At 44.7% G+C, this 68,605-nt stretch overlaps 8 protein-coding genes across 14 annotated transcripts; 5 read left to right on the top strand and 3 right to left on the bottom strand.

Annotated features, from left to right (window-relative positions):
* The first annotated feature begins 6,448 nt into the window (after positions 1–6,448).
* LOC133884680 (histone-lysine N-methyltransferase, H3 lysine-9 specific SUVH1-like) lies at positions 6,449–11,433 on the top strand. Of its 3 annotated transcripts, none has more exons than XM_062324190.1 (3): positions 6,449–6,690; positions 8,493–10,606; positions 11,160–11,433. In XM_062324190.1, exon 2 carries the CDS (start codon positions 8,509–8,511, stop codon positions 10,552–10,554), a length of 2,046 nt encoding a protein of 681 aa, XP_062180174.1. In that variant the 5' UTR covers positions 6,449–6,690; positions 8,493–8,508; the 3' UTR covers positions 10,555–10,606; positions 11,160–11,433. The 3 variants fall into 3 exon arrangements, with proteins under 3 accessions (XP_062180174.1, XP_062180175.1, XP_062180176.1); XM_062324191.1 differs by having other exon boundaries at positions 8,493–10,611; XM_062324192.1 differs by having other exon boundaries at positions 8,493–10,693.
* Positions 11,434–14,830: 3,397 nt separating this feature from the next.
* Positions 14,831–18,234, top strand: LOC133884716 (vacuolar protein sorting 38-like). Of its 2 annotated transcripts, none has more exons than XR_009903160.1 (6): positions 14,831–15,283; positions 15,387–15,593; positions 15,682–15,847; positions 16,345–16,544; positions 16,970–17,202; positions 17,323–18,234. XR_009903160.1 is itself a non-coding variant. In XM_062324230.1 (6 exons), the coding sequence occupies exons 1-6, from the start codon at positions 15,122–15,124 to the stop codon at positions 17,434–17,436; spliced, it is 1,086 nt and encodes a 361-aa protein (XP_062180214.1). In that variant the 5' UTR covers positions 14,833–15,121; the 3' UTR covers positions 17,437–18,234. The 2 variants fall into 2 exon arrangements, 1 of the variants encoding a protein (XP_062180214.1); XM_062324230.1 differs by having other exon boundaries at positions 14,833–15,283; positions 16,966–17,202.
* Positions 18,235–18,237: 3 nt separating this feature from the next.
* LOC133884715 (uncharacterized) lies at positions 18,238–21,410 on the top strand. Its single transcript, XM_062324228.1, has 2 exons — positions 18,238–18,737; positions 19,166–21,410. Exon 2 carries the CDS (start codon positions 19,199–19,201, stop codon positions 21,131–21,133), a length of 1,935 nt encoding a protein of 644 aa, XP_062180212.1. The 5' UTR covers positions 18,238–18,737; positions 19,166–19,198; the 3' UTR covers positions 21,134–21,410.
* A 6,801-nt stretch (positions 21,411–28,211) lies between these two features.
* On the top strand, positions 28,212–30,175 carry LOC133884786 (F-box protein At4g18380-like). The gene is made up of 2 exons (XM_062324339.1): positions 28,212–28,625; positions 28,782–30,175. Exon 2 carries the CDS (start codon positions 28,933–28,935, stop codon positions 29,995–29,997), a length of 1,065 nt encoding a protein of 354 aa, XP_062180323.1. The 5' UTR covers positions 28,212–28,625; positions 28,782–28,932; the 3' UTR covers positions 29,998–30,175.
* A 4,245-nt stretch (positions 30,176–34,420) lies between these two features.
* On the bottom strand, positions 34,421–41,583 carry LOC133884541 (uncharacterized). The gene is made up of 13 exons (XM_062323995.1): positions 41,234–41,583; positions 39,325–39,398; positions 39,088–39,171; positions 38,915–38,995; positions 38,009–38,089; positions 37,823–37,915; positions 36,539–36,715; positions 36,375–36,442; positions 36,189–36,240; positions 36,024–36,077; positions 35,850–35,939; positions 35,120–35,186; positions 34,421–34,812 (listed from the first exon to the last, which is right to left on the bottom strand). The coding sequence occupies exons 1-13, from the start codon at positions 41,373–41,375 to the stop codon at positions 34,721–34,723; spliced, it is 1,155 nt and encodes a 384-aa protein (XP_062179979.1). The 5' UTR covers positions 41,376–41,583; the 3' UTR covers positions 34,421–34,720.
* Positions 41,584–42,809: 1,226 nt separating this feature from the next.
* On the bottom strand, positions 42,810–45,161 carry LOC133885827 (large ribosomal subunit protein eL30-like). The gene is made up of 5 exons (XM_062325579.1): positions 44,997–45,161; positions 44,790–44,895; positions 43,367–43,468; positions 43,134–43,202; positions 42,810–43,053 (listed from the first exon to the last, which is right to left on the bottom strand). The coding sequence occupies exons 1-5, from the start codon at positions 45,015–45,017 to the stop codon at positions 43,013–43,015; spliced, it is 339 nt and encodes a 112-aa protein (XP_062181563.1). The 5' UTR covers positions 45,018–45,161; the 3' UTR covers positions 42,810–43,012.
* Positions 45,162–46,369: 1,208 nt separating this feature from the next.
* Positions 46,370–49,312, top strand: LOC133883877 (histone H3-like centromeric protein CENH3). Its single transcript, XM_062323265.1, has 7 exons — positions 46,370–46,592; positions 46,690–46,715; positions 46,813–46,852; positions 47,215–47,348; positions 47,444–47,521; positions 48,312–48,387; positions 49,034–49,312. Exons 1-7 carry the CDS (start codon positions 46,493–46,495, stop codon positions 49,081–49,083), a joined length of 504 nt encoding a protein of 167 aa, XP_062179249.1. The 5' UTR covers positions 46,370–46,492; the 3' UTR covers positions 49,084–49,312.
* A 13,907-nt stretch (positions 49,313–63,219) lies between these two features.
* Positions 63,220–66,232, bottom strand: LOC133885001 (ABSCISIC ACID-INSENSITIVE 5-like protein 2). Of its 4 annotated transcripts, XM_062324623.1 has the most exons (5): positions 65,994–66,230; positions 64,810–65,802; positions 64,548–64,619; positions 63,728–63,779; positions 63,220–63,596 (listed from the first exon to the last, which is right to left on the bottom strand). In XM_062324623.1, the coding sequence occupies exons 2-5, from the start codon at positions 65,677–65,679 to the stop codon at positions 63,586–63,588; spliced, it is 1,005 nt and encodes a 334-aa protein (XP_062180607.1). In that variant the 5' UTR covers positions 65,680–65,802; positions 65,994–66,230; the 3' UTR covers positions 63,220–63,585. The 4 variants fall into 4 exon arrangements, with proteins under 4 accessions (XP_062180607.1, XP_062180606.1, XP_062180605.1 ...); XM_062324622.1 differs by lacking the exon at positions 63,728–63,779 and having other exon boundaries at positions 65,994–66,228; XM_062324621.1 differs by lacking the exons at positions 63,220–63,596; positions 63,728–63,779 and having other exon boundaries at positions 63,786–64,619; positions 64,810–65,634; positions 65,731–65,802; positions 65,994–66,232.
* Positions 66,233–68,605: the final 2,373 nt, after the last annotated feature.

Genomic DNA, 68,605 nt, shown 5'->3' with positions numbered 1-68,605 from the left:
TTAGTAAATTTATGTTCCCGAGTCATTCTCGGGGGCTCTCGCGCTTTAATCTGTTCGGCGAGGTGGTCTCCTTGCACGCAAAAACCCTGCCGCGTGTCTACTTTTTCCCAGAACGACATAGCGGTTTGTAGAAAGGAGTACCGTGTTTGCGATAATGTCTGACCGAAGCCCTTCGTGGTCGTCGTGGTGTTCGGTCTGCTTTTATGGACCCCGAGCACTACCGAGTCCTCGGGTACCCTGGGTAATCCTATCGCTCGAGCTACTCGGGTAGTCCGGAGCTCAGGTCTCGGGGGCAGGCTGTCAGTGCTCGGTCCGGCCCGTTTCAAGCCCGGGCACCACCGGACCGCGAGGACTCTTGGTCACATTCTCGCCCACACACGTCCCCCTTCTACTAACTGAGTGGTCGCAAAGTGAAAAAGTGTTCATTAGGCACAGCGTGTTCCGAGCAGGATCGATCTATCTCCCGGGCAAGGGAGTCTGTGTCTTCGTTTCTTAACCTAGGCAGTGCGGACTCGCGAGAGCTTGAGGGCTGGCTGCGCCAACGCCAGCGACCGGAACAACTTCATTTCTCGGGGATGGGAAGGTCGGGAACGGCCCGACTGAGTACTCCCCGGGACTTCCAGGCAGAGCACCAGAAGAAACATCAACACACAGAGAAATTGGAGTTGCGAGCCCAAGGAAAAGCTGCCATTATATTCACAAGACATATACAAGGCGTTTTCTAAGGGTTCACTCCTAATATTCACTCCTACATCTACAACAAAAGAAAAGAGGGCACAGAAGGCCTAGTCGGCGGCAGAGGCGTCGGCTGAATCCTCCGAGTCGTCCCCGGGGGCTAGCGGCGGCGGCACCTCTCGCCTGAAGCCGGCCGCCACCACGGAGGCGATACTCCTAACCGCTGCCCGGGCGGCCTCCTCCTCAGCCTCGACTACTCCCTCCCGCGCCGGCTCCAATGGGAAGTTCGGGTCCCTGCTTCGGTAGCAGGCCAGGACGTGCTCGGCCACGGCACGTGCCAAGCCACGTCCCTCCCGGGCGGCAAGTTCCTGAACTGCCCAGGGCAGGGTCTCGAGGCGCTCGCAGACCTGCTGCAGCCCCAACACTTGTCGCGCGGGGCCGTCGCCTTTCTTGTCGTCGACAAGCCGTCCGAGACCACCCTTCTCCACGGCCCGTCGCATCCGCCGGAGGATGTCCTCCAGCATATGCTCAAGGTTGACCCGCGAGACAAAGGCGGTCTCGAGCTTCTCCTTGGCGGCCTGCAGCTGTGCCTCGAGTCCCTGGTCCCTGGCCGGACCAGAAGAACCGCCAGCTGCGGCGGGGACGGCAGCCTGCTTCGCCTTGGCCACCATCTCGGACAAGGCGCGCTCACGGGCGGCCAGTTCCGCCTCGTGCTTCGCATTCTCTTCCGCCCTGGTAGCCGCGGCGGCCGCCGCAGCAGCAGCTTCGCCCTCTCGGCGACTCAGTTCGCCTTCTCGGCGACTCAGCTCATTCTCCCGCCGGGCCAGCACTTCCTCCTGCTGGACCACCGAATCCTCCCGGGCACCGAGTTCAGACGCCGACAGCTCGTTGTCTACTTCCCGGATGGAGACTTCCTCTTCCCAGCGCTTGATTTCTTCTCTGATCTTCCGGAGTTCGTCTTCCCAGCGCTGGAGGTTGGCGCGCGTCTTCTCGGCCGCGCCCTCCCGGCGGGTCAGCTCGGCTTGCCGCTCCTCCGCAGCCTGCTCCCGGGCTGCGACTGCCACCTCCCTCTCCTGCGCCTGCCCCATCCTGGCAAGGGCCTCGGCAGCTTGCTGCCTCGACGCCTCGGCCAAGCGGGCGGCGTCTTCTCGTTCCCGCGCGGCTTCTGCCCGTGCGGTCTTCAGAGTTTCTCGTTCCCGCGCGGCTTCCGCGCGGATGTCTTCTAGGAGCTTCTGCTCCCGCGCGGCTGCCGCACGGGCCTCCTCCTGGGCGCCCGCCAGCTGCGCCTTCTCCAGTGCCAGGCGGGCGCGCTCGGCCTCGAGCTCCCCCTCCTTGGCGTTCACCACTGCGCCCAGCCGCCCAACCGCTACTTGAACGCCTTCAATGGCGGCCAGGAAAAGATCGGCGGGCTGACCGGGCACCGGTGGGGCCCAGGCTTCTCCGCAGAGTGCCTCCAGGGGGGCCGAGCTCTCCGCAGGGCCTTGCACCGCCATCCGCCCCGGGCTCTGCCTGCCCGGGGTAGGCTCCGCCGGAGCCAAGGTCTCGGACGGCGGCCGCGTTCCCGCATCGGCCGCCCTGTCCACCGGCCCCGGCAGAACATCCGCCTCCACCGTTATCCGCCCCGGGCTCTCCGCGCCCGGGGTAGGTTCCGCCGGCACCCTTCTTTCGGCTGCCACCTCCGCCTCTCTCCCAGGGGCCGCCACGTCGATTGGCACCTCCGTCGATCCTATGCCGGCCTCCGCCGTCGCAGCAGGCAGGCTCGGCTCTGGCTCCGGCGCCTGCTCTCTCTCCGTCACAGCAGCGCCTGCAGCTGGCCTGCGAGAGACAAGTAAAAGTTGTCAAAACTTAGTTCGGGCCGAAAATGCCCACGGAAAAGCAAGAAAGAAGACTCACCGATACCGCCATTTGGCCGCTGGGAGCCTGATGTCCGGGTCCGGTGCCGCCGGTCCGGACTCCTCCCGCCGCCTCTTCCGCTGGGGGCTCGGCTGAGCCACTACGCGGGCCACGGGCGCCGTCGTGCGAGCCTCGGGTGCCGCCGGACGGGTCTCGGTCTCCGCCGTGCAGGTCGCAGGCGTCGATGCAGGCCCCATCCGCACCAGGCGCGGCTCCAGCACCGGAAATGCCGCCGCTGCCGTCGGCGACGGCGGAGAATCCGGCACTAGGATCAAGGCCCGGGGTCGCTTTCCCCGGTCTCCCGGCGCCAACTCTTCAACAACTTCAGTGGCACCCTCCTCCCCGGCACGGCGGCCGCTGCTTGCGGCGGCCCCGTCGCCAGCCCGCGCCGAACTACCAGCGACCTCCTCGCCAAGAAGTTCCTCCAGGCCGGGGAGGTCAGAGGCCTCGGGACTCCGGCTTCGTGGCCGGTCCACGGGCCCCTGGGCATCGAACTCCGGCAGCCCCGCCATGATGGCCACCCGGTTGAGATTGGCGCAGAGCGCCATCTCCGGCCACGGGAGCTCCGCCCGGCTCATGTCCTCCGTCCCGGTGATCACTCGGGTCATCCCCCGCAGCTCCGCCTGCCCCAAATCCCAGCTCGCGCCAATCTGGGTCCTGGTGATGTCCTCCGGCCCGGTGTAGAACCAGCTTGGTCGGGCCCGCTCTCGCAAGGGTGCCAACCGACGACGCAGAAAGTCCACAACCACCATGACGGAGGTCAGCCCGGACTCGCGTAGCTCCAAGATGCGCTCCAGCACCGGCTTCAGCCTCGCGTCTTCTGGCGGCGGCGCCTCCCACGTCGATCGCCGAGGTTCCGCCGCCCTCTCTGGCAATTCGAGGCGCTCGTGGGGGTCGATGTCGACGAAGAACCAGTCCCGCCGCCACTCCTCCCACTTGCTGCGCAGCACCTGGGGAATGTAATGATCCCCCAGGCCTTCCCGGAGCCGAAGGTTGCAGCACCCCGCGACGTCCGCCGTGGAGTGCCCCCTCTTCTTCCCCACCGGCCGGAGAACGAAGAAATGGCGAAGCAGCATCGCCGACGGCATCACCCCCACGAACATTTCGCAGAGATGCGCGAAGACCGCCAACGCCACGACGGAATTAGGGCTTAGGTGCGCCATTTGTATGCCGTACGTCTCCAAAACTTGCAGAAAGAAGGCGGAGAACGGCGGCACTAGCCCCGCCGCCACGAAAGAGGTGAAGAGAACGGTCCGCCCAGGGACGGTCGTCGCCGGCGTCAAAGTCGCCGGCCTCACCACCACGGCACCTTCCTGACCCTCCGGTACCAACAGCTTCCTAATCTTATCCGCCGCCTCCTCGTTCCTCAGACGAGACTCCGGCAAGATGCTGTCCGAAGTCCTATCCCGGCGTCCTCCTCCAACCCTCGTCATCTCAACAGGGTGGAAGGTGTTTTTTGGTGGAGAAGAGAGAGAAGGGAGAATGCTCCGGTCGCCTGGGATTTTTCTGAGGGCCTCGGAGCACCAAGAAGGCAGGAGCGCAAGTGCAAGAGAGCGTAAAAAGGGGAAACGGACCGATCCGTTCCCCCTTTTATATCTCAAAATTCGAAAACTGCCGCCCCAGACGGTTCGCTCGGCGAAGCGTCGCCTCGATCGACGCAACTGTCAGACGAATCTCCCGCCGCTCGCGCGATGTCAGCGGTTGCCAGGCGTATTTTCCTCGATCTGCGCGGCGACCGCGCGTGACGCCCGTATGGTTATCATACCCTTCGGAAGTTGTGTGGACACGCGTCCACTCATTTTCCCGTTGGAACGTACTTAAGGTCTAGGTCCGCAAGGGCCACCTCTCGAAAGCTTGCCACATGGCGTCCGTGCTAGCCTTGGCCTCGGTCGCGACGAAGGGCCCATTCGCAGTCTCCGTCCCATCGGCTACCAACGGGCCCGGGGGCTACTGTCGGTGTATTCAGAACCAGGGGTCCCTAAGTCCCGAGGCCAGGCCGGCTATCCACCACATGTCACCACCCTGCGAGGTAAGAAAAAGCTAAATCCCGGGAGAAGGTGCTCGGGGCCGCCGCCTCTGGTTCCCGAGCACCCTAGTTCCCCGATGATCTGCAGGGTCCAAATACTAAGACCAAAGTGCTCGGGAGAGAGTGCTCGGGACTGCACGTGGCAGCCCCCGAGGACTCGGTGCCCCGAAGGTCCCACCGCAGTACTCGGGAGAGAGTGCTCGGGACTGCACGTGGCAGCCCCCGAGGACTCGGTGCCCCGAAGGTCCCACCGCAGTACTCGGGAGAGAGTGCTCGGGGCTGCACGTGGCAGCCCCCGAGGACTCGGTGCCCCGAAGGTCCCACCGCAGTACTCGGGAGAGAGTGCTCGGGACTGCACGTGGCAGCCCCCGAGGACTCGGTGCCCCGAAGGTCCCACCGCAGTACTCGGGAGAGAGTGCTCGGGGCTGCATGTGGCAGCCCCCGAGGACCCGGTGCCCCGAAGGCCCCACCAAAGTGCTCGGGAGAGAGTGCTCGGGGCTGCACGTGGCAGCCCCCGAGGACTCGGTGCCCCGAAGGTCCCACCGCAGTGCTCGGGAGAGAGTGCTCGGGGCTGCACGTGGCAGCCCCCGAGGACTCGGTGCCCCGAAGGTTCGCGCAAGATCATTCAACGACCCGAAGGGTCCCGTCGTCAGGGTGTCATCCAGTCAAAGGCCCAATGCCGCATTTAATAGGCACGCGCGGTCTGACATCCTGACATCCTGACATCCTCAGCTGCCCACGCCCCAGTGTCAGACCCTGCCATGCACTAGCAGGGGGCCGTGGGTCCATTAAATGCACGGGTCCCGTCCCGTTTCATCCAGGTGCCTCGGGATAACGTTGCCAGAATCGAAGCACTCCGCCTGCCACCCTGCCCTGGCAGAAGAACAAGACAGGGTGGGCACACTGGGCACCTCTGAGGCTGACCGGTGGGCCCCTTTTAGGGCGCCCCGAGGCTTCCGCAGCGGCTGGTGGTCGAATGCGCGCCGCATTTCTCTACCGCCCCTGTCACTTCGCCAAAATGAAATGATTACGCCTTTCTCCGTGGCACCTTGGCATTCGCGTCCCCTCTTTCCCATTCAGGATATGTTGGGGTCGGCGCGCCTATAAAAGGAAAGGATGGAGAACACTAAAAGCAAGGAGAAAAAGGCCTTCGACCACCAGACGACCAACAATCTCCGACGAACCAGGCCAAAGATAGATCGACAGACACTCGAACCAGCTCAAGTTAAGCTAGAACATAAGAGCCTCAAGCTCTTTGAAAACAGCTCTCCCCTTAGAACCAGATACCTCCTTGAAGAACTCCCTTCAAGGATAAATATAGTATTCATACAGGAGTAGGGTGTTACGCCTCCGTGCGGCCCGAACCTGTCTAAAACCCGGCGTACCCACTTTTTCTTGCATTAGGGTGATCGTCTCCCGCCGGCCATCACATTTATTTCCGTTCCCGCTTATTTCCCAAACAAGTTTTTCCAGGATCATCCCCCGGCCGAATCTCTAAAAAGGGGTCTCTCGGGATCCCTGCGACAGGAGTTCACTCTCCGACAATTACTGAAGCAGAAAGGGTTTGAATTCTAGCGATCTTTTTACAGTGCATTTAGATTGTACATAGGTTATGTTTGATCTAGCTAAGACTAGCCATATCTTGTTAAAATTTTAATAAATATTTTACTCATTCACAATTAGCCGATAAATAATAAAAAATTATTTAGGATATGACCGAGAAGGCAAGTGCTTACCAATCAAAAATTTAGCAACATCTTTCCAAATTTGTTTGGCTCACCAAAATTTAGCGAGGTTCATTTAGGCACACACAAAAGCCATACATAACCTATCTAAGCGGCCAGTTTTAAGAAACCCGATGAACCTGAGGTTTTGTTGGCTGGGGCGGTTTTGTTTAGAAAACCGTCATCAATTGCACTAACAATACTTTGCCATGGATACTGCTGGCAAGCCGCAAAATTGATGGGACTTATTGGGCGAGGATCTCCGCTCGTGCTCGCTCTCTAGCGTCCCTTCCTCTTCCTCCCAAGTCGCCGCTGGGTGACTAGTGTGGAGCGGAGGTCCATCCGGGCTTGGATCCATCTCTTCCTCTGCTGGTAAGTTAACCCTAGCTTGCTGGGCGGATTGCTCCAGGTGTTGGTTATGTTCTTGGGGAGCATTTCTGTGCTGTGACTGCGAGCAACCAAATCCGAATCTTTCGCTCTCTCCGTTGGTTGCTGATTTGTTCGCTGCATGCCGCCGTGTCGAAACAATCAGTGTATCATCCATCCACGGTTCGATTAGGTTATTCTTCTGCGTGCAGAATCAATCCACCCGAGGCGTGGGTGCGGTTTATTCTGCAAAAAATAAAATAAAATCGGGGGTTCATCTGACCCCATTCCCGGCGCGTCAAGTGCGTTCTTGTCTGCTCCGCGATTGGGGCAGATTTAGGAGGGAGGTTGTCGGGGTCGCCTCCTGGGGTTTCCTGAATAGTTTTTTTGTTGGTTTTGGTGGAAATATGTTGTATTAGTGTAGGTTCGTTTGGGGTTATGTTTCATTAGGTTGGGCGTTCTCCTCCCATTTGATCTTGCATTGCGCTCGATGGCCGGAAGAAGGCAGATTCGAGGTTTGGTGGCACCATGGTTTCTTCTGAAGGTAGTATCTTTGAGCACCATAACGGTAAGGTTCCGCTTGATTGCGCTGTGCTGCATGCATGGGTGCATCTTAGATCCAATGTGCTTGTGAGTACCACCTGTGAGGTGCATCATCTTAGCCCTTCTGCATGAACTGTCATTAGTAACGGGCGTAAAAAGAGCAATCATGCTCGCCTCTATTGCTGACTACAAGTTAGGATCCCTGGTGGAGCCACAGTAGTGAGAATTTGGCAGCTGCTCGATCTCCGCCTTCTTGAAACTCCAACTGTATGATTTTCTGCTTTAATTAACTTCCTGCCCCTCAACTGTCATGGCCTCATGGGTGACACACTCCATCGAAGCCAGTTGTCATCTGGCCAGTAACACTTTCCAGTGAAACATCCAAACGATTATTCTGTTGAGCACAAACTTACATTCAACCGGTTTAACAACAACTCCTCTTCCAGTTGATGCCTCTTTTTGGCGTTTCTCAGAAAAGGCTGTTCTGCCAATACACTGTTGCCATTTCATCTTCCTCTTGATATGCCTTTCTCCAACTTCTTGTCTGATCAAGAGACAACTTCATTGACATCATTGGCACCCTGGTCCTAGTGGGAGACCACAGTCCATAGCCATCCAATGCAAGATTCATGACTAGTTCTCTCCTCCCCATTATTAGTTGCAATTGCTAGCAAACACGTGGCCAACTATTTGATTTGTATGGTGGCATTTGGAATGATTCATATAGAAGAGCACAAGGCGACAAGGGCTTGACGTTTGCTTGTATGTATCTGGTTTTGGCATGGTTGGCGGTTGTGTCCTGATAACGGCTAATAAATTTATAGTAGCACATACTGTTTGTCAAAGTCAATAGAAATACAGAGCAACTTATGATAAAAACAACTAATGTAGCAATGAAGCTAAAAAGGCTACTATTTTAATGATCATGGAAACAAGGAAACGCAAGTAAAGTTTCCATTGCAGTTCACCATTCTTGAGGTAAAGTTGTGAAGTTTTGTTTTAGCAAATATTTGACAACAAATATTGATAAGAGAAATTATGCAAAGTGACTTGTAGGGTGACAAAAGTATGCCAGATTGTAAAATGGTGTTTGAGGTTCACATGCTGGTTGCAGTAGCATTCATTTTTTTTTTTGGATGCAGCTCAAGGATTAATTTTGCTTACTCCATTGCGCTCAAGAATTCACTGAACTTTAAGTTTTTGCTTACTTCACTGAGGATTTTTTTTTGGTTTAATACTCCACTAAGATTTTGCTTCTTTGGCAGGAATTGGAACATTGAGATGTACAGGGCTTCAAATTTCATACCTGATCCTAATCAGGAGCTCCTGGATGCCAAGCCATTAAGGTCTTTAGCTCCTATGTTCCCTGCACCCATGGGAGTCAATGTTAATCAGTCAAGCACCCCACCGTTGGTTTGTGTCACTCCGGTTAGCCAATTTCCTATAGGGTTTGGTGCTGGGAACCTTCCTGCCTTTGGATCGATCAACACATTCGGTGCCACTGCGAATGGTGTTTCGTATGCAGGCACCAGTGCTAATGGGCCCATTGATGCCACCCCTATCTCGGCGTACAAGACGAGATCAAGCATTATACCACTAGATGGTGATGATGAGCCTTACGCGGGTACCCAAACTCCAGCATCTGAACGGAAGACTAGGAGAGGCCGTCCTCCTAACAGTTCTGCTGGTGATGGCTCAAATGGAGTGAAGTCCAAGCGTCCTAAGCCCACATACAAGAATTTTGTTGCTGGCAAGGAGCTTGCCTTTCTGCCATCTTCGTCCACTGATCCCAGGGAGACTGTGGAAGCAGTTCACATGACCTTTGAGGCACTCAGACGGAGACATCTGCAATTGGATGAAACACAAGAGGCTAGCAGACGCGCGGACCTGAAGGCTGGTGCCATCATGATGGCCAGTAATATCAGGGCCAATTCGGGAAAGAGGATAGGGACTGTCCCTGGAGTAGAAATAGGGGATATTTTCTATTTCAGGATGGAGCTGTGTGTCATTGGGTTGCATGCACCTAGCATGGGTGGCATTGATTACATGACCGCTAAATTTGGAAATGTCGAGGATTCTGTAGCAATATGTATCGTCTCTGCAGGTGGTTATGAGAATGAGGATGACGACACAGATGTGCTGGTGTACAGTGGTCAAGGGGGAAATAGTAGGAATACTGAAGAGAGGCATGACCAGAAGCTTGAAAGGGGTAACCTAGCCCTCGAGAGGAGCCTGCATAGGAAGAATGAGATTAGGGTTGTACGAGGCTTCAAGGATCCATTTTGCATAACTGGTAAAATTTACATATATGATGGCCTCTACAAGATTCATGAGTCCTGGAAGGAGAGGACAAGGTCTGGTATCAATTGCTTCAAGTACAAGCTGCTGCGTGAACCTGGACAGCCTGATGGAGCTGCAATATGGAAGATGACTCAGAGATGGATAGCTAATCCAGCTAGCAGAGACAGTGTTATTCTAGCGGATCTATCATCTGGGGCTGAAATTGTGCCAGTTTGTCTTGTCAATGAGGTAAACCATGAGAAAGGACCTGGACATTTCACCTATACTAATCAGGTCAAATACTTGAGGCCCCACAGTTCTATGAAACCGTTGCAGGGCTGTGGATGCCAGAGTGTTTGCCTGCCTGGTGATGCCACTTGTGCTTGTGGACAGCATAATGGAGGCGACTTACCTTACAGCTCATCAGGATTGTTGGTGTGCCGCAAACCAACAATATATGAATGTAGTGAATCTTGCCACTGTTCTTCAAATTGCCGGAACAGAGTAACCCAAAAAGGGGTCAGGTTGCATTTTGAGGTCTTCAGGACCACGAATCGAGGCTGGGGTCTTCGCTGCTGGGAGCCTATTCGTGCTGGTGCATTTATATGTGAGTATGCTGGTGAGGTCATTGATGAGCTCAAAGTTAATTTGGATGATAGTGAAGATGATTACATTTTTCAGACTGTATGTCCTGGCGAGAAGACATTAAAATGGAACTATGGGCCTGAACTGATAGGTGAGGAGAGCACATATGTTTTGGCTGATGAATTTGAGTCACTGCCCATCAAGATAAGTGCAAAAAACATGGGAAATATCTCTCGTTTCATGAACCACAGTTGCTCACCAAATGTCTTCTGGCAACCAGTTCAATATGACCATGGAGATGACAGGCACCCACATATCATGTTCTTTGCACTAAAGCATATTCCTCCCATGGCAGAACTGACTTATGACTATGGTGTGGCTGGAGCTGAGTCCAGCAGTGTAGGTTCTCGTAGAACTAAGGACTGCATGTGTGGATCACAAAACTGCCGGGGTCTCTTTTGATAGATTGAGGGGTTTGTTCGTTGTGGTTAATCAAGCAAACCACTATCTGATAGTAAGGTTCTTTTCCAGATTGGTTTCTTTCTTTCGTGACATGCATGTCTACTTCCTTTGATGGCCAAAATGGATCTGCCTTTACGGTGTAATGTGCAATTACCTTTTCCTTTTGATTTATCATTTGTCAGAATTATTCTGAACTTGTTGAGATTATTTTTCGGAAATTGTTTAGCGTCCAAATCAATGTCGCCTTGCACGATTACATCATTACACCGATATGTTGCCACCTAAATGCCCTGTTTCTTGACTCGCTATAGTTATGTCATCAACTAACTTTTCATGTATCGAGCAGTTATCTTCCCCTAGAACCAGCTTTTCTTTTTATTTACACTTCATAGTGTGATTTGGGGCTGCAAATGTAAAAGTGTGTGTGTGTGGGGGGGGGGGGGATAGGTCACCTCAGCTCTTATCTGTCTAGTGGAAAATGTTGCATGCACACATTGCAAATGTTTATCGCCCAGCATCATGCTTATACATTTGGGTTTAATGACTTTTTTCCTGTGAAACCTGCTTGACATTCTACTTGTGCTGTATTGTTGTTCCTTGTGCAGATTATTCTGCTGGTTCCTAAATTTTAGCCATGACATTAATGCCCCAAGGACGATAAGACAGAGACGTTGTTTGGTATGCGAATTGTGAAGACAGTAAATTATCGCTGAAGTGTATAATCCATGGTGGGCGTTGTACCACCATTTGTATCGCTGCTGCTAATCTCCTGTATCCATTTGCACCCTTTTTGTGTTGTCTGGACTCTGTCAGCTGTGACTCCTTAGATTCTGTCATGTAAACTAATGCTGGTTTAGGATCATGTTGCATACGGCCCAATTTCTCTGTCTCCCTTCCCCTTGGCTTGTGCTGCGTGATGGCTCAGATTCAGCCATGTGAAGTTCATGCTGAATGCTCATGGAGTGAGGGAGGGATGCAAGCTGGGACCCAGTTTCAAGGTGGGCGCCGGAGAAAGAAATCTGCTGCGGCAGGTGCCGCTAGCGGCCGGTTCTGACGCTGCTCCGGTGACCAGTACTGCTTGGACTTCCCTTTCCGGGGTGAAGCGGCGTATCTGAAGCCGGCACGCCGTTGCTTGTGTTGGTCCGTGGTTTTCACCGAAAGGGACACAGCCGAATGTGCGTGCGAAATCAGCATATCTGCGGCAGCGTTGTCGTCGGCGTCGACTCTGCAGGACACGCCCGTCCATCTCACCCCACCTGGCGGCATCATCATCGTCACCAATTCATCATGGGAGCTGACTAGCTGCATCAACCACGGAGGAGATGCGCTCTGACAGCAACACGAGCAGCAATCGTGAGATCCGCAGCCACCGGCGCCGCGTGCACGAGTCCCAGTCCCGCGGCCTGGCCGGCTCGACCGCCGGTCCCCGCTTCCGCGTCCACCTCATGCCATGTGAAATCGTGGTGCACGGTTGCCGGATAGGATATAATGGAACGGAAATGCTATTTACCTGTCGACTGTTTTTGTGTGATAAAATCTATCTAATTTCTGTGCATTGTTTGCCTTTAAAATTCGTGCTAAAGGATTGCTAGCTGATAGGCTGTGTTCTGCGCTATCGGGTTAAATTCGCACGCCATAAACCCGCTACCCGTGGAGCAGTTTATGGAGGAGATGAAACTCGTCACTCTGCTGTCTCCCACCCCCCCTCCCTCTTTTCACTACCTCTCTATCTCACCCCTCTCTCTCACACACACACAACACCCCTGGCTCGTCATTTTTTTTTAATTGAAGGTAAGATCTCTCTTGTTTTATTCCCGATATACTCATATTGCATCGAGATTTGTTTATTTTGTTGATTTTTTTATGTTCCTCTCGGTTTAGGGTTTCATTTCAAGTGGAGATTGAAGTCGGGTGTGGGATCTAGTTTTACAGAACCCCGGCCTCTTTCCCCTTCGATGGCAGACAAATCAAGGTTTGTTTTGAGTTGATTCGAGCATTTTGTTACCTTATGTATTCAGTTTGTTGATAGAATTGTTCATTTCCACGGTGGTTTGTGTGCATTCATCGCAAATTTAGGGTTTCATTTGTGAATGGAGGATCAAGACAGGATATGAATCCAGGTTGCTTGGCTGTGAGCAATCTAATCCAAATATTGGATGTGAGCAAGCAACTCTCCGGTCCAAATTTTAGGTTGATGAGAGATTTGTTTTGTTCATCATGGCTGTGGGCAATCCACTCCAAATCATTGTATCTGTGGAAGATGCTCCAATCCATTCCATGCTAATAGCTTCTGGATTTGATTCGATTTTATTGTTTTTGTTCTAGCAGTGGCTTGTTTCCCCAATTTTTTTTTTTTTTTACTTTGAGCCTGCCCTTGATGTCGGTAGTGGCTTCATGGAGGATTGCGTAATGATATGTTAGTGCCATTGTGCCCAAATATCAAATCAGTGACATGGTCCAAATGAGCTGGCCTCACTGTAAGTTTGTTAGCTCACCTTGTGGCTCCTCTCCAACTCTTCGTATCATCTTGTGTATTCTTTTTGTGGTATGGGTGAATATATATATATTTTTTCATCTATTTGTGTTTTGTATCTTTCAGATGTAGGGTGTGGTGCAGCTTTTTGTTGATTTTAGTGGATGTAATAGTGGCTATGATTTTTTTTTGGTTGGGTTTGGCGGTGTCTATGCCTTCTTCATAAGTGCTGCGATGGAAATTCATTGTTTCATAGCGAGCTGTTTTTATATTTGTGAGTATTTATACATGCAAGTAGCTGGTGGTTATAACGATCTGAAACCTGAAACCTAATTTGGTTACATGAACTTGGCTCCTTGCTTCCTACCAGATGCGCCATGATGATTACTTGTGCAAGCTTGTTGCTATTTAGTGAATGGCCTTAACTATATATATATGTTTTCCTGTTTAAAAGAAGTATAACCATGTCAAAGCATGTAGTCATGACCGCAGAATTGTCTATTTATTTTTACTAAATTTTAACTCATCTTTATTTTTGTCTTTCCCTTTTTCTTACTCTCATCTTTCTTTGTATCTCTCTCTTCTTCAATCTCTTTCTTTCTATCTTTATTTATTTTCTATCTCTCAGTTTCTCTCTCTTTGCGCTCTTTTTTTCTTACTTTCTTTTCTCTTTCTTTCTTTCTACTATATTTATGCCTTTTCTATGTTCTATTTATATGTCTCTCTTATGTCTCTATGCGCTCCCTCTCCCCCCATGTATATTTCTCTTTGTATGTCTTTATTTATCTTTCTCTCTCCCTTCTCCTCCACTGTCCTATGTATGCTTATCTCTTTATGTCTCTCTTTATTTCTCTCTCATTGTCTATCAATTCTGTATTTTTCTCTCTCAATTTCTCTATTGCTCTGTTTTCTCTCCCTCTCTTTCTCTAAATTTCTCTATTGCTCTGTTTGTTTCCTTCTCTTTCTCTCTCTTTTTCTATTTCTCTCTCTATTTCTCTATTGCTCTCTCTGTGTATATATTTGCATATATATATATATACATATCTTTTCTGTATATTTTTCTATATCTCTCTGTTTGTTTTTCTTTATATTTATCTCTCTCTATCTCTGAGAGCCTCTGTCTATATTTATATATCTCTATATATATTTCTCTGTTTGATTTTCTTTATATTTATCTCTCTATCTCTGGAGACTCTCTAATCTTTGTATATATCTCTTTCTTTAAATGTGCACATATATGCAGAAATTTCTTTGAATGTGCACATGTTAGTAGAAATTTCTCTCCCCCTCTCTCTGAATGCTCTCCAATCTCAGTATGGTGTAATTTTCTTTTTATGGTATGTTGTATGTATGTTTGTATGTATATATATCTCTGAGCAATACTAAGCGGCTTATATCTTTTTGTTTTGTGGTTTTCTATATGTGTTTTTTTTCCTTCTGTAATTGCAGTTTCTTTGAAAATTTATTGAAGTTTATGTTGTCAATTCACTTTTTTTATTGTAGGAACTCATTAGCTTGAAAAGCCAGTACAATCCAAATCAATTAGCAGACTTGCCAAGCTAAGATGATCAACAAAGAGGGGGACTCGTCGGGACTTGTCATCGATCAACAGATTCAAATATATTTCTATTCATATCTAGAAAACAAATTCAGATATATTCATATCCGTTTATCAATCAAATACAATTTTTTCTTACCATATTTATATTTCATCAAATACAAATACCAAATAATACATATTTCTACTCTCCATTTTCCACCTGGCCGCCCCCACCCCCCCCCCCCCCCCCCTACCCCAATCTCCCGACCCCGCATCGCGTCGCGTCGGCGAGACAAATTCCCAAAGCGGCAAACCCCCGCGTCGCATTCACATCCAACCATTCGCTTGCGCCCCCCGCAAGTCCGACACCACCCGATTCGCTTCGATTCCCTCCTCCTCCCTTGTTTTTCGCTTCTCCGACGGCTGTTACCGCTTTTCGAGCAGGCGTTGGGCACGCCTCGGTCTCGACGGAGAGCCATGGGCGTCCCCGCCGCCGCCACCACCACAGCGGGTTGCCTTCGCCACTCGCCGCTCACTGTGACTATACGGCCGCGATGAGCCCGTCGGTTGGGGTGGATCCGACCCCGCCCGGTCCGGGCGCCGAGGAGGCGGCGATCGTAGTCGCGTGGCGGGAGCTGCGGGGCCAGGCCGTGGGGCTCGCGGCTGCCGCCGAGGAACGGGCGGACCTGGCCCGCCGCCTCGAGGCCGCGCTCGAGGTGCGTACGTTCGCACGCCCGCGAATACGCGCTTGTCGCGGTTGCGTCAAGCGCCCCCTTTGGCACGCCATGGTTTCATGAATGCGGTGTGCCGCTCTTGCAGGTGAGGAGGGGGTTGCTGAGGCAGGGCGCGGCGCTGGACGAGATGAGGCGGAGGGTGGAGCTCCAGCGGGTGCGCGCGGAGGAGGCCGTCGTCGGCAGGAGGCGGGCGCTCGAGGGCGTTGAGCGGCGGAAGGAGCTGCTGCAGGAGCAGATCGAGCGGGTGCTGCAGCTCTCCAGGGCCCTTGCCGCCGCGCACCAGCGAGTACAGGTATCGAAGCAGTCCATCTGCGACTCCGTGCCGGTGATTGGATTGGGGGTAGCTGCATTTTACCCAAGAGAGCGTGTGCTGATTGCAGGAAGCGAAGGAGGTGTTATCTGGAGACAGGGCCAGGCTTGGGGATCTGCAGAGGCTGCTTAGGACGAGGCAGCAGTGCATGGTAGGCCAGGTTGCTGCCTTGTACCCTGTGAGGGTCTTCCATGATCTGCAACAACATGCAGAAAACCGTCATGCCGATACTAATTGTGAGAATCCATTACTCTTATGTCTCTCTTGAAGAACAATGTTTATGATATGCATCATTTTTAATGTGTATGTCCCTTCTGAAGAAAATCATTGCTATGAAATATGTCCATTGTCCTCTTAAGTCTTAACACATGATAAGTGAGATTGCCTAGTTTGGTCAATAGCCCCCATATGTTAGCTTTGTGAAGTCAGCAAGATAGTTTACTTGTGCGGTAGTGTTGATCGATATATTTCATGTTATGATGGAATGATAGTGTTTACATTTCTAGAAACTAGGAGAACTGAACGGGCGCAGCCGCTGCTGCTTAAGAAGCATTCACATTCACTGAAATTTACAACTCAGTTCTGATACAGCTTGCTTAGGATGTTCCTATTTAAGGATCACTGGTTAACATGTGCATGAAGCATTGTTTCTACAAGAGAAATTAATGGGGGGAAAATGATTCCTGAATCACCTTTTGAAACCATTTATGATGAGATGACAGAACACTTTCAGGGGAGAGTGGAACACTTTCAGAGGAAAATAGAACAATTTCAGGGGCAAATGGAACACATTTACCCAGCGTTATCAAATCTCCACAAATATGCGCTTTGACGTTTTTTGGCTGGCAAATCATGAAGCATAAAAGAAAGCAAAAGAGTTACAGTGACAAGGAGCTTCAGAGGTCTGCGGCTGTTCTTGGATATGCAGCACATGTAAGTTTGTTTACTGTGTATCTTTTCATTATTAAATATTAATGCAATTTCTTCTGTGCAGCATAAGTATCCGAACCTAGCTGGGCTTACTGTCATGCTCAAGGGAGAAAAATAGCAAATATAATTTTGCACTATGAACCTTCTATGGCTTTGGATGCACACTATGCTATAGCATACTAATTGTAGAAAAGATCAATTTAAGAACATTGAGTTTACATATATTAGTTTGGAATGATAGAACAATAAGCAATGTGGTCCTTTCAAAATTTGTGGTTGTTACAAATTACATTATCAACCATCTATAAAGTATGAATAATGATAGGAGTGCAAATTCTTCTGCCTGCATGCACCTACTGGTTTGATACTTGATGCAGTCACAAGGGGTAGAATACTAATATTAATCTTTGTTAATTTGTTGTAGGCAGTCTTGCTCATTGCCTCCTATCTTGATGTTCCCCTCCGATATCCTTTGCGCTTTGGAGGGTCCCGATCTTATGTCAGTGATTGTTTGCCTTCAGCTGAAACAGCATCTGTTGCTTCAGCAGACCACCCAAGTATCAACAACACCTACTCAAAACTAACAGAATACCCCCTTTTCCTGGAATGTCAAGAATATGACTCCACTAATGCATCCTATGCCATTTATTTGTTGCATAAGGTGTGTATTTTCCACTTAATCCTGTATTCAAGCTGCTCTGTTTTTTCGTTGCAATGGTTGTTTACTCTAACTGTCACCTGTAACCTGAGTGCTATGTTCATTTCTGTGACTGATGGTTAGGATACGGAGCAGCTTTTGAACTACATTGGAGCAGAGAGCTCTGGGAGCCACCTATTTGGTAATCTGCGAGAACTTTTTAGGATCATACTGTCGGATGAGTATCTGTACTGGTGATCAATACGATCCCTATGGTTTTGGTGTGCTTATTTGTAGAGAGGTGTCGTACATTTGTAAGTAGGTGTTTCCTTTTCCCGTTCTTTGGTGTGATTCTTGCCTTCTTTCGTTGCGTGAGTTTTTGTATGCACAGGAAAGAGGCGCATTAGGTTTTGCTAGATGAAATGGCATTTATATATGTGGCTTTACAAGCGCCTCAGCGGCTCAGCCTCTACATGATTGCTTCGGGTTTCTCCTATGTGTTATCCTTTGAGGCAAAGTAGATTTTGTGTCGATATCTTATGAGCTATTGCCGAAAATTACATTCTCTGACTAAGATGCTGCTCCGAGTGCCTTCTCACCGTATTATGAGTTCAACGTCACCGGATTATGAATTCAAGGACTCTGATTCTAGCACGGGTATCACTAGCCCAATATTCTAAAGATGAAACATAAATGCAGCAACCCATACTCCATGATACAAATTTTGCTTCTATGTCATTAATTTAGATGCGTTTAGAAGATTTGCCACTTGGCCTACATATCATTGATATAGGTGGTCTTATGTGTTGGTAAATAGTGGCAACTGAGCTGGTGCATCAACATCTGATCTGAGCTGACGAGCTGTTGCCATTAGCACAGAAGGCCTGGACGGTGCGCCGGTGGCCACAGAAAAGAGTACGGAAAGAAGCTTTTCGGCACCGTCCACGATCCATCCGGACCAAAAGCCACAACGAAAGCACATCAGATGATCAGATCGGCGGATGGCCGGATGCCAAGTTGGCATTGCCAATCCCACCCACCCACCGCCACGCTCCCCCCCCCCCCCCCCACTGGCCGACGGCCGGCGTGGACGCACGTGCGGTCCAGAACCCGGAGGCCGACAGCACGGCCCGTACGTGCTCCGTTCTGCCACTGCTAATCTCTTCTGCCATTCCGTTGCCGGTGCGCCACCCTCCTGATCTCGTCTCCTGCCGTGTTGTTGCTCCATTCCTCTCGGCCACCGCCATCGCCATCGCCATCGCCGCCCCCGCTGCGCCGGAGGCGTGCCGGCGGAGCGGAGCGCTGAGGCCTAAGCCTTCCCGTCCTGGGTTACGTTACGCCTGTGCCACCGACGGCGATTCAACCGATCGGTCATCGCGTTTTACGACCCTGAATTTTCTTCTTCTTGGCTTGCCTCTGGCTTATTCTGCTGCTTGCCGGGCTCCCTGAATTTTCTTCTTCTTGGCTTGCCTCTGGCTTTTTCTTCGTCTTGTTGTGCTCCTGGGGCTCTTCACGCTTCCCAGATCCCGGGCTCCGATTGGATCACCGGCTGCCAAAAGGTACGATCTTTTAAGCTATCTGACTGCATCTGCACTATCGTAAGGGATAGCAAGGAACTAATGGTGCTGCTCAACTGACGGCTTGTGGAGATCACGTTCCGTTTAACTGAATGTACTAGGATTTGGGCTGGTTATTAGGCATAGTAGGCATCTTGTGACTTGTGTGTGCTGTATCATGTATGGTCCATTTTATGTGTTCTTGTGAATTTCCTCGTGAGATTTTCTTTGGAATAATATGTGATTGGGCCTATGCCAGCTATTGTGCTGTCCCAGAGCTATCTGATTGAACAAATCTTTGGTATAACTCGGTGTTATCTAGGACATCGCGAAAGTTATAGACTGAATATTTCATTTATTGTTTACTTCATTTCATGGTTAGCCTGTCAAATTCACTGCGCTAACGTTGTTTGTGTGTTTCCCTATGCTAGATTTGTGTCGGCAATCGAGAGAGAGGGCATGCCATGGGTGTTGAGGCAAAGCAAGATTCTTTATGCAGTATCAAGAAAGCTCTGAGGTGTTCTATCAGAACAAGCTGGAGATGTGCTTCTGAACATCGGGCGTTATTCAGTGCATTCCTACTGCTCTGCCTTCTGTACAAATCTTCACCGGGTTTCTTTGCTTTCCTCCTGTCCTCTTCTCCTGTAATTATATGCACCACCCTTCTCCTTGGTGTACTGCTAAGCTACGGTAGCACTCACCTTCCAGAGATCGATGAAGACAGGAAGGCTCCTGCAGATATTTCAACTCCCAAGTTTGGGTGTTCTTCCAGAAATGTTCATCTCAAAGCATATCAGAGATTTTCAGTGCCTGCAATCAAGGATAACATAATCAGGGATGCAAGTTTTGGTAGAGCAAACAGTAACAAGCATATTGATCCGGATGAGAGTCTTCCTCTTCTGAAGAGAGTTGATCAACAAGATGAGAGAGTTGATGCTGCAGGTGGTAGACTTGATAAAATGCTCACTTCTGTTCCTTTCATCGAGACACTGCAGCACGAGGTTGTTAAGAAGGAATACATGAAAGCTTATGCAAAAAAAGAGTCCAAAGATGCATTTTCTAGTAAGGGTAAGGACAATGAATATGCTAACTTGTTCGAGGATGTACATCAGTATAGAGTTGATGGGAAAGAGACAACCTTTCGTCTACACTCTTCAAGTGAGAATGTTAGGGAAGACGTTGAAACGGTGGCAAAGCCAAATCATCAAGGGAGAGTATTTATAGATGCACGGAGGGGTGAGGTGGCAGATGTTTCAGAACATAAGGCTGTCGATGGATCAGCAGGTAAATGCAGATGGGGTCGTGCTTTTTCTGTGCGTCAGAGGAAGAAACTTGCTGATATAAAGATCGAGGCTATTAATTCTGTTGTGGACGACCAATTAGATTGTTCTCTATGTTCACCATTCACTGGAGTTGGCAGCCATGATTGTTCACCAGGTTTTGACCCTGATAATGCAGAGAGATACTCTCCTGATGTTTCTACGACCAACACTGCTCCAGTGCTCGATGTGACCGAGACTGACCCTCTTTTATGTGCTAATTTCTCTTGTCCTGATCCCATTAATAATGATGATTTAGACAATCATTCCAACATCTCCTCTCAGAACTCTCAACCTGACAGTGATAGTAATGATGTGGCTGACAATAGCAAGGCCAAAGATGATGGTGAGGAGAAGGATGCTGGAAATGAGCCTGCATTCTTGTGGACAGCTGATGACGAGAAGAATGCCATGGATCTTGGGTACTCCGAGATGGAAAGGAACCGTAGGTTGGAGATATTGATGGCCAAGAGAAAATCAAGGAAGCACATGGACGTTGGCGGTATCGCGGATGATTTATCATCTTTCCGTCCGCAAGTTCTGCTTATTTCAGCACCACGGATGAACCCATTTGCTGATGAGGCAGAAATGCCTGGCTCGGCTCCTCCTATTCTGCATCCACGAAAGAGTCCTTTTGATTTCCTTACCGAACAACCAAATGACAATGGTGTCCCTGCATGTCATAATCTGAACTCCCAGAAATTCATGCCAGATTCACATCAAGACATGCTCTTCAAAAGGCACGAAAGCTTCAACCTCGGCAAACTGCAGAGACATGTCCCTCAGTTCAAGCCATGTTTTGTCCTTGAGGAATTTAACTCCGAGGAAGCAAGCAGAAGCAATTTTCAGAGGCAGTTCAGTGACAGGAGCGTGTCTAGATTGAGCGTTGTTTCTGAATGCGACACGGTTTCTTCGGTCGGTGATCAAGACCACAATGAACTCATAAGGAATTACATCCGTGGGGTACGGGAATCACCTAACCTTTTAAGACAGGATAGCGATCTTGTATATACTGGAAATGAATGCTCAGATGAGATCAGTTTCTTGGACGATGAATCTTTGAATGCTATCATCTGCTGATGAATGGATATGATCACACGGGCCATTGGAGAAACAGATTGTGACTGAAAAGCGGAGGAGCTTGCTGCAGCCTTTGCTTATGATGCATACTTCTTTCTTACTTGCTTTCGTCTCTTCACTCGTCTGACAGGGTTTGCATTCTTCTGGTACATTTACTCCGTTGAAAACATAAAGTTTTTATGTATATTGTCGTGTGCTTCTGGATAAAAAGATCAGATGCCAGAAGGTTGTTGTGTGCATATACACAAAATCTAGCACTTGATTGTGTTTGTTTGTACCTTTTTCCCCAGTTCTGAATCTCTCAGTGCAATCTGGATCTGCATGTCTCGCAGTTTTCCGGTGACCAGTTCATATTGTAACTTGGGAATTCTTGTCCTGTGGGGAGATTCGTTTCCCAAGTTGGAAGCATAGCATGGCGCCAACGAAAAGCTTAGCATTTCAGTAGCTTCTGCAATGTCAGCCACTGCACACACTTGCTTTAGATGACAAAAAAAATTCTCTGTTCAAGTCACACGATTCAAGGAGAAACAGTACTGTATAAAATTGCCAAAATGACCCAATCATTCATGCATGCCGTAGTAGACAGGTTGCTTGCGCAGACAGAGAAATTAATGCATGATTGACTGCCCCATTTCATGATCAGATTCTTCTGAACCTTCTTCTGGCATAAAGCATTAGATAGTAGCTTCTGCCTCTGGCCGTTTTTGTCGCAGTGCGTGAGATCCATCAGACCATCATCCATGGCATTGGCATGAACTCCCAAAGAAACCTTTGATGGCTCTACAAGCAACTGCCAGTGACTGATTGGAAGATCATGGGGAAACAGAGACTGCTGTCTAGGTTTCAGAGATAAGATGATAGCATCAGCCGCAAGACCTGTCTCACCAGTTATTCAAGTATGCATCACGAGTAAATGGCCCCTTCTGATAAAAACCTCAAACTAATGACCAGTTGGTACCGATTACTGCGCCTGGAATTACATAAGACCTCGATCTGCAAGGCTGCTGGATCAGTCAACAACTCATCAGGTTCAGACTTCAGAGCAGGCAGGCAGCACCTGGACCGTCAGATCCTGCACAATTGCAGTTGCCCCGAGGCATTTTTAACGCCAAGGCGCCATGGAACCTTAAGATCATCTCCAGCAGAGTCGGCATTTTTGAAGATCCAGTCGCTACAGTACTTTTGCGGTACTGTAGCAACTGCAGTAGAGTCGGTACCGGTGCTACAGTGTGCTACAGTACTGCGGAGAGAGAAAACGGAGCAGCAAATCTGCGGACCTGCTGGAGCACTGTAACACTGTGGGAGTACTGTAGCAACAGTGCTAAAAGAGACTCCAATGGGTCTGAAGGGAGAAAACAATGTTTGTTACTGTGTCAGTACTGTAGCAACACTGTAGCGGTACTGTTTACAGAGGCTGACAGCGGGGCCGGAGAGAGAAAAAGAGGAGTAGAAGGTAGAAAATGGGGTAGCTGCTGGAGATTAAAAAATAAGAGATACTGTAATAGTGATAGGGGATGCTGTAATAGTATTTTAGAGGATAAAAATTCAAGATAACTATTAGAAATAGCCTAAGTAAACCGCACAAGCTGCGCTTCTGCTACCTTGTCCGAGAAAACATACCCATGGCCACAGGGTAGGAATACAGTACAGTAACAGTGGCATCACGTGGAATCAGCAGTGTTTAAGTGGATGCTTCATGTGAATCATGCTATCGTTACACTGGCGTGGCCTGTCAAGTCACTTGAAGGAACTTTGTATTTGAAACCATGGAAAAGCAAGTTTCATCCCAACACCGCATGTGAATCATTCATGTGTCTCTTACAGCAGTTGTTCAACTCGTATCTAGAGTTGGATGAAAACAAAGGAATTCTCGATTATTCTATTTTTCAGTTGGATTTTTTTTCATCCACACGGTTCGTAGAGACCCAATTTTTTCTTACTAATCCCCCCGTGTTTGAGGCTGCAAATACTGTATCAATTCAGACTATTACCAACAGTCTAGTGCAGTGCTTTTTGCTCCGTGAAATACTTAGTATTGCACTATTAAAGGTTGTTTGGTATAACTCCAACTTTAAGAATTTTTAGAATCAGCCTTCCTTAGCTTCAGAAATTCTTAAAGCTCTAGTGGTAGACAAATTAAGGTATTTGATTGAGACATCTCGTTCTTATTTTGATTAAAAATATATATTTAAACTAATTTATTTTATCCTACGTACTCCAAATTTATTTTATGCTAGAGCTTTAGCTCCGTCGAATAAGATCTTAGGAGCTATTTGGTAGCGTTTTGGGAGCTGATTCCGTCTCAGAATCGGCGGGAGCGCTACCAAACGCCCTATCACAGAATCGATTCTATGTCAGAATCAAAGAGAATCACTCCCACGTTTTGTACTACGAGGTGGGAGCTGAAAATTTTAGTTTCCACCAATTCCCAGCTGATTCTTCTTAATTTAACACAATCTTCTCTCATGAATCATTTCCACCACTAGTATACCAAACGATTTCACAAATAAAATTATTTTTATTATAAAATTTATTTCTACCACAGAATCACCTCCACAATAAAATCAGAAGATTGAAGAGCTCACCCAACATCCCTTAATCTAAGAGCATAGGAGTGACTTCAATTACTGCAACAGCAAAGGCAGGGCTACCCCTGTCCTCCACCAAGGATGTGGGACAGGGATGTCATGCAAGTGTACTCAAATATCTTCAACTAGTAGATCAAGTCCTGCCATCCTGCAGGCCCCTGGCACCACGAAAAAAATGCATCTGATCTCATGATTCTCACCTCCCTACCGCCAAAGAAGGCACCCAAATTAAATGCAACAGTAGAAGCTTGGGCTCACCTCATCTCCTCTGTCGCTGGCCTTCGCTGCACCACACAAGACTTGCACGCAGCAAACATGGACGAGCTGATCTGAGCTCGTCTGCAAAGACGAAGGCCAGGTCACACATGCTGACAAGTGACGCAGATACAACGGTCGCAACAGATGCTTACGCACGAGTGTGCCGACGTTGCGAGCCCAACAAGTCCTCTAAAATTTCGCAGCAGCGTCGATCGATCCACAGATTAACAGCCAAGTTGTTCATCGCTGGATGCCCGGATGGCTGTGACGCATTTGGGCAGGTGGTACTTGGCGGCAGAGACGGCGACCGGTGGTCGGCACGAACGAGGATAGGAAAGGCTCCGGCCGCCAACTTCCGTCGATCAGGTGCTTCTTGGCGGATTCGGCCGGCGTTGCCGAGGAAAACCGTGTGCTGTTTCGTGATCTCGCAGCTTGCACCAGCTGCTGGCCGCTCGGTGGATTCCAAGCACAGTGGCAGTGCCGGTCAGTCGGGCCTGGTGAGCCACTAGTACAGTACTTCGGATTTATTCACACTATTAAATACTCATACGTTATAATAAATATGTAAATATTGAAGATAGTAATATCAATCATAAACTTAATATATGAAAATATGAATATGCTATGAAGATGTCGTCAAATAAATACATCGGGAATGATATTGTAATTTGATTTCAAATAGGATTAAAAAATAAGAAAAGTTATGTGCTAATGTTCCTCATAATTTATTCATTTATTTTTATTAGTAAAATAGATCCTATATCTGTAACCGATAACGAAACAGGAATGGAGGACGAGAATGAATGATAAAAATAGATAAATTATTTAAATTTTAAAAAAATTATTAGATGAAATAAGAATAGAGGAAAAAGATAATAAAAAATAATTCATGTTTTATATAGAAGCGATTATATATGTAATAATTCTTGAGACTTGGCAGATGTTCATGTGCGCTTAAGGGCTATTGAGTTTCATGCACCAGCAACTCTACCGAAACACTTAAGCTATTGAGAAAAGGCGGGAAAAAATAGTTAGTATAATAGTACCGGAGCCAAAGATCTCCTAATCTAAGATCTGGCTGGCACAATTTCTATATTACTTAAAAAACATCTACAAATTTTTATTCTGCTGGTTTGGTGTTTCGCTATCGGAAGTCCCGCTCACCCCTGCCGCATCTCCTGCGTGCTGCTGCACGTGCTCCCGCACACCCGCGTGGGCCCGCTTCCCGCATGCTCTTGCATGCTGCTGCGCGCACTCTCGTACACCCGCGCGGGTCTGCTTTCCGCGTGCTGCTGCTCGCTGGTAGCGTACGCTCCCGCGTTACTACCTACCAAGTATGTGCATCGAACTATAAAAAAAAGATTGTGGCCACTTTTAGTCCTGCCGGTACTTAACACGTGCTATTGTAAGATGTGCGTACCCCTTGTCCTCTGGAAAATTTGAGAGCCATAGGCCCACAACGTCAGACGTGTTTTTGCCATGGTTTATCGAAGTCTTAATGAATGAGAGTACTATAATTTTCAAGTATTTAGAAGTGTTATTGTTACCGAGGTATATATTTTTCCACGTGAGAACACTACTCAAGAACACCCCCTTCGGTTCCGTAGCTTCCCTCTCACCCTTCTGTAGCTCCGCTCGATGGGCGACGCTAGGGTGACGACACGTGGATCCATAGAGAGACGTGACAACAATAGAGACGAGTTTAACCTCCACGACCACGATGCGATGTGTGGAGAGGCACAACAATGATAGATCGAGAGGCACGGCCACGACATACAACCAGAGCCGGCCCTGAGGGGGGTCGAGCGGAGCGCCCACCCCGGGCTCCCAAAACCGAGGGGCCACTCCTCGTGTACATGTGTATAGTATGCATGCCTAACAGTACGATAACAGATAGAATTGGGTTTAAAGTAACAGGTAGGTCTAGCAGTCCACATGGTAGGACGCAAGTGGTATGGTTCCTCCGATCCATAAAAAATCAAGTAACCTGACTGCCTAGCCTATTTGGATGTTTACCTATTTCGTATTTTCTTTCGTCCACATAGTCCAGTTTCATGCGTTTCATGGGACCATGACTCCAAGGTGTCTTGCATGCCCGCAACTTCGGTCGAGGACATACGTTAGTCATTGTCATATGAGTGTTGCTGGTTTTTCTCCTCTATAGTTTCTATTCTACCTCAAATGGATTCGACTCTTGCTGAGATCGCATGTTTGAAATATGGAAATGTCTCCGCTCACTCCGGCAATCAATGAGTCCAGCGTTTATACCGTGGTGCTGGCACCTACGAGCAGATAGATCCAAAGCTATTATTGCTGCAAGCTACCTGCTGCATGTACCGATGAATAACTAGAGCTGCACGTAGCAAGTTGTACATAAGCATGTGAGTATCTCTACCTAGCTAGCATGCATTAACGCAAGCATACGTACGTGTACTTTGATCCCTCACAATTTTGTTCCCGCGAACATTTACGATAATTTTGTTTCAACTTACCGTAACAGACGCATTTCAGGTTATTCAAATTTATCGTAAATACTCGTAAACTCTACCAAAAATATTATCTTTATAATTAATATATAAATATTTCAATATTTACATCCAATAAACTTTTTTTAGTTTTACTCCGTACCACTAAAATCTTAGGACGGCCTTAGTACAACGAGGGTCTCGTGGACGGGATGACACGAGCACCACGGTGCTCTATGTCTATCTGCCTGGTGTGTAAATCTATCGCTCCTTGCCTCCTCCACTAGATCTTTTCAGAGCGAGTTCTTCCGAACTGTTGGCCCTCTGAAAAGAAAATGAAAGACTTGCCAACATGCTAGTGTACAAACCGCAAATCGCTAGCAGAAAACGACGCGATGGCATCGACGTACGTGTTGGTCGCTTGCGCCGTTTCTTTCTTAGCTTGTTCGTGCACCCGTCCGCCCATGTCGTCTTCCAACCAGTCTGAACATGCCATTATGCCTCTCAGTAGAAATCACCTCGCCGTCGCAAACAAAAGCAGCCTGCTGCGTTTTCTGCTGTCCCCGGACGTCAATTTGCTTATTTTTTTTAAAAAAAATACAAGTCTGAAGCGTGCACACATTCTCACACCAACATTACACTCTCATCTATATATTTATATAAGTGTCCTATCACACATCTAAATAAAATTAAAAATATAATCTTTCGTAACACGGATACATATTTGATCACTAAAACGTATGTCGAATTTAAGAGTTGAACTTGAATTAACCTATTCTATAAAAACATCATAATTAACTGATTTATGCTCCGTTTATTACGGTAAAATTTCGTGATCGTGTTTCGTCGGGTTTTTTTTTTTAATCAAGCCGAGCATGGCAGGTGATCCCTCGCGAAAGTCTTTACCTGTTACGTTCACATCCATCCCTTTTTCTGAAACAAGCTTATTCACATTTCTGACATGCGGTAGTCATTAACGACTTTCTAGGATATTACAGGAGTTGGTATAGGAAAATCGCACGTTCAGGAAAATGGATGTTTTTTATCTGGTGCAATTTGGCGAGATCCTTGCTCCTATGAGGCGCACTCTCGTCTCAGTTCTACTTCTGTACGAGAATAAGCTGGTATAAGCCGGAATATTGTTCTTGTGCTCCCGAAGAAAAATATCTTAAGTTCCGCAAAAGAAAGTCTTAAGATTTTTTAAAGACGCAGATTAGGACGAGATTACAGAGTTTAACCCTATCACGATTCACGGCTTCCACCTCTGCTACTGACGTCGACCGGTTGGAGGGTACGAAGCCGTTACTTACATCATCACAAACCATTCTCTCTTTATTTCGTTTTTTTTCTAGTTTTTTTTCATCCTTATTTTCTTTATTTTTACTTATCCTCAACGACTTTCTTTCAAGAGGATTCATTAAAAAAAAAGAGAAAATTCTAAAGTAAAGAGAACGAAAGTAGAAATCAATTTGTAATGAGAACTATAATGATAAATCATTAGAGCACCAAAGGTTCTTCCGAAAAAAAAAGGAATCGCGAAAGAAATCGATTGGAGATAGCCTTATGCCTTTTTTTGCTAGTGCTCAAATCCTAGTTTCACGTTAAATTTAAAAATTTAAATAAATTAATTTAAATCTCTTTTTTAATCAAATATTTTTGATATATTTATAACCGAAGCTCTACAAATTTTTAGTCCTAAAAATACACGCTCCAAGAATTCTTGATCCGTACCTCCGCCACGGCCTCCGAGCCTATATTAAAGCCGCGTCGGACGGGGTGAGAGAGAGAGAGAAGAGTCGCATTGGCAACACTACTCTGCACCTCTCTCAGAAAATAAAAAAACTTCGGAGAGAAAGAGAAGGAGAAAATCCCCAGCTCCTCGTCCCATAAACCCTAGTCTTGTTGGATTCGCGCCAGAAGCCTCCCGAATCCGAGCCCCTCGGATGTTTCGGCTGCCTGCAGGAGCTGCGCGTTGCTTGGTTTGGTGAAATTTGCCACTTTTTTTTGGCCCAGGACCTCTAGTTCCAGCTGTTTCCCGGTCCAAGTCTCCTCCGGTGCTCGCCAGCGTCGGATCCGTCCGCGTTCCGGCCAAAGGTCTGATTTTCCGCGGGGTTAGTCCAGCTTCGACCTCGATTTGTCTACCTGAGTTGTGGCACGGCCACGGTGGTGGCGATTGAGGAGGTATACCATTCTTGGATTTGCTCGCCCCGGTTCTTAATTTGTTGTTCTTGTTGATTTTTATGGTATTTTTGATGTATGTGGGTTTAATCACTCACCATTTCCGTCATTTTTGTTGGTTTTGTCGCTCATCTGTGTTTTTGTTCTTGTTCTGTTCAGGTAGTCGCGTCGATTTGACTGGCGGTTCTTGCCATTTGCGTGAGCCATCCAGAGGCACAAAGGTTTAGCCGCTTGCTCGCGGCGTTTCTTGGCAATCTTGGGGCGCTTGGTCTTCTGTGTGTCAAGAAAGCCGTGACCTTTCAGTGGTGCAATGCATCCCAAGGCTCGAATCCACGCAGACCCGGTGCTCGAGGTCGACCAATTCGACTGCCTGCCGGATTCGCTCGTCCTCCTGATCCTGAACAAGGTCGAGGATGTGCGGTCGCTAGGCCGGTGCTCTGCCGTGTCGAAGCGGTTCTATGGGCTTGTCTCCCTTGTCCATGATGTTTATGTCAAGATTGACCGCGTGGTGGCGGTCGATGGTGACGCCGAGGACACGCTCAACCTCTCCTCGCCGAAGCCTCGGAACATCTTCTCGCACTTCCTGAAGTTGATGCTCTTCACAATCATCAAGCCGTTCCACAACATGCGCAACCCGAATGGCGCCGGGAGGCCACTGTTCCCTCAGCTCTCGCAGCACTCGCCAGCGCAGGTGCTCCGGAACTTCACGCACATCCGGAATCTTCGGATTGAGCTGCCCTCTGGGGATGTGGGTACTGAGGAGGGACTACTCCTGAAATGGCGGGCTGAGTATGGAAGTACACTTCAGAATTGTGTGATTCTGGGGGGTACCCGGGTTGACCGCAAGCCTGTTGGTGCAGAGCATGAGCCATCACTGGAGGATAATGGAAGCATGCCTGAGTCTTTCTACACCAACGGTGGGCTGAAGCTCCGTGTCGTCTGGACAATCAGCTCTCTGATTGCGGCATCAACGAGGCACTTTCTTCTCCGGTCAATTATCAAGGATCATCCCACACTTACGAGCTTGGTACTAACAGATGCCGATGGCCAAGGCACATTGTGCATGGGGGCGGAGCAGCTGAAGGAGTTTAGAGAGAACCAGTTGTCGGCATCAGCATGTTCCAACAGGACTCAGGTCCCAGCCTGCAACATGAAGCTTAAGTACGCTCCATACCTTGAGCTTTCTGGTGGTATGGCGTTGCAAGGTGCTACATTGGTAGCTATCAAGCCGTCAACCGAAGGAAGCAATGGAGTCCACATCAGCCGTAAGGAAACCGATGCATTTGTCTCTGGAGCATTTGATGGGCCATTCAAGGTTGCTGTGAAGGCGCTGATGAAGAGACGCACATACCTTCTAGAGATGAATGGCTTCTAAGCATCTTGAGTTCTTCAGTGTATCTAGCTTGTTGGTCCTAGGCATGACCCACTGTACATCTGTGTAATATTTGAGAAGCGCCATCTCTAATTGGTGACGCGGGTTATGCTTGTCTGTGATGTTAGCTCTTTGTACAGTGTGACATTTGGTTATATGGAAACCATATCAAGTTAGTGTATCTTTCTGTTTGCTATCCAGCCTCCTCCCTGGTGCTATGCATGATACTGTGATGTGATCCAACTATCATTAGCTCTTTCTAGATTCATAGCCTTGTGTTTATCTCTTGTGTCTGCATAAGAGTTGAGATATTCAGATATCCCATTGCACACCAAGAAGTTACTACATCCGTATGTGCACCACTGCATGCAAAAAATTAAGTTCTGTGAATTTTGCTCCTTTATGCTCCCAGTAAATACTATGCGGCAAAAAGCAGTTTCATCGACGTTAAGTTTGAAGTAGCATTGAAATTGGAGTGCCAGATTATTCCTGCAGGTACATGACATCCGTTTTGGGATTGTGAAACGAACAGACTAATCTGATGCTGACCAATTCGCGCAGAAAAATTTGCCCGTTGATTTTGATATGCGTGTTTCTTCGAATGTTTTGAATACGAACTAAATGTAGTTACGGTTGTGACGATTCTTTAATGAAGTTGGTTCTGTTTATGGGTTTTCTCCTTGGGTTGCATGGATGCAGCTTCTGCTTTTGTTTGTCTACCCTACAGCTTGGTAAAAGAACATGCAATTCCAAATTGATTATCATTGGTCAGTTACCTCTAGCCTCAATGTTAATTATAGTTTTTGCGACTAGGTGTGGGGACCCACCACCTTCACATATTTATAGTGCTTATGGTGCGCGGCATGATGATAACATACACATATTAGTGTGGTGAATACACATATCATCATCTAAGATATTAGAAAATTATATTGGCAAATAAGAATATAAATGTAGCTCAAAAGTGATAATTTAGGATTTTAAGAAGTCAAAATAGCAATATAAATATAGCACAAAAGACATAAAACTCTTTTATCTCTCGAAGCTTCAAATCTATCGCGTCTCAAAAGTCATGCAAACTCATCAAGATCGTTAGATGCTATCACGTTCACTGCGCCATCCTCAGTAGCATCCATTAGTTATTCACCAAAATCATCTACATCATCATCATCCAAAATGATGTCTTCTTCCTCTCCCTCTTCTCATCTTCTTCAGCCACTCTTCATATATGTCTTGCACGACAAGTGTAGCTCATAGCTTTTACCCGCTCTTTCACGACGCTTTCGAAACCTACTAGTCATTTTCTAATTATAGATAGACCAAATCATTCGATCTTTATGCTCTAGCTGGTTCCTCTTCTTAGTATGAATCTACAATTAACCATAAAAGCAAGCAAAGTTAATAAAATATATGATTAAATTTTCTAATTGAATTATATAACTTGAGTACTTCACTTACAAATTCAAAAGTGCTTCAATTACGCTCACAACTGGAGATGAAGCACAACAACTAACAATACACTTTGCAAATCTTTGTAGATCAATGGATTAGCCATTATACGTACGCCACCAATCAACTAAATTAACAATACACATGCATATATTATGAGTTAAGCCTTAAATAACATGCAACAATTAAATTTTTAAATCACTTACGAGACATTTTTGACTTGATAGTTTGGAGGATCATGTAATTCTTGAATATATCTCCACATTGATCTTCACAGAGTATAGATTGTTGATCAATTTTGTTTTGAAGGCTCTCATCTTCTACCATTCATTCAAGCACGTCATTGAAACAACCCTTCAGGTTCCTAACATATTCATCATTCTAGTTTTAAATGGTATATAATTTTCCTAGATTCAAAAGGAGGGCTATGCCATAGAGTGGGGTATCCATTTTCCTGTCCCAACGGCTCTCAATAATTTACATCTCTCGAGTGATCTCAATAATTTACATCTCTCGAGTGATAGCTGTTGTGGTTTTGACACACTTCAGAACATCTCTATAACCATTCACAAGATGCTCCTTGACCCTTGCAAATCCTCCAGTTATCTTTCTATCACAAAAGCAACACTACATAAGATCTTTATTGCCAATGGTCAGCCAAAATCCATATTTCCACATAGGATCATTTGACTTTGCCTTCCGCTTTGGATTGGTCTTTGGATCAATCTTTGATGCAGCATCCGAGGCCCCCTATGCTTTCAATCCCTTGAGCAGCCATGTTCTGAAAAAAAAAATGTGGCTATTGCTTACAGTATTGCTAGTGTACTATCTGCTAGAAGTGCTACTGTGCTTGAGGCCTTGGTGCTAGTGTGCTATCTGCTAGAAACAGTACATAATAGAGAACTTAGTGCTTATTTAGTTACTTGAGGTCTTGAACCTTGAGAAATCGGCAGTGGGCCATCGGTGCAACGCGATCGTGGTGGGTAGGGGCAGCGCAGGGGCGGGCAAGGCAATGAAAAAAGGATCTCAGTGGCGGGCAACAGTGAACGGCTCCGGTGCGGACCTCGATGGTGGATCTCGGTGGCTAGTGACAGCGGACGGTGCGGAGCACAAGCAAGCGGACTGGGCGGGTGCATGTCTCAGAGGCGACCAAGATGACCCACGACTCGGGCTAGAATTCAAGCAACTCGGAAAATACCAGGCCACTCATGCTCGGTCGGTCAGTCCCTCTCCTCATCTCCTTGACCCAACAGGTATGGAGCCCACCACACAAGTTTTTTTTTTTGCCACATGACGACTTAGCAGCGCCACGGGGACGCCATGCTAATATGGTGGATGTCATACACGCTTACGCCATGGTGTCGGCGTGGCGAGCCTCGAATTTCCGCCACGCCGATATGGCAGTGCCCTAACAACTATGATGTTAATGACAAGTTAAATACTTTTTTTCAAGAAATTAGTTGTTAATATATTCCCATGTGGTATAGACTATGATCTAATTCGTAAAAAAAATGCGTCCATGATTGGGTTATGGCATTTCTTACAGAAGTGCTTAGAAAGTGCTGACTCCTCATATCCATTAATATGAGAACACATCAGCAATTTGCTCATTCTTTTGTAAATGATTAGGAGTCCCTCATCTTCCATCCTCAGTATTACTAATATTATTAGCATTTAGCTGGCATGAGTGTTTGCAACTAATCTAAATTAATCAAAAGTTTCAAAAATATTTGGATAATGCCCATGCTTGAAGTATGTATTCCTTGAAACAAATTAAATCGTACATTCATGCGTTAACCTATCAAGTTGCAAATATTTTGTTTGATGGGAAATTCTGCTTGCTTATACTAATGAGTATGTATTGATTAAGAAATGACTTAAATACGATCTTGGAAAACTTATGTCAATGCATGTTTGGTCTTGTGCTTACAATGTGGTTTAGTTTCTGTATCTGAAAGTTGAAGTTACTTTAGAGCATTATTGTAGTAGTTCTTCATCCTAGCTGCAGCAAGAGCTCTGTTGTGCTTCATACCATCCTGACTCTTTTTTAGAATGTTCTTTCTGCAAATCTATGAGCTTCCAGAAAAACTGCTTACCAACTGGGACTGATTTTGTTAGCCTAATTGCATCACCTTGCAGATTCTGTAGGGTAACCCACCTCAAGAAAGGGCTTCCAAATGTTTCTTCTCAGGATTGAAGTGGTGGCTTCCGGAAGTACTGACATAAAAGACACCCCCTTCATTGCTCATTTGTTCTGTCGTACGTGAGTGTGGGATGTTACTTGGTAAGGCAGGGAGGAATTTTACAAGCACATTTTGTGGCAGATTAAGTTGGTTTTACTCTCATACAAAGCAACAAACCAGAAAAAACCCTTTTTGTAGGACCATTGTTGTTATAAAAAATAGCCACTTGCAGTGAAATCTGTAGGCTTTAGCTTCGTGGATGATATCCGTTGACCAACATAATGCAGGCTCAAGTGCAGATCAGTCGATGAAAACAACTACTCTGACAGGTAATCAAAACGCTCCTTCTCTGAAGGTTTGATTTGTTCTTATCCATTCAGCTCGTCAGATCGAAACATGATCCGATCAAAGTGCAACTGTGCAAGGCAAATCAGACCGGCATTTATTTATTTGTCTTATCCTGAACTGATCATATAGCCTTAAACCCATGGAGAATGTACACCACCAATAGCTTACGCCAACCCCTTGGTCACTAGAGAAACAATCCCTCTTTTGTTTATGCTGAATTTTTATTACAGAAATTTACACGAAAAGACTAGTTAATGTTCACTACTAGAATATATACATTTTCTTCCTTTCAGCTTGTTAATCATATATCTTTATTGACGCGCTAAAAAGGAAACCAAAACTAACAAACAAAAGGGTCATGAGTGGCAATATGATCAAAAGTGTTTACTTCTTCCTGAAAAGAAGTAGCAAACAATGAGCAAAGTCAGGAAGGATTCGAGACACAATGAGTGAAGCTGGTTCCTTGAAGAAATTTTCATGAGAAACATTCTATGATATATCCACCTCCTAACTCCAAAGTACCGCATCGCATCACTTAACTCTAGGCCATTCACTACAGTCAACAACGATAGACATCAAAGCTCTCCCCCCAGACCAGCCTACTCCTTGTCTTTTTACAGGTACTATTTGATCGACAGTGCAACCACCCAACCTAAGCGGCATCTCGTCATCTTTAGCAGGCATATACCCTACTTACATGCCACAAAATTTGGAGAAGGTGAGGGCCGGGACAAGGTTGATGTAGATCATCTGTATTTGCCTAGCTCCATTTTCTTCTTGAGTGCCTTCTGTCCGTGGTATATGAACGAGTCGATGATGCCAGAGACAGTGAACACTCCTGAGGATCATGCAGAACAAAATTTAGTAAGTTGCATCCACACTATCTGTACTGCACATCGAAAGCTCAGCTAAAGCTATTTTATCAAGAATTTATACGGAATTGCAATAGATGATAAATGTGGACAGCAAATTCCACAAAGGCTTGATGTGTAACCAAAACACGATCAAAGAAATACTAGAGCACTCGGAGAGATGTTCGAGGGTTAGAAGGTTCCATTAAGTGAAGACCAAATAAATAGCAAGTTTTGACATCATTAAAAAAACAATCAACTAGTTCGTGCAGAAACTAGAGGCAATGCTCATACCTCCCACTATAGCGCATAGGTTCGTCAAGTAGTGCAGTAGGGATCTATTTTCTTCTGTGAATATAACCTGCAAAACAACAGACATTTAGCTGGAGTCAAGGTTCAGTTTTACAGGGGTCACTTACCTGAAGAACTGAAATGCTTTCAATCTGAGAAGACTACGACAGGACCTAACGAGACTAAAAAATAATAATTAAGAATGTTAATACAATCACAGGTTTGCTTGTATATTATCCATATGTTTTATTTCATGCATCTGCGCGTTAAATTTTTGTCGCCAAGTAGTATTACACTCATCCTGTGAAGTTGCACATACACATGTATGTTGGGATTTTTTTATTTTTTTTTATTTTTTTATTTTTTGGCAAAAGGGACCATCAGACAATGTCCTGCTCCTTTTCATTTTTTGATGTACAGACCAGTAATAAAGGTTACTTCAACTAGGACCTGCAACTTCACATGTATGCGACTATAATATAGGAAAGAGGGTAAAATAAAGGTAATTCAGCCTTTAGCACGTTCAGAATAGAATAGAACTGAATAATAACAGGCAGTGCGAATTGCACCTGCGTGTGCAGTAAGAATGCACGCGGATGGACATAGATGAGCAAATTGAAATTCATGGGTTAAAAAAGGTGAACATAAAGAAAGCCAACATAAAACGATTGCATGTAGATATGCTCATGTTCTATCGAAAACAGTATATGCATCTTCTCCTCCCCATTATTACCTTTATAGGCGAGAAATCATAGAAGAAAAATACTCCTGGTTGAGGTTTTGGACGAACGTTTCCAGTTCTAAAGTGCTCTGTCACCGAAAACTGTGAATGAAAATATCAGCAAGATAATTAATGTTGATAAATAAAAAATGATGTATATATAATCATTCCATTAACTCAACTAACCTGGTTTGAGTGAATCGTGTGCCCTCTTATATCAGTGTAAATTGTAGGGACAACCTGGACAGGAAAACCCAATAAATTATTTATGTAATGATGGTTAGTAAATGCTTTGACCAAGAGCAGCAATAAGTCATAGGCTGTAACAAACATGGGTGAAAAAGCACCCACTTTTATGAAGTATTGGTATGTCCCATCCGATGCTGGCTGTGTCCACTGAGCACTGTGTTCATGAACTGTTAAGTGCTTGAGGGTATAAAAGTAACAATTGCCAGAATAACACATTTACGATAATAGGAATGCTTGAAAAGGAATTGAGGTAATTTTATGCTCAATGAGCTATAGGTATAGACTTACCCATCAAGTGGATTTACAACACCAGGGAATTCTGTCCCAAAGGACAGTTTGTTTATTTTGTGGGTGATCTGGTAAAGTTACATGCAAACATATTAGAAAACTGAATGCAAACACTTCAAAAACTAATAAAAGGAAATGAAAAACCATTTACACGACCTACTTACATTGAAACCACCTTCAAGTACCGACAGCTCAGCCACATTTATGTTCGATTCATAAAATCCTTTGCCTGGTGCAAAGTGGAAATTTCCAGCAACTTTGCCGACATCAAGAAAACCGTGAACACTGCAGCCTTCACCTTGTTGAGTTTTAACTCTTTCAACAAAATCCTCTCTTGTGCACTGTTATACCAGTCACAAACACAATTGAATCTCCACAAACGTAAATAGAAAGTGTGCAGGATAATTTGAAAAGTTAGCATACAAAAAAAGTTCCATGGCAGATTAGGAACCAATATGTCAGTTATTTCTCTAAGGGTATCTTAGATTTGCAAGCTTCTGGAAGAATAACAGTGCAATTCATTCTATTTGATTTATATCATGCTAGCCATCAAACGGTCCAGTAAACCTCACAGAAATGCCCATCAAACAGTAGAGCATGCCTCAAGTTTAATCCTTTTAAGAAAAAAAAAAGGCATGTATATGTTCCAGCCGACAGTAGATTAAACAAAATTATACCATTCTTCCCATCCTCAAATGATGCTCAACATGCCATGTGGTACGGAAGGCTCATGTACAAGCATTACGAAGTGGTATACCGCCCTAGCTTCCTATGGAAATTGGAAAGTAACAAACTAAAATAGAGTAGAGAACACACATGGCTACTGCATGGAAATATCAGGATCATAAGCACATGAGGCAGCATATTGTACGGAATGCCACTAGTGCAGAGTCGAATTTGAGCCAGCCAGATGCCCAGGTTTAGCTCAGGTCTGCTCGTTATGAAAACTGAGCAAGCTCAATTTAAGTCGAATTGGAGGCCAGGCTAGTTAGTGAGCTCATATAGAACTTAAGTTGAGGAACTAAGCCTAGCTTGATTGGTTGAGGGTGTGGATGCACATCTAGACCACCCAGGTTCGAACCCTCTTCGACTCGAATTTGGGTGCTTATTTCTTCTTATTTATAATGCCACCTAGTTCCTCCTAGGTCAGTCGAGTTTTTTTTTATATAGAACTTAAGCCAGTGTCAGGCAAATGTAAGCAATAAAAAAGGCATTCAAGTATGCATGATGTCACTGCATTGGGGACAACAATTTATGTTATTCAAGGCAGATGATGGACCCAGAAACAAAATATATAGGGTAGGGACTTCCAGGAATAGTTATTTCTCAAGCAATGCATGAATTGTGCACCATACAGTTGTAAAAGTAAAGTTGTCCCGAAGAGAAAGTCATGTAAAACTATATAATGAATAAATCCAGGTAAAAACATGATAAAATAGTTGAAATACCTGGTCAATTAGGTCAGGGTTTGTAAGGGCCCATCCTTTCTTCTTATATGCCTCCCTAACTTCTTCACAAGAATTACAGCATTGATCATCTGACTGAATTCCAAATAGGCAACGGAGAATAAGTTAGATAAGGAAAGCTGAGATAATAGTTACTATCAAGTTAAAAAAATGGCAAAGGGTGCATACCTCCTCAGCACCATAACACGTGCCACAATATTGCTCATCTTTGTCAAGCCTTCCACCATGTTTTTGCAATGGTCTCTCAATCTAAAAAGATTTAATCAAGGACATGCATCATCAAATGGCAAAGTAGAATGAAGCGACCTTGTACTGATAGGCACAAAACTCTGGTCAAAACTAGGTTGCCTGTACTGATAGGCACAAAACTCTGGTCAAAACTAGGTTGACCTGTACTGATAAGCACAAAATTCTGGTCAAAACTAGGTTGACCTTACACCTTCAATCGAACAGGTCTCATTGTGGTTGTGGCACATGTCAGAGGAATCATAAGACATACGATCTGGTATAACTAGAACAGCTTCAGGGTAACATGGTTCAATAATTCTTCTATGGCAGACTAAAATGTAATCTTATTAATGATCTAATAAGTATGATCAAATACGTATAAATGCAAACCTTAAACTTCTAATTTCCCAGCATCATACTACAAAAACTGCAGTTTTCTCCATGAGTTCTAACAGCTCCCTAAGGGAGCCACAGATAAATGCCCAACATGCAAAAAGGACAGAACAAACTCAGCAAATCACAGATATGTCCATCAATATACTATGTTCAGAAAGTCCCATCACCATGAAAAAGATGGTGAAGTTCATTTATGTCGCAGAGATAGCTATCAACTTTTTCTGACTAGACTTCTATTTTTTAATAAACCACAGATGGCTTTCGAATTTCAATCTTCTGTTTGTAAAATATAAAGTACAGTGCACTATAATTCTATAGGTTATTGCTACAACTGTCACAGAAACATGCACATTCAGTACTCATCACCCAGAATGAATTGATCAAGCCACTCAAATCCTATAATTTTTAACTTCAGAGTGTAACTGCAAGTCAGCAACAGACATTACTAACCTTTGTTCCACCAATTCCTTCTTTCCTTGCTTCAATAACATTACCATGTGAATCTAATCTTCTCTTCTCAATATCATGCCTCTACGGGAAAAGGAAAACAATGGAACAATAAGATGACAAATCAACAAACAGATTAACATATTATCACAAACTGAGATAGCTTAAGAGCATACAATATCATGATGCTGCTCTCCGCTAATATCCGTCATGTCAACACTGAAAAGAGTGCATGGAATGCTTGGGAAAGTAATATCAAACTGCAAAATAGAGTTCGCATTACAAAAGACATTCATAACTACTAATTGTGAGGCACCACAATGGGTAGTAGTGTATACCATTTTAAACTAGAAACAATAGAAGCGCAACAAACAACCTGCAGATAGTTTATTCAATACAAAAGAAGTACTAACATTTACTCGTAGCCTTTCTCCTCTTGATGTGTCTACCACTAACTTCGTCTCTGTCGCTGAATAAAAATACAATCCTGAAAAAAATATTATGCACACAGAAAAGGTCATTGCTTTGCTGCTTATTTAAGCATAGCATATAACACAAACAGCATCTCCTTAACAACAATGGTATACTCGAAAGAGAAACAACACCAATAGACACAGTGGCGAAGCCACGTTCAACCTGTGATGTCACAGGATTTTGAACATCAAAGCTGAACACTAGGCCATGTTCCTCAAGGATCAAAATCAAAGCGTAGATTTGAAATTGATGGCATATCAAATAAGATTACTAACAAAGTGTCGTGTATGATGGCCATGCAATCAAATATATCAAGTCTGATATGCACAATAGAATAAGCTATGAATGTTTGTGTCATCGTCGGATTACCTATGTTGAAACTGATGTATTCCAGTCTATTACTACCGATGCTATTATGCATATCTATCAAAGTATGCATGAGCGCAAAGGGCTGCTACAATACAGGTGCTGTAATGTATGTTCTTTTGTGTTTCTATATAATTTGTATATTTTAATGTTCTATTTGTAAAGCTTGACAACGCAGGGTTTCGATCTTGGCACCGCCGCTGAATAGACATAATAAACTGCACCTGGCAAAAAAACTAAAAGGTATACTTCTATCCAAATTGCATCTGTGGGAACGTTGGACATCAACCTTATCTAGCCTGCTTTGCATTGGATTAACATCATATTAAGGTAAAATGTTATAGTTTGTTTGTTTAGGACAATGTACACATTCCCCATTTTTATTGGCCTTTTGGGCTGAACTCTTGCTTTGCTGTGACAAATTCAACCTGAACACGCAATAGTTACAAACAAGATTAAAAAAAAGGTTCTGTGGACGGAGATGAGGTTGTCTCGAACAATGAATTGTACGCCACAAGCGACAAACAGTGATAACTTGGCTACTACCACCACCAGCAGCAGCAGCAGCAGCTAAAATGATAGTGCTATAAAGGGATATTTAGGGAATCGATAAACTTTAGCCAAAATGTCGAATACAGAAAGATGCCACCCCCAACATTCACCTACTGATGTTGATACACACAAAAAGGCAAAACATAAAACTCAGGTACTGGCACAATCTGATTCTCAAAAAAGCAGTGCAAGTTCGTATCAGTCGAAATATGGTGACTAAAAATAGAGCCTTTCCAACAGAATACACTGAGACAAAAATAGTAGGCACTGCAACGAAGAGCTAATCCGCATTACCCAGTTGGTACACATTATCAGAACACAAACACAACCATTAACCCAAAGCTATAGACTTTCACGATAAAACTGAGGCGTCACCACATGAAACCAAGTGTATACCAGAGAATTAGAGTCTTGTCCCCCATCAAACTGGCGCAACCGGAAGAACTAAACCGAAAGCACCTGAAAACGTAACCTAGTCGAAAAAAATTCCAACATCTCACGCCCAAAAAAGGAGAAGAGCAAAAAAAGTAGAATCGTGACAATGGCCACCAGTAAAATCTATCCACCAAAAGGTCCAAAGCTCGTCAGATCCTTTCCCTCCCCACACCGCCAAGTCAGTAGAGCTTAGACCAAAATGCCACCTTGGTCTAGAAATCACCATGAGCACGCCCAGAAGATTCTCAAAATCAAACCTTCTTGTCCCAAACAAACCCCACGGGCACACCAACCCCACGTCATTGAGATCAAATCTCAGCCAAAATTCCAAGCATGGAGCAACCAGTAACCCCGAACGGCGCCTCAAAATTCAACCTTTATTTTCCTTTCACAAACGTACACCTCGAATTCCACGACCATGTCCGGGCCAGTAAGGCCACGAAACCGAAAAAAAGAACAAATTGAGCCACCACCGGCCGCCGGAGAGGCACTTACTGGTCTCGGAGATGAATAGCAGCAGCATGATAACGGCGGCGACGAGCGTGACGACGCCGCCGGAGAGCGTCCGCTTGTAGAAGTCCTCGTTCACCTTCGGGAAAGCGTCCAGCCGCTTCACCCTCTGCATGAACGCCTCCATCTCTCCCCCACTCTTCCTCCTCCTCCTCCTCCGCCGCCGCCGCCGCCGCCGCACGCGCACGCGCACACGCTCGCTCGCAAGCCCTAATACCCCGCTGATCAGAGCTCCCAAGAGCAAGACAACCGAGCGCGAGGTTAGGTGGGGTTTGACCGCCGCACCGCGAGCGAGATGCCGCCGGGGTCGGGCTCGGGTCGGCCTCGATGGGCGATTAATCAGGACATTTATTACGATGAGGATGAGATTATGGCGTGGACACGGTGATGCCGTGATGGTGGGATTTAGGACAAATTCCACGCACGCGGGCCACGCGGCGAGACCACATTGGCCGCCGGCAGCGGGAATGCGTTGGACTCCGCCGACGTGGCAGGTCGAGCTCGGTTGAGAAGCTGGTGGGGGCGACGAATTTTGGCGAAACCAAACCCCGGATTCTGCACCTGTTTATATTAAGTGCTTTTGTCGGAAACATTTTTCTTCTCGTTGAAGATATAAGCGGCTAAAATCTGGGCGTTGTAGAAATAAAACTCGAGTATTTTTTTTCTCTTAGATGTAAATAAGCTGGTGTTAAATTTTGTTTAAGGAAGAAAGAGGTGAATGATTTGGTGCGTGTGTGCTTTAAAAGTGGGTGCTTACCCGGGATTAAAATTTCGTCAAAATTTTGAAAATTTTGAAAGAAAAAAATATCTAATTTTGAAATTTTCATTCACTGTCATGTGAAATCCACTCGAAACTTCGATAAAATTTCACGAATTTCAATCTTTTTATCGTTGAACGAAAAAAATATATAAAACAAAATTAAAATCCTCGGTGCTTACCGTGTTTTGTTTATATTTGGTGACGATTCATGTTTTTATCTTGGTGATGTGCTAAAAGTTAGAGAGGAGTTGGTTTGGGGCACAATTTTGTGGCGTGCGAGGTGTGGACCTGTCATCTGTGCTTGCTGCTAGGACCTTCGGAAAGGTCAACTTGGGTTTCTTGTCCAGTCCACAAAGCGTCCAAAGTTTACTAGCTTTCCAGCGCGAAGAAAGAGCACCGACCTAGAAAGGTAATCTAATCTGTGTGCTTGATGGTTCTGACCTGTTCTCTATTCTCTCACCGTGTATAGGTTATAGAGGCCGGCATGTGCACATGTGCCAGGTTCATAGAGATTGTTCCATGAAAACTAGCTCTACACTGGGTATGACTCCATTTTTGAAGCCTCCACACTGGGTATGACAGATACAGCATCAAGAGATCTACTGACGACGTATGGAGCCGTAGGATTTCCTTGCATCATCGTGGTAGCATACAGTGCACTTTGCGTAACATCGACAGGTAAGGGAAAGTAAACAAGTGCGTGAGGAACTCCAGATGTCACATGTTCCCTTCAGAATATGGAACTAAGCAAACTAGGCGATCAACGAATCATACCAAGCTTAATATGAAACGCAACCAACCTTAGAGGCAAAGAAATAACGATCTCATAAAACAAAACCATGGATACGCCTTACATAACAACCATATGAAGTGTAATTTGTATGGCAGATCAGCTCATCATAGCAAAGTACATAACTGAAGATAAACAAGAAACAGCCATTGGCCTTGCAAGGAAGTCTGAGGCCCTATATCTCAACTAATAGCCAAAGTTCACCCCTCTTCTCTCACTGGGCGCCTGGTGCGGCACTGATGATGTCCGAGTCACCTAAAGCATAAAGAGGTAAATTGTCCAGTTACGGTTAGGAGCAAAAGAGCATAAACTTTGGCATTTTAATGGCAACAAACCTGGGTCAATGATACTGAGACAGCACACCCGGTAGTACTTGCCGCAGGCAGTGCCAAGGTCAACATTGTCTGAAAGGCAAACAGCACGATACATTAATACATACACTAGCAAAATTCTAATGCCAGCCATCCTCAATTACTTGAGTGGAGACAGTAGTAATGCACAACTATGAATGAATACACAAACTAAAACTTGATAGAGATTTATTCAGAAAGAACGAAAATGAACTTACTTCCATGAAAATGATGCACACTAACTTTGGCCAGCATAGCATAGTACTCAATCTCAGACTTCCTAAGCGGAGGGCAGTTGTTCGCGAGGATTATCAGCTTCCCTGAACACAACAAAAGTCCACTATTAAAGCTCAGGATCATGCACTAGAAAACCGACACCACAGACATCTTCAAAACTCCCACATGCCAAAACAATACACAAAAATATGCCATAGCCCATAGTTGACACAACCACATCCAGTATCATAAAATACAAAATGGGGAATAGTTGGACCAGCAAATCAGAGGATTTCAAGAGTCACTTTTCAATTAATAGCCTTACCCACAAGATGACATCTTAACCAACTATAATTTGACTAAAATAAGAGCATTCTAAAAAAACTATGCGAGATACAAGGACAGTGGTTATATTAGATCATAAGAACCACAGTAGACTACTGGAAATATGTACAATAATTACACCTCATTGGATCCTCAATCCTACATATAATTGGTGTTTGGCATACTGAGCTAACCCCATCATTCAGACATAATCAAATCACTTAAAACATCAGAAATAACCCCAAAAAATAAACAAATATTCTGCCTCCATCTGTCTTCCAGATACAGAAGAAATAAAGAATCTTAATCAAGAGGCTGGCATTGTTCTAGGGCGCTGCATTCATCTCAAAGGCACAGTAAAAGGAAGCCAAAGAGGCAAACTCCAGTCCCATTTATAAACTAGGAAGCAATAAAAGGACAGCGGTTGTGCCACAAAAACAACAGTTGACTACTGAAAATATATAAAACGGTCACACCTCACTATATCTATCCTAGATATACGTAGTAACTGATATTTGCTAACCAAGTTAACTTCATCACTCAAACATAATAAAGTCTCTCGAGAGCCTATTAACATTAGAAAATAACCACAGAACAAAAACAGTAAACAAATATTCCAACCTCCATTTGTCCTCCTGATGTGGAGGAAAATAATGAGAATTCTTAATTAAGAGGCTGGCATTGTTCTAGGGCGCTGCATTCATCTCTAAGGCCGTAATAAGATGCCAAAGAGCTAAACTTCAGTCCCATTCTATAATCCAAATCTAAACCTCCACATAGAATGCCCAACACCGTTATAAAGCTAAGAACTACCTACAAACAATCGAAAGCTATAGCTACATGTTAATTCTATAAGGTTCACAGAAGTCACTGACATTCAGCAGGAACGAGCTTAGCATTGCATGTTCCCAATCGATCCCCTTCACAGATTGCTAAGACATTACACAATTACAACATCCCACACGAAAACTAGCACACAGATCTATAAGGAGACTGCTAGAAGATAATCACGCATCTACGAGTCCACACAGCCCCTATTATTGTGGCATTCAGATCTAACAAAAGGGGAGGCGACGTTTAGGGATGAAATGGGATCGGTACCCTTGGAGTTGCGCAGCGTCTTGAGGACGGTCTTGTATCCGAGCGTGTACTTGCCGCTCTTCATCACCAGTTGCAGCTTGTTGTTGATGCTCTCCGTGCTCTTCTTCTGCGCCGATCGAAAACCATCAGCAAGTGAACTCGTGAGCGCGACAAATTCAGCTCAAAATGGGAGGAACAGAGTAGCAGGGGATCGATCAGAGTTCGTACCGACTTCTTCGTGGGAGCCATCGGATCGAGCAGCCGCGGGCGGCGACGAGCAACGGGGGGCGGCGCGGCAGGTGGCTTCCTCGGGGCGGCGGCGGCGCAAATGGGCGGCTCGTTAGGGTTTAGCGCGAGGGAGAATATATAATGGGCGGCCCCGTAGGACGAAATTACCGTGTTGCCCCTGGCCCTTGTGTGCGAATCGCAGGCCACGTTGGAAGCTGAAAGCCCATCGAGTTGGACCTTTCGGGGAGTTTTTCTTATTTTTATATTTTATAATATAAATAATTAAATAAATAGATATCTGATAAAAAGATTTATAAAAATAGATGTTTATGGTTCTCTTATAAGATGGTTATTATCTTATCACCTTCTAAGAAAGTAGTAAGCTCTCACTCATATATGTATGTGTTCTTACGGCAGGAGCATGGTTCATGTCTCCAATTCCTTCTTATCTTCTTTATTTAAAATAAAGATTTTTTGTTGTTTTAAAAATTATATATTTTTTTACATGTTTTACAATTCATGTGTAATTTATTTTAATTGAATTCATTAAAAATCTTGTGTATAATTTAAACTAAAATGCTAAAAAATTATTTTTATAATTTATAATAATTGTTAGGACCTCAAATACAATTTCAAAAATCTAAAAAAATTCTCTAATATTTTTTTATGTGATGGACTAATTTCTAAAATTATTTTAGCCCTAGGCTATATGATGAAAAAGTAAATTTCTTTGTAATGCTCTATTTATATGTATTTTTATCATTTTCATTCGTTGCTTTGCTTTGAACTCTTGGTAAAAACCTGAATTCAAAGAGGTCTAAACCGTGACGAGGAAAGAGGGTGTGAGTGAGTTCGAAGTGAACCTAAGCTCTATCATATCTGAAATGGTACTTACTCCGATCATAAATTATAATAAATTTTAACGTTTCAAACAAAGTTTAGTTATTTTTAAAACCTTAACTATTAATAACTTTTAAAATATTTATTTCAAAATATGAAAATTATAAATGTGGATTTATATTATAAATATCTTTTAAAATCTCATAAACTTATTAAATTTTATAAATATATTTTAATTAAAAATAGTGATTAAATAACGTATCAAATATTGTGTCATAAACAAGTATTTTTGACCGGAGTACATCGTAAAGTTCTCGGCTGAAAGGCACGGTGGTACCTGAATCGGAATGGAGTAGATAACTTCCATTCCAGCCCCCCGGCACTTGCTTATCTTGGAACCGCTCCTCCTGCTCCCTGCCTCCCTCAGTCCCACTGCCACCCGGGCCCACGGCCCCAACGTTCGGCACGCCCAGGTAGCCGTTACTCACACGCCGGTCACAAAAACAGCGAATACGTAGGACCACAGGGTCCTCCCCGCAAAATAGCCGCGGGCCTTCTCGCGCCCCACCCCCCTCTCCTGCAGGAGCAGAATCCACCGCGACCCGCGCCCAAAAGTTCGAACCCAAACCTCCGCCGCCGCCGCCGCCGCCGCCGCGATGGCTCGCACGAAGCACCCGGCCGTGAGGACGGCGAAGGACCAGCCCAAGAAGAGGCTCCAGTTCGCGCGCTCCCCGAACCAGAGGGCCCCGCTGGCAGGTGAGCCCCCGCCCCGCCCCACCGCCTCGCGAGCAAACGACGCCGCCGCTTTCCGCGCCCGTGGTGCTAAAGCGTGTTTCGTCTTCCTTCTTTGCAGGAGGCGCGAGTACCTCGGGGACACCGGTGCGTGCGGTGACGGATTGCTTTTGGTCTCCATTTTTGGGGGTATTTTGGGCTTTCCCCTACTTGCTTGTAAACAAACCTGTTTGATGGAATGCAGGGGAGAGGTGCGCCGGCCGGGGAAGGAGCGGCCGCTGCAGGTGCAGCCCTCTCTGTGTTTGCTGTGTTTGGGCCTGTTTTTTAGGGTTATTTGTGCTTTCTTACGGGGATTTGCCTCTAGGAAAATTGTCAGGAACCTGAGCACCCAAGTTGGGTTTTTTTCCCGCTATACCGTTTGGCTTGTTTAATTTTCCCCATCATTATCGCTCTCGTTGGCTTAGAAATGCTGCCCTAGGAGAGACGAATTGGCATTGTTTTCCAAAAAAAAGTTAGTGCAATAAGTTTCTGTTGTAGCAAGATGGTGGATAACGTGCCATATGGGTGTCTCGGTTCTGGAGATGCTGTCTTTTTTGTTGTTCGTTCGATATGTTATTCACTATAGGATGTGTTCTTGGGGAATCAGGGACACCAAGGCGGCAGGGTCAGCAGCCGAAGAAGACACATAGGTGGCGGCCAGGCACGGTAGCGCTTCGGGAGATAAGGAAGTATCAGAAATCCACCGAGCTGCTTATCCCCTTTGCGCCCTTCGTCCGTCTGGTGGGTGGAGCATGTACCAATGTTTGCCATCTCTATTAAAAAGATTTGGAATGCAGACTGTCTGATGGAAGCTTTTGCTTCTGATAAATTTGCAGGTGAAGGAGATCACTGACTACTACTCAAGGGGCCATGTGACACGTTGGACTCCTGAAGCCCTCCTTGCGTTGCAAGAGGTAAATGCTGTAACATGTCATGTATATTTAACTTAATGGCTTGATTGAGAACTTGAACGTGCATTAATTCCAGACCTGAAAACTTTCAAATCTTCTATTGACTATTGAGAGTTAGCCTGCTTGCTATTGGTGTTTGTCTAATTGATGACTAAAATGTGATTATTTAAATGCTGAATCTTGTTGTGTGTTCATTTACCAATACCTTGAAACTATGAAATCTTGTATACATAAATTCTTCGTCATTACGTTCCTTTTTTCCTAATTGGTTTGGTTAATTCAAAGTTCTAGATTGCCGTATTTATGAGTGATTATGTAAGAAAGGGATGAATTTTCTTCATTGTAGATTTCACCTTTTTTTGTCTGAGGTGACCAGCTTAGTGTCCTCAAAGTCTAGAGTAGACTTTTAGTGTATTTGCAACAAGATCATGTCACACGTAACTAACTGTTTAAACATGATTCATGTTGTAACTGAGGAGGAGGAAATCTGTTGTAAGCAAAAGAAATTGAGTGCCTTCCTATAATGGTTTATGAGTTGAAATAGGAAGTGATTATATTTATTAAGTAAAGCACAAATGCACTGCAACCATTCTAGTTCGTTTTGTGTTTATACATGATTGCTTGCTTTGGCCATCTCAAGCCAGAAGTGCCAGCTTCTGCATAATGGGCTAAAGGAACATGACTTTGTTTTTCATGACTCAAGAAATAAGTTAATGTGTTTGTTGTATTTAAATCGTGGTCATTTGTATGTGCATTTTTTGAATTCTCAGATTATTTTTCTCTCCACCTACAGGCAGCAGAGTACCACTTGGTAGAACTGTTCGAAGTGGCGACTCTGTGTTCCATCCATGCCAGACGTGTTACTCTCAGTAAGTTGTCATTGAATGAACACATTTCCCTTTGCATTCATTACGCCAAATGGAAATGTGTGTAAAAACATCTCAATTAAATTTTTTTAGTGATTCTACTTAGATTTGATGTGATATCTGATTTAGATTTATTTTAAGTGGCAAAATTGCTAATGATTAGGCATAATAGTATTTAGCTGCTTTGTGCAAATTGCAGTTCTCAAGTTTCAATATGCCATTGTGGTTTGATTCTCAACAAATATGTCAACAAACAATTGTTAATAGTTCTGGCTTAGAGAGGAGTGGGCCAGAATTTGCTAATGCTGAATATTTAGTTCAGCTTCATATTAGTACTAGCGTTGGCTAATATGTCAATAAAATCAAGGATCCAGGTTTAGTTTATGTGTTTATTTCTGACCTAAATAATAGGAAATGTGGTATCAAATTGGGTTATTTCGAGATGGAAAACGTGCTTTTTTTGGTGCCCTTTAAATCTTTGCCGCATCTACAAGTTTTTTTGTGATTGTTTACCATAACACTGATTGCCTTCAGCAAAATATGTTATCTTTAACTACTTAAAATGAGGTAAAAGAAAAGGTATGCTTGCTGTTAAGCCTGCTCTCATTCTCATAACGTTAAAAGATCTTTTTTTTCTTTGTTGCTGCAGTGCAACAGGACATACGACTTGCAAGACGTATCGGGGGAAGGCGTTGGTGATAGACAACATGAATCTTGCTGCCTGATGTACAACATGAAATCTGTATCGTTGGCCGTAACATGAAATCTGTATCGTTGGCCGTGTTCGTTCAGGGAACAAATTTATCTTCAATCTGATTTGCTAGATGGCTTTTGAATTTTAGGACTCTTTTGTAATGCAAGTGAACAAGTTAGATAGTAGCTTCGTTGACTGCATGGTTCTGAATTTGTTTCAGTTTAGTCTTCCAAATATTCAGACTTACGTATTGTTGTTTTTGTCTGTGCGCCTCTATCTTTCTATTTTGCATGAAGACCCATATGTGTAGTCCTCCTTGACAAACAAAGCACACAGAAGCCCACCAAGAAACCAACAGCTTGATCTTTTCATTGGCAGTTGTGATCCTAGATTTATGTTTGCCGCCCTATTGATGAACCTCTCTGAGCCTCTTTCCCAGGAAGATGGCAGGTCCTTCAACTAGCTTAATTGAGCTTGCCCAAGATGAGGAGTTTGCGTGGTTTGTTCGTGATTGGGATTTCTCGCACGGACTCTCTTTTCAAGCTGAGGTTTTGAGTAAGTTTCAGTCTTTAGTTCATCATCACTCTTCCTCTCCTGATGGCTCTTTCTTCCTGCCTGCGGTCTTCTGTCGCTATACTTTTTGTCTCAATGAATCTTCAGTCAGTCTTGCTTTGCATGCTTGTTTGGGGGGTGCTCCGGTTGGTTTTCACATGAATTTTCAAAGCGATCGGTACTTTCGCTTTTCAGTGGCTTCCAAGCAAGTTGGTTTTCTCGTTTGTGCTCTTAAAAGATTCGTCTCCAATCACTTTGACGTCTACTTTCATTTCTAGAGAGATGGTGGTGAAAATTGGTTCTCAAAAAAAAGAAGATGGGAAGAAGAGGAGAGGAACAGTTGGACTTTAGTTTCTCACTGTAAAAAGAAAAAAAATTGCCTATCAAATGGGTTTCTTTCAGGGAAAAGCTTGTTCTCGATTCCCCTTTGAGGAAATCTTTACTGCCTGAGCTTCATTCTGTGATCAAGATTGGACATTTCTTTTGTCCAATTCCTAATCTTCAACAAAGGTCTTTGTCGGTGTTTCAGGAACCGGGGGTCCCCGAATCCCGAGGCCAAGCCAATAATCCGTCACGTGGCACCATTCCGCGAAGACTCTCCCCAGGGGTGAAAGAGATTGAGTCCCGGGGAGAGAGTGCTCGGGGAGGTGTACGGCGACCCCCGAGCACCCTAGTCCTCCGGCGACCGGGAGAGCTAAGTGCCGGGAGGAGCGAGCCCGGGGTCGCTAGCGGTGACCCTTGGGCACCCAGGAACCCCGAGGACCTGTCGAAGGAAATTACGGGAGAGAGTGCTCGGGGCTGCGGGCAGCGGTCCCCGAGCACTCGGTTCCCAAGGATCCGTTCAGGAGCTCCCGGGAGAGAGTGCTCGGGGAGGTGAACAGTACCCCCGAGCACTCGGTCCCCTGAGGGCAAGAAAGGGCGTTCTCGGGAGAGTGCTCGGGGAGGTGAACAGTACCCCCGAGCACTCGGTCCCCCGAGGGCAAGAAAGGGCGTTCTCGGGAGAGAGTGCTCGGGGAGGTGAACAGTACCCCCGAGCACTCGATACCCCGACGACCCAGAAAGCCCCCTGGTGGAGGCCCCCAAGGGGTCCACCGATGAGGTGTCAGCCAGTCAAAGGCCCGAGGCCGCATTTAAAGAGCGTGCGTGGCCTGTCACCTTCAACTGCTCCCGCCGCGCTCGGCGTCAGTTCCTGTCACGTTCTGGCAGAGAGGCGTGGGGTTATTAATTGCACGGGTCCCGTCCCGTGCCATTCGGCCTTTCTCAGGATAACGTCGTGGGGGCCGAGGCGTTCCGTCTGCCGCGCTGCTGTGGCAGGGGAACAAGACAGGGCGGGCACGCCGGGCCGCTCTGCGGCTGCCCGGTGGGCCCTCTCCACGGCTCCCGTTGCCAGGCCATTTATGGTGATGGATGACCAGGCGTGTGCCCCTTTTTCCACCCCTGGTCACGTCGCCTAGAGGAAATGATGACGCCCATTCCATTTGTGGCGCCTTGGAGTTCGCGCCCTCCCGTGCGGGGCGTATCGCCGTCGGCAGGTATTTGAAGGAGCCGGTGGCACAGCGAGAGAAGAGAGAGGAAAGAGAAGAGAAAAAAAAAGGGAGAGAAAAAGAAAAAAAGAGAGAGGACAAGAAAGGAAAGAAGAGGCAACGGATAGAAAGAACAAGAGAAGGGAAGACCAGAGAAGGCTGAGCCCAATCCCAGCCGAAGAACAAGTAGCCTGAGGCTTTAGAATAGGAGACCCTCCTTGTAACCAGCAACATCCTTGAGGGACTTCCTCGAGACATTCATAGAGTTCATACAGGAGTAGGGTGTTATGCCCCCGTGCGGTCCGAACCTGTCTAAATTCTGGTGCATTTACTTCTTCTTGCACTAGGTCACTCCGCCACCACCGGCAGTTGCATTCATTTCCATTTATTTCTCTGACGAACATATTCAGGATCATACCCCCGGCCGAATCTCTAAAAAGGGGTCTCTCGGGATCCCTGCGACTGGAGTTAATCCTCCGACAGTCTTCTTCTCGATTGTCTTTTGGCTGCAATCAAGGTCTTGTTTGCTCTGATCTTTCTCAGACTAAGGCTCATCTCTCAGGGATTTCTAAATCATCTTTTTATCTTGGTAATCCTACTCAAGTCTCAAATATTTTGCAACCTGATGATGCTGGTCAAAGTAGTCAAAGATTAGTTCAAATCCCTCTTAATTGTGTCTTTGAAAGGCTCAAAAGTGATTTGGGATTTCAATCTGTCGTTGGGAACAACATGGTGCCGACTACAGTCGCCTCGTCTCGTCCATCTCACGCTGGTAATTGTGTCTCTTTCCAATGCCATTCAATCTCTTGTCGAAAATGTTTGCGCCTGGACCACTCTAGCAGAGAGTGCATTGATCTCAGATGCCTCTTTTGCTTTAACTACAGTCATCGGGCCAAATTTTGTTTCAAACGACGTTTTAACTCTAGGCTCATATGGGTCATCAAAACCAGCCCAAGAGATTTTCCCCTTAACGGGCCCAACCCTTTGACCCACCCAGAGGTTTCTCCTTCGCTTCAGCTTCGTTTAGAGGACGTTTCACCTTCCCAGCTCTCACCTTCGACCTCCCCGCCTTCCATCAGAGAGAAAAACCCTCACTCTCACTTCCTCTTTGTTTCCTCTCTCTCGAGTGCCATTATGGCGAACTTCGCTGTTAATCCGACGCGCTTCATTCCCCCAGGCCTTATCAGTGAAGATGGTGGCCAGCATCGCAAGGTCAAAACCTTCGTTAGCATAGCAGGAAACCCAGCTAAGAGACATGAAGATGTGGTGATCGCAGAAACTGAAGAGGTGCTCACTCCAGCTCAGGAACTTGCTCTGATGCATGACATCAGGCATTACATTGAGATAGACCTTCAGAAGCATGTTCTTTTCTTTAGTCCTCACCCCCATGGGATTGGTATCTTTAAGCTTCGGGACCTTTGTGAAAGAGACGTTTTGTTGGCTGGAAACCCCCACTGGATTGGTCTACACGAGTTTAGGTTTGTGAAGCACGATGATGCAAAGAATCACAAAAGGTCCCCTTTTACTAGGAAAGGATGGATTATGTTCCTAGGCTTCCCTCTGGACTTTAAAGAACTGCATTTCATTCAACAAGTTTGTTCATCCTTTGGCAAATTGCTTCACTGGCATTCCTCTGATCTTAGTCTGGCTCGGGTTTTACTCAAAGTGTTGATTGACAACCCTCTTGATATTCCTAGAAGTTTGGTCATTAAGCTTGGTAGAGAACTGGATGGTGACGGCAGATCTTGGACCGTCCCAGCTTATATCTTTAACACCACAATGGCTGATGTAGTCCCCCCCCCCCCCGGATGAAGATGATCCTCCGGCGCACAATGGCAATCCCCATCCTTTTGAGGGTCCTATCCTTCCTAGAGAACCTGAAGAGGTTGCCCATCTAGCTGATCAGCTTCTTGGAAATGATCAATTCCACAATCAAGTGCAGCATATGCAGATTGATGAAATCTCTGAAGTAAGTTCAGTTAATCAGGCTTCTTCTGCTTCTAGTCCTTTGGTGCATGCCTCTGGAGTTGTTAAAAGCTTGGAGTCCCCTTAGTTGTTGTATGTCATTGACAAGTTGCAAAAAGAAAACAGATACCAGATAGTATCAAACTTGCACTCCCCTCAGCTATTGTCTGTTGCTGATAAGTCATCTTGCCTGCAATTGGTTCCTTAAAACTCAAGCAATCAGTTATCTGCCAGCTCTAATGCGTTTGCTGGCTTTATGGCTGTTCATCTCAGTAAAGCCTAGGACAGATTCCTCTTACAATCCTTCAGCAGTTTGAAGAGCATCCCTACACCAACAATCCCAGTCTCGCTTATCAAGACCAGCCTTAAAATTGATCAGATCAGCTTTACTATGGGTAATTCTGCTTGGTCTGTTGATCAGGAATCCTTCTTTCAATTTCTGTCAGCAGGAATGAAATCATTGAAAGAAGGCCAAGTTGACCCTTTACAATCAAGTACAATAGCTAGCAACCCGCTTCTCTTGACTTGGATAGATGATTATGAGCTCTCACAACATCATTCTGAAAACAAGGATATATACTCTGCCAAGTCATCTATCTCAAGAGTTTTCTATAGGAAAAGGTCCAGAAACTTGAAGGATGGAAAGATAGATAGGGATGAACAAATCCACCTTTTTCCTGCAACTGCTGAGGATTATGTTCAGGAAAAAGCAGCTACCAAAAGAGTTGGGTCCTCAAAAGCAAGGAAAAGATCTGCTACTCCTGTTTCTGACAGGAATCTGAGGAGAAGTGAAAGAATTCGGAACAGATTTGATGGTCACAAGATAGTCCAGTGCAAGGAGATCCAAAAGAGGGTCACAAAAAGCAGGTCCAATTCCACCAGAATCCCCTACCAAAGTTTCCCTACTGGTAATTCTCTTCAGAATGATTTCAATTCTACAGTTGATTTTCCTGGTCTTTCAATGATAGAAGATTATAACAAAATGGGTTTGATTTATCCTGAAATTCCAATTATGCAAATCCAGTTGGTGGCAAAGGAAAGATGCAGTTTATCTCCTTCGGAGGTAACAGCAGAGCTGCTCCTAGCAAGATTGGAGGAGACCTCAGAAAGGGAGCCAAGAACAAGAAGTGATCAGGGCATGTCCAGATCTGATAGGAGCAGCTTCCAGCTTCTTAATTTAGTTACCCATGGATGAACATTTCAGATTTTGTGTTTCCATCAGGGAATGCCCTGATATTCTCTACTGTATTCATCACTTTGTCAATCTCCAGTGTGGGTATGCCCTCTTTTGTGGAAGTTGGATCCTTATTCTGCTTAATGACCTGGATGTGTATGGTTATGTTAAGAAGGGTTCTTCTTTATCCCTTGTGACTTGGTTTGTCTTTTCTGAATTATTGTGTTGGAGTGACTAGTTGTTTTGGATCTCCTTCTTGAGCCACATTTTGAATTGGTGGTTTTCAATTTATCCTATTATCCTGCTTTGCTGGAGCTTCAAAGATTGTTTTATCATTGGTTTGTTTCCATGGATAATCAGGCTAGGAGAAATTGGAATATTTTGAACTGAAACATTAGAGGTATTAACTCAGAAGACAAATGTAACGCCATCAAGTCCAAGATTGAGGAAAGTGCTTGTGTGATTTATTGTATCCAGGAAACAAAAAATGAACACTTTGATCATTCATTCATTAAGACCCTTGCTCCAAAAATTTTTGATAAATTTGCCTTCTCCCCGTCAAGGGGGAACTCTGGAGGAATTTTGATGGGTTGGAACAGTTCCTTCTTCTCTGATGAGGTAGTAGAAATCTCAAATTTTGCTATCATAGTTGTCTTCACCTCCAAACACAACGTTTCTACTTGGACTCTCACCATAGTTTATGGTCCTGATAGAGATGTTTTTGTCAATTGGATGAATAATATCAACATTGATGATTCAAAAAATTGGATGTTTATTGGAGATTTTAATTTTTATAGATCAACTTCGGATAGAAATAGGGAGGGTGGAAACCTCAATGACATCTTCATCTTCAACGATATTATTAGCAATCTGGGTTTGATTGAAATTCCTCTCAAATGGAGAAAGTACACTTGGAGTAACATGCAAGACAATCCTTTGCTAGAGCAGTTGGATTGGTGTTTCACCACAGTTAATTGGTCTTCAGAATTTCCTAATTCTCTTCTTCAACCTCTAGCTAAACGCCTGTCAGATCACATCCCTTGTATGGTGTAAATAGGAACCTCCATTCCTAAGGCTCAAATCATCAGATTTGAGAATTTTTGGATTGATCACCCGGGCTTCTTTGAAACTGTAGAAAGTATTTGGAAATCTAAAGTAAGATCTAGCAACAGTGCTACTAAAATCTCAGCTAAATTCAAGCTTTTGAGAAAAGCCTTGAAAAGGTAGAGCAAAGGAATATCAAAGCTCAATAATCTGATAAAAGAATGCAACTCTGTTTTGGATGTTATGGATAAGCTGGAAGAGCAAAGGCCCCTTTTCACCCAAGAAAGAAACTTCAGATTGATCCTCAAAAAACATATCATCAGATTATTGCAGTATAGGAAGGAATATTGGAGTAAGAGGTACACTATCAGATGGACTAAATTTGGAGATGAAAGTATAAAATTCTTCCATGCTGTTGCCATAGAAAGATTCAGATATAATACAATTACAAGTTTAGAATCTCAAGATGGAAGAATAGTGACTGATCATTTGGAAAAAGTTACAATTCTGTTTGAGACCTATAGAGCTAGAATGGGAACCTCTCACAATCCCCTGATGCACTTTGTTCTAGAAGATCTTGTAATGAAACATGAATTTTTAGATCATCTTTCTGCTCCCTTTAGCAAGGATGAAATTGACAGGACTGTTCTTCAAATGCCCAATGATAAATCCCCAAGACCAGATGGTTTCAATGGTCTCTTCCTCAAGAGTTGCTGGAACATCATCAAAGAAGACTTTTATGAACTTTGCAATTATTTCTTCAATGGCAGTCTAAGTTTGCAGGCAATTAACAGCTCCTTTATTACTCTCATACCAAAAAATAATAATCCAGTAGGGTTTAATGATTTCAGGCCTATCTCTCTGATGAATTGTGTTCTTAAGCTAATCATTAAGCTCATGGCCAATAGACTACAGTCAGTTATTATTCCTATTATCCATCAGAATCAGTATGGTTTTATAAAAAATAGAACAATTCAAGATTATCTAGCTTGGTCCTTTGAGTATATTTATCAATGTCAACATTCAAAGAGGGAAATTGTGGTGCTCAAGTTGGACTTTGAAAAAACTTTTGATACTATTGAACATTCTTCAATTTTGAAGATGCTTCAACATCTGGGTTTCAACGACAAATGGTTTGACTGGACTCATAGAATTCTTGATTCTGGAACCTCAGCTATTCTTCTCAATAGTGTCCCTGGCAAATTCTTTCAATGTAATAGAGGAGTGAGACGGGCGATCCTTTATCCCCTCTTTTATTTGTTCTAGCTGTTGAGTTGCTTCAATGCATAATTAACAAAGCCCATGAGACTGGTTTGCTCAAACTTTCAATCCCAGCTGTGGGCACAAAGGATTTTCCTATTATTCAGTATGCAGATGACACAATTATCTTTATGAATGCCTCTCAAATGGAATTATTTTGTCTCAAAGGAATCCTGGAATCTTTTACCTAATCAACTGGACTTAAAGTTAACTTCTCAAAGTCCTGCCTCATTCCTTTAAATCTCAGTCAGAAAAAGGCTCAGTGCATGGCTGGTGTTTTTGGTTGTAAATTGGATTCACTTCCCTTCACATATTTAGGTTTGCCTCTGGGAACCACTAAGCCTAGAGTTGAACATTATACTCCTCTTATGAATCAAACTGAAAGAAGGCTGAATTCTACTTCTTCTCTTCTCTCTCATGCTGGAAGATTGCAATTAACCAATTCTGTTATCTCTTCTCTCCCAACTTACACAATGTGTATCTTGAAAATTCCAGTTATTGTAATTGAATACATAGATAGAGTTAGAAGACACTGTCTTTGGAGAAAGTCAGACTTTAATGTCAAAAGCACTCCATTAGTTGCATGGAAAAAAGTGTGCAAGCCCAAATTCAAAGGTGGGTTAGGTGTTGTCAACTTGAGAAATCAGAACAATACTCTTTTTCTCAAACATCTTGATAAATTCTATAATCAAAAGGTTTTACCTTGGGTCAAGCTTATTTGGGGTACTTATTATCAAAATGGTTAAGTGCCTCATGCTTCTTCTGAAAAAGGCTTTTTTGGTGGAAAGATGTATTAAGACTTAGTGCTTTGTTCAGAGATATTGTAGCTTGTTCTTTAGGTTGTGGAAAAACAGTTATGTTTTGGGCAGATTTATGGAATAATCATCTCTTGGAACAAAAGTTTCCAAGATTTTTTTCCTTTGTAAAGAACAAGAAAATTTCAACGGCAGACATTCTGACAAGTAATAGTATAGATGAGCAATTCCACACTCCTTTGACAGCTCAGGCTTATGAAGAATACAATACTTTACAAGATCTCATCTAGGGTATACAGATGCAAGGAAATGCCAAAGACTCTTGGAATTATCTTTGGGGCTCACAAGTCTATTCTTGCAAGCAATGTTATAATTTACCTTACAAGTACATCTCTCCTCCACAACCCTTCAAATGGATATGGAATTCTAAAGTGCTGTAACAAACTTAGAGTTTTCTCCTGGTTGCTTTTGATGGATAGACTCAATACAAAGAACATTCTCAAAAGGAAAAACTTCAAAGTGGACAATGACAATTACAATTGTGTTCTATGCAGCCTTCATTTTGAGGAAACTGTCTTTAATCTATTCTTTGGATATAATTTTAGCCTGAGGTGATGGAGCTCTATTGGCATGGTTTGGGATTTCTCCAAACCTTTCTTTGAAATGATGATTAAAGAAAAGGAAGCCTTTAATCGTTCTTTCTTCATGGAAACATTTATGGTTGGAGTCTGGAATATTTGGAAGCAGAGAAATACCTTCATCTTTGAACACAAGCAACCAAGTTTTTCCATCTGGAAAAGGAATTTCAAGGACGATATTTTCCTTCAAGCTCACAGATTTAAAGATGTTAATAGACAGAAAATTCTTGACTGGTTTTCTTCCTTTTCTCAGTAGTTTCTTTTTCCTTAGTCGTGGGACCTCTCTTTTCTTTCTCCCCAGTCTGAGTTCTTTGGTTTTGTTTTTTCTGGTTTCCCTCTGCTGTACAGTTTATTATTTTTTCTATATATTTTCTGCAGTAGGGGCATCTCCTACTGTTTTCCTTGTAAAAATGTTAACCTGTACACTGTTTCAGCTTACACTTTGTCAAAATTTTGTAATGCAAGTCCAAAATGCTGACCTGAAATCGTTGTGAAATTATCATATCTATCGCTTCGATTTCTCTAGGGTGCTATTTCTCGGATCAGTAAGCCGGCCTTAATCTATGAAATATGCGGCGACTGTAGGAAGGTATTTCTCGGATCGACCGTCATTCTAGATTTTAGTTTACATTCTGGATTTCACGTTAGGTGTTTTTGTTTTTCCGGATAGGGTTTTGTAAAGTTGTATTGTATAGTTTAGTTAAATAGAGTTATATTTTGTTAAAATAAAGAGTGTTGGGTTGTTTGTGTATTTGTTTAGATATATTAAGTTGAGTTTTTATTTGGTTGATTGAATTTAAGGTTGTATTAGTGAATGTAAGAGTTTAGATTATGATTAGTTACTTATTTAAAAATAATTTTATGACATTGATAAGTGGACTCATCTGTATAAACGGATGTAGAGCATGTATCTGTCAGATCAGACTGTAGAGTGTTTGGACTAAGCTGAAAATATATATTTATATCCACCGAGTTAGACTAGAACAATAAATATAAATAAAAAAATATTTTTCTATAAAATTATACACATTCAAAATTCGAAAAACTAAATACACCCAATTTACACCCCGTCCCGAGTCCCTGACCAAAAGTCAAACCCGGGACACGCAATGATGAAATAAACACGAAGAGAGAGGGTCAATCCGCAAAAAAGCTACTCCCAAACATCTCCAGCTTCCATCCGGGCCCCACGTACCCAGCGCTCGCCATGCCTCCCGCTGGAACTACCCGCGCGAGAAGTGGTAATCACCCGCCGTAAAACCACCGCCGAATTCAAACCACCGCGCTGGAGCTGTGACATTCATAGTTTGTTGTTCAGAGATTGGCAGAGAAAAGCAAGATAGGAAAGAGGAAACATAATTTCACTATATGAATCAAACTAAGTTTCAGGAACCATGAGAAAGACATGAAACTTATCGCCGATAATTTTTCAGGCCGGCTTCATCCCATGAGCCTCGATGGGAAATGTCAAAAATTCACAAAGGTGGAAGGATCTCAGGAGATCAGAAGAAGGGATCAGTTCTTCAAACTTGCAACAAAGCACGCAAGCAGTCACCTGAGATGGATCACAACTCCACTATGGGGGGAAAATGGGGGGGGGGGGGGGGACAGGAAAGAAGTCTATCTACAAACATCTGAAATGCTGGCCTAATCTGCCCTCCGTTCTTGCTAATTCTGCTTCGGATTCGACTCGCCCATTGTTCAAACCTACAAGAGGAAGAAGGTGATCAACCGATCTCTATCGACTTGCTCGGCGTCTACTTCTTCAAGCTTGCGCCGAGGCCGCGATCCGCAGCAGCATTCTGCAGCCGTGTGCTCACCGATCTTGCGCTCGCGTTCTGCACCAGCTTCCTTGCCTGGAACCGGAAGCTCTCTCTTGATGCGGTGCCGTCACGATCTGCTGCTCGTGGCGTGCGGACCAGGCAGTGCAGGAGTAGCAGAGCGCAGAGGAATGGAGCACGGACGGTGGCAGATCTCATGGCTGGGATTCTGGGAATGAGCATGCGTGTTGGAGGTGAGAGGCTGCTACTAACTACCAAGTGACGGTGAAAGGAAGGTGGCGAACTAGCTCCAATTCATGTGCGTGCAAGCTAGGAGCTGAATGATATGCTAACTGTGATGGCATGTGATGAGCTGCGATCGAGTTCGTCCTTCGTTGACAAGCAACCTGCGCTGCTGCTTGTCCTTGAGAGCGTGGTGCGCGTCACATGGGATGGAAGGTCGCATCGTCCTGATCCGGCTGCCTTTCTCTCGTTCTCGTGTGATTCTTCTCGGCAGTCACGTCCCTTCTATTTCACGTCTTGTTAGCCCAAAACTTTCTGCAGATGACCGTCACTCGAGGCAGTGTGATGTTGCCATTGCGATGATGTCACCGGCAAGAGACACACTGGCACGGTCGAGCTTCTGCACACCTAGGGTACGTTTGGTTGTCGGCATTAGAGGTATCCGCTTTGTTTGTGTATATATTCCCACGGAGAATATTGCTTTGTTGCCTGCATACACTATTGCTTTCTGCACGAATGTAATTATATAATTAGAGTCTAGTTCGGTGGATACGTTCGAATCGAGTTTCTCCTTGGAGCCTGGCCCAGTAGATGTATTTCATCTGCTATAGTAATGCATAGGTATACTCATTGGTCTTAGATGCAAAATTATTACATCTGCTCATGTAGGTAACCAAACACTCTCATATGGTCATTGCATCTACAGGTACAAGATCATTACATTCACCATATAGACAACTAAATACTCTTCTTTTCAAAGTTACTACATCCGCTCAGTCTTCTTCTACTCGTCCAGAATATACATTACAGTTTAAAAAACTCATACAGACAAACAAACACATCCTTAATTGTTCACTTGTTGTGGGGTGCACAAATTACGAAAAAGGTGAGCCGTGATGGGGCTTATCTTGGAAAATATATCTAATGTATCTATATTCTAGATCTAATTTATAACGTGACACATTCTAAAAATTATCAAAAAATTTATAGTAGAGTCTGATGAAACCATATGTAAGAAAACCATAAAGGAAATAAAATATCATATATCATAATAAAATTGAGTATAACTACATATATATTAGATCAGATCACATACGATTATTTTCTGGTTCATCCGTGTCCTGACGACGGTTAGAGAGGAAAGGGCGGCGAAATCCGGCGAAGAGCTTGCTTGGCTTGCGACTGAATGAAGCACGTATGTGCGTCGCAAGTCAATCAGGCAATCGTTGGCCCCTCGAGCTTACAGTGGTGCACTCGCTCGAGTAGATCTCGGTGACGACTTTGCGTCACGTTCGCGAGATGCCCATGGTGCCTCGGCTTTGGCGTTCACCACGTCGGAGCAACGTGCACGGCGATGCCATGCGAGCCGCGCCGCCGGGCTAGCGCGACGAACCGTGCGTACGCCACCGATCGATCGTCCCACACCTAGTTGTCGAGGTGCCAGCGACGTGCACAGAACCACGGACTCGTTGAGCACCGGGCCACCGAACGGTCGCACGGCGCAGTGTCGAAGGATCAAAGCCACGGTATATGCTCGGACGCCGAGGCACATCCGACCACCTCGCTGACGCGAAGAGCTCACCGCAGATCACCGTGAGCACGAGCACCCGGCGCTACAGGCGGCGAGGAGAGAGAGTTTGGTGTGTAACTGTTGGGTGCAGCCGAGACGGGAGGCGCGGGGTTGTGAATTGTGCTTTGTGACGCGATCTTACAATGGTCCGAGCACTACTAAATTAGCAGTGTGCTACTCATCCCTTTCGGTTACTACCGTTGGTGTCTTCCACATCCATCAAGCCAAATAAATAAGGCCCTCAATAATGGGGAAAATTATTAGGAAGGATAGTACCATAGTTCTTAAAGCGACGTGACAAGGTGTGGCGACGTCATACACACATCGGCGTGATAAATACCCACATTATAGTTTATGATATAGGAAATTATATTGGCAAATGACAATATAAATATAGCTCAAAAGCGATAGTCTAAATTTTAGAAAATTAAAATAGCAATGTAAATATAACACACAATAAGATCTAAGATTGGTCAGCCTCCACAGTCGGCCACATACTATCATTTAGTACTTTCCATTTTTTACCTTTAGATCTCGAACGGACGGTCCAGATCAACCTTGGATTCATATAAAGGAAGCCCTAACCCTAATCCACTATATTCACCATGTCTTCGTCGCCGCCATCTCCGGCTGCGACCTCAGCCATGCCTTCCAACTTCAACTCTCTATGGCCATCCAAGCCTCCCTTCACATGGAACGATAACATAGGTCGATAGCCATAAATTTGATATACAATAATATATTATGCGTAAAATAACATGAAAAAGGAAACAAAGACAAGAAGAATTAAAGTAGGCTGCCAAGCTATTCAGCCCACAAAACCAACCCCTCAATTCATTCTCTAACCCTAGCACATCCAGCTCATGTTAGCTACCCCTCCTCCACTCACACACGCACGCAGCATGCAGGCGGGCCGAAGAGGCTGGCGGAGTGGCTGGCTGGAGCGAAGAGGCCGAGGCGGACGCCGAACAGAGATCCAAACAAGAGAGAGGCCGAGGCGGCGGCTCAGGCTAGGGTTCCTTGCGCTTGCATCTCGGGCGTCTTGTGGCTATAGCCTTGCGGGTTCCAATCGAGAGTCAGCTTATACTGGTACCCCTCCCTCTCACCCTTTACTGTGCCTGTCACAACACACAAAGGCACCACATGATGCCAAACAAGCACCATGTGGATGCCACGGAGCTATGGCAAACGCCATACACATCGGAGCCACGTCCCTATGGCGAGACCACGAGACATTATTTTTCACCACGCCAATACATTGACAATATGGTGATGAGATATCGATGCCATGGCAACTATGGATTGTACTGGTCACGACATTAGGATGGAAGCGGTGTCACCACCAAGACAACCGGAGCTTGACATAAACTTCAGGCGACAAGAGTACAAGGAGCTAGTGCAGACTACATGTTCTCGCAAGTCTAATCACTGGTCAAGATAGATCGTTCTCCTGATCCTGGGTATCAACTGGGGCTCCAAACTGTTCTAAAGATGCTACGATGCAGATGGATTATATGAATTCACAGAGGCCAACACCTATGAGGGCCGCAATTATCACCCGACAAATCTTAGCTGAAATAGAGGTTCAGATGCTCACCAGGTCAAACGCAATGGCTCGCTATACCAAAGAAAAACAACAGCAAGATAGACTTCAGCGACAGTAACTAACATGATCATGATTAACCAGCAACAGCCAACAGGCATGAGAATAATTTCATGTATAAGCGAGATTGCAGACATTAAATATGTGTCTGGCAGATTTACATACTGACAAAGCCTATGAAATGATCAGCTGGAACACGCTATGGGCTGCTACTGATCTACATACACTGAACCACCGGGCTGGGACAAGCTAGAACCTCACGCTATCAACCATTTCTACTGCAATTCAGCAAATTATATAAGTAGACCCCTTATATAATGTACAAAAAGTTACTATGGACATTGTCACAATCAAAAGGCGGCCGAGGCTGTTCTCCTGAGTTGATACTTGGATTCTGGAGGAGGTGCAGAGCTCAGTATCTCATCCAACTCCTGAAAATGTGAAATTCGACCCCAAAAAAAGAGCAATCTTATCAAGGATGTGAGCTTGCATATAATGTAATAAGATGCATTAATCTAGGTAGCATTGCATATTTGCATATAAGTATAGGGTTCTTCTTTACCCAATCTCAAGAGCAAGAGCAGCATGTAGCTCAAGCACTCAATTACTTCATGCTGCCAAAAAATGATGCATCACCACAAGAGTAAGGAGTATCACAACCTCATTGCAGTAGGCTAAAAAAGCAACGAAGTGCAAGGTCATAGCCTTATGAAATAACAGATATGAGAACATGTGAAATCAGCTAATAGCATAGGGATGATTCAAAAAAAAGTTCATTATGAAAAAACATGTATTCAATGCTCAGGCAAAGATCTGTTTTTCGGCAGAGAAAGCAAAGAAGGTAATGGCATCGACTGTCTCAATGAATCAGTAATTAATTATGCCAACACAGATATTGCCCATAAAGCTCCACGAGTCTATGAAGTTGTTCCCATTGCAAACTCAAAAAGCAAGGGAAAATAACTTCCTTCTTTCCCTTTAGATAGCCCCCAAAAGATGGTTTTTTTCAAAACCTAACAAGGGGAACACAACAAACCCACAAGAGTAATGCTGTAGAAACAAAAAATGTATCACTAATAATCGTACAAGGTACAGGAGTGATAATAGAGATTCAAATCTCCACACTATGTGGAACTACAGATCGATTGTGAGCACATAAGTACATTGCACTTATCTGTTACCACTTGGTACATGATATGACTATTGAGCCCAAGTAGAAAGAGGTGGATTGAAAAGGAAATGAATATTTGTCTAATGTAAACCAAAAGTACTAAGAACCTATAGTTCACTATCAAGGCATAATGGAATGCTTTAGTTGAATACCCTCCACTAAATATTATGGGAAAAGAAAACAGTATAATGACACCAAGAGATAAAAGTACCTTCTGTTTCTTTAGCCTCTCATTCTCCTCTTCTAGACGAGATACCTTGTTTTCCAGCTCATTGGTGTAAGCCTGCCGAGCGCAATGCACACAGTCATAGACAGGAAAAAAATCCATTACAGTTGTCTAGCTGCTTTCATATCCTTGCTAAACAATGTTATAGAGATAAATTTTCATGATGCTTTGTTGCAATCAGAACATAAGAAGAAGCAACCTCGTTCAATATATAAAATTATAAATAAAGATGAAAATAGAACTCTACCTGCTTTCTTGCTCTTGATCGGGCAGCTGATTCCCTATTTTTTATCATCCGCTTCTGCCTTCTCTCGATCACCTTATCCTTCACCTCCCCTAAGGCACCACATTTGTGCCCAGGTGTCTGAGGGTCTGAAAGTGAACCGAGTATTGGTGAAGTAATCTGGCCATCAGAGTAAATTGAATCCAAAATGACACCTGTAGCGACAGACAAAGGCTGGGGGGCCAACTGACTAGCCATGAATGAACCTATAATAGTTGGCTGCTGGGGCTCCAAAGCTTGCTGCTGGTAGTGCTGCAACCATTGTGCTCCAGGATTCAAACCAGAAGCACCAGCTGCAACAACACTGCTCCCAACTGTATCCATGTTGCCTGGCAAATCATCTGAATCCTTCATACATCCTTCCATGACAGCCCCAGCTTTGACCAGGAAATCCTCCAGTGTCATCTCCCCTAGCGTTGGTTGCCTCTCCCGCCTCTGACAACCACCCTCCTCAGCACTGATCTCCGGTCCATCCCGGATGCCTTTCCACACCTCATCAACAGTCTTCTTGCTCAGCTGCGGAGGCATTGTGATGCTCCCCTGTCGCTGCAGGCCCGAGGTCTGCTCAGGTTTGCCTGCGATGGAGCCATCGGGGTCTACACCATCAGGAAACACGCTCTTGAGGAGCTCATCGAAGTTCATACTAAGCAAGGGCGCTCCCAAATGGCTCTGCACCTCATTTAGGGTAAGGTTGTATAGAGATCCTTGTCTTGCCAAGCCCTGCATCTGCCCGCGTTGCGCTGAGCTGGCATCGCCGCCACTCCCACCTCCAGTCTCCGATGCCATTGGCTGAATCATGAATAGGCACTCAGTGGCCGCCTTAGCGCGGGGCATGGGGGAATAGCTGAACCCCAATTTGTTTTGGAAAATAGACTGCACCCGCACCTTGATTCACAACTGCTGCGGCATCAACTGAGATCGATCTTGTGCGCGCTGACGAAGAAGAGCCTAATCGAACTGAACAAGAACCATGGATGGACGTAATGATGGATCAGATTACCACTAGACCATGCAGTTAAGAAATCCATTGCTAGATGGAAGGAGAGAAAATAAAATTTGGATACGGTTGCTCGAATCAATTGAAAAATCTCCGAAAACACAACTCACTCTTAGAAAAAAAAACATCGAATCAAGCTAGGGTTCCTTACCGGCAGAATAAATTAATCGAAGTCCGTATGGATCTCCACCCCACGCCGATCCAATACCTGTAGGTGGTGTTGGGGCGGGTACGAGGACGACCGCGAGGGAATAGATCTCCTTCGGAGTGGCTGCACGGAGGGCACGACGGCGCGTGGCGCCGGCGCCGGCGATGGCCACGAAGAGGAATGGTGTGTTGCCGTGTGAACGACAGTTTGGGCCCGCCTTCGCCTTTCTGAAGCCCAAGATATTAATATTTTTCCTCTCAAAAAAGTAAATTAATATTTTTAGTATTTTAAATACTGTTAATTGTATTCATTTCAAAGGTGCTCATGAATCTAATAAACTGCATTTTAATAAGGGGTTCTCTGTGCACTGGGATAAATTATTATTTTGTAAAGGTAGGCTGCGTTATTTATCTGTGTCGAGTTAAACAAACTGCATACATGCGGATCCAAATGCTACAAAAAGTTATACATATCCCAATGCTAAAAAAGTGCTTTCGGTTTATGAAAAATCAGGTGACTCGTAGATAGGAAATTTTCCGAATGGTATTGGTATGTTGGGCTAGGTGCGAGAGTGGTGAACAAGAACCAAAAATTCGACATGGTTAGGGTGATTCTAGCCCGATTCAATCCATGCAACACATGAAAAGCTCTATAAAAGATGGAGAGGAATGCCAACTTAGGGTTGGTTGGAGTCTACAAACGCTATGTGTCTAGAGGTCAATTAGGGTGTCATTGTTTACTCGTATGTAGTCTTACATGCATGGATCATATATATAGGTTGAGGTGAAGCAGGTTATGAAGAGTTACATTTGTTTTAAAAAGGAGTGTATTATTAATTGTATCTGTCTGGACATGTTAGACTGAGTTTCTGTTTGGTTAACCAAATCTGAGACCACATGAACAGATGTAATGATTGAGATTGTAATAGGTTGTTTGCATGAAGATGATTTTGAGACATTAGCAAGCGGACCCGCTGCATCCGTCGTTCCAAACTAAAGAAGTATATTTATATCTATCAGTCTAGACTGGAACAGTAGATGCAGACAACCAAACACGTTTATTTATAAGACTAGTTACATGATCGTACGTTGTAACGGAAGAAAAAAAATTCACATGATAAAATAGTTGACGGGTGAAACACATGCAAAGAAATAAGTCAAAGTTTGTATACATAATGCAACTACAGAATCCTATTTAGATGATACATAACAAATCGATGTATCTTGCATGTTGGCACATAGCAAAATCCAATGACGGAGGAGATGATCTTGTGATCATCATCGTCTTGTTTGAGGACCAACCAAACCTAAAGTTCAGGCATTCTTCTATAAATTGAAAGCATACAATGTGTCAACCAAAGATATCACCGTAGCTTAACGTACCAAGCATTTGTGTCATCTATCTACTCCAAATCCTTATCCACAGCAACCCTCGTAGCATTTAGATAATATGTTACCCTATCTTTTGTCTCACCCACTTCAGCTTCGGTAGCTCCACCAATCCGCAATTTAAGTGCATATACTAAAGAGGACTGGAAAAGGAACTTCAACCATGGATAAGTTTCTAAAAAAAATAACAAACCTTAAGGACAACAACACCTCCAGATAACTTTGATAGGCGCTCTTGAGTCTTTTCTTTGTCGAACATAGCAATGCTTTTGTCAATTGATTCTCTAAGCTGTCAAGGACATCCATATGAAAAACGATGTAATTCCAATTGAAAGAGCTTCCTACCACTATTATCCAGAACATCTTGAGTTTAGAGCCAAAAATATGATAATTTTTACAATATCTGTTGACACATCTCATCCCTTTGTTGTCTGTAACCTCCATCATCTAGGATGATAGTATCATCAAGAGATACAATAACCTGTGAAGGAGAATGTCGCTATCTGGATCTTAGATGAAACAATTTATGAAAGCTGACAAACCTTTTGATAAAAGGACCGGAGTCTCCGGTGTTTTAACCGGAGTTTCCGAGAGAAAATCCGGTAGGGGTATCTCAGTTAGCATTTAATCCTTTTGATAAAAGGACCGGAGTCTCCGGTGTTCACCGGATACTCCGGTACCTGGAGAGGCCGGAGGGTCTGGCAAGTCTCCGGACTTAGTCTTTTTGAAAGCCCTGTCACGACCGGAGACTCCGGTGTTCACTGGAGACTCCGATAACTTAACAGAATTGTAACGGCTAGTTCTGACACGTTCTGTGATCGTTCTAACGCCGTTTTTGGATTTAGGGCCGGATACTCCGGTTAGGTCTGACAGAACAGTAACAGCTAGTTTTTGAGAGAGAGTTATAAATACTCCCACACCCCATGGTATTTAAGACTTACTGTTGCTGGTGAACTCTAGACTCTTTGAGCACTTTAAGAGCATTCAAAGTCCCTCCAACTACCTCTAGTGTAAAGTTTGCAAAATTTAGTGAGTTTGTGTTTGGAGAGGGTTTAAGTCACTTGAGCATTGAGTTCTTCCTCGAGCATTCGTTGTGATCATTACTCTTGAAGCTTCGTGCTTCTAGACGGCAAGACATCGCCCGTAGAGCACCCAAACTTTATAGAGTGCCACGAGAAGTTTGTAATCATCTACGAATTGAGTAAGGAAATTTTAGCTTGATCTTTG

The sequence above is a fragment of the Phragmites australis genome, chromosome 11 (genome assembly GCF_958298935.1).
Source record: "Phragmites australis chromosome 11, lpPhrAust1.1, whole genome shotgun sequence".
NCBI lineage: Eukaryota > Viridiplantae > Streptophyta > Magnoliopsida > Poales > Poaceae > Phragmites > Phragmites australis.
This window is presented reverse-complemented; position numbering and strand designations above follow the sequence as displayed.

Excerpts from the sequence above, each read along its gene's own strand:
- LOC133884541 (XM_062323995.1), bottom strand. The coding sequence starts at position 41,375 with ATGGAGGCGTTCATGCAGAGGGTGAAGCGGCTGGACGCTTTCCCGAAG. Across the intron at positions 36,078-36,188 it reads CATACCAATACTTCATAAAA|GTTGTCCCTACAATTTACAC; the intron begins GTGGGTGCTTTT and ends TTTCCTGTCCAG. Across the intron at positions 35,940-36,023 it reads ACACGATTCACTCAAACCAG|TTTTCGGTGACAGAGCACTT; the intron begins GTTAGTTGAGTT and ends TTTCATTCACAG.
- LOC133885827 (XM_062325579.1), bottom strand. The coding sequence starts at position 45,017 with ATGGCTCCCACGAAGAAGTCG. Across the intron at positions 43,203-43,366 it reads TGTGCATCATTTTCATGGAA|ACAATGTTGACCTTGGCACT; the intron begins GTAAGTTCATTT and ends TTTGCCTTTCAG. Across the intron at positions 43,054-43,133 it reads TCTCAGTATCATTGACCCAG|GTGACTCGGACATCATCAGT; the intron begins GTTTGTTGCCAT and ends TTTATGCTTTAG.
- LOC133883877 (XM_062323265.1), top strand. The coding sequence starts at position 46,493 with ATGGCTCGCACGAAGCACCCGGCCGTGAGGACGGCGAAGGACCAGCCC. Across the intron at positions 46,716-46,812 it reads CGAGTACCTCGGGGACACCG|GGGAGAGGTGCGCCGGCCGG; the intron begins GTGCGTGCGGTG and ends GATGGAATGCAG. Across the intron at positions 48,388-49,033 it reads TGCCAGACGTGTTACTCTCA|TGCAACAGGACATACGACTT; the intron begins GTAAGTTGTCAT and ends TTGTTGCTGCAG.
- LOC133884715 (XM_062324228.1), top strand. The coding sequence starts at position 19,199 with ATGGGTGTTGAGGCAAAGCAAGATTCTTTATGCAGTATCAAGAAAGCT.
- LOC133884786 (XM_062324339.1), top strand. The coding sequence starts at position 28,933 with ATGCATCCCAAGGCTCGAATCCACGCAGACCCGGTGCTCGAGGTCGAC.
- LOC133884680 (XM_062324190.1), top strand. The coding sequence starts at position 8,509 with ATGTACAGGGCTTCAAATTTCATACCTGATCCTAATCAGGAGCTCCTG.
- LOC133885001 (XM_062324620.1), bottom strand. The coding sequence starts at position 65,679 with ATGCCCCGCGCTAAGGCGGCCACTGAGTGCCTATTCATGATTCAGCCA. Across the intron at positions 64,620-64,809 it reads GATCAAGAGCAAGAAAGCAG|GCTTACACCAATGAGCTGGA; the intron begins GTAGAGTTCTAT and ends TGCGCTCGGCAG.
- LOC133884716 (XM_062324230.1), top strand. The coding sequence starts at position 15,122 with ATGAGCCCGTCGGTTGGGGTGGATCCGACCCCGCCCGGTCCGGGCGCC. Across the intron at positions 15,848-16,344 it reads CCGTCATGCCGATACTAATT|GGGAGAGTGGAACACTTTCA; the intron begins GTGAGAATCCAT and ends GAACACTTTCAG. Across the intron at positions 17,203-17,322 it reads CCATTTATTTGTTGCATAAG|GATACGGAGCAGCTTTTGAA; the intron begins GTGTGTATTTTC and ends ACTGATGGTTAG.